This window comes from Telmatherina bonti (assembly GCF_933228915.1).
Source record: "Telmatherina bonti genome assembly, chromosome: 2".
Lineage (NCBI taxonomy): Eukaryota > Metazoa > Chordata > Actinopteri > Atheriniformes > Telmatherinidae > Telmatherina > Telmatherina bonti.
The window spans coordinates 24,430,961-24,497,619 of NC_136620.1; the positions used below are offsets into that span (position 1 = coordinate 24,430,961).

Consider the following 66,659-nt stretch of genomic DNA (forward strand, 5'->3'; position numbering starts at 1 on the left):
ATATATATATATGTGTGTGTGAATATATATATATATATATATATATATATATATATATATATATATATATATATATATATATGATTTGACTGATTGACAAGTTCATGACAGTTCAGTAGTTAATACAGAGCATCATAACCTTTATGATAAGATTTATTTGGAGGAGTGTGGTATTAAATGAAATCGGTTTGATCTAGCTGTAACGTAGCTAATTAACTGTTAATTGAGTGTCAGTCTTGGCCACCCTGATAGCGTTTCCTTGGCAACACAGAATGAAAGATACTGATCAATTGTGAGTGCATCAGAAAGGATGAAACATTGCTCATGGTCTAGAAAGACTTTGGTGCACTGTTAGTATTATATCAGTATTAGTTTTGGTTTCAAATTCCACAAACATTACACATGACAAAGGTATGCAACTGCAATCCCTAGTCAATAAGATATTCTCAAAATGTATAGTTGTGTACATAATAAAACCAGAATGCAATGATTTACACATTTTGTAAGCCAATATCTGATTTTCTAAATATCAGAAACAATAAAGTCAGTTCAGTTATTTGTCTCCAATCTCTTTTTATTCTTGCCAAAATGTGATAAGTAATTGGCTGAGATGCCTAATTTAGGGTCAGTCCAAATCCAGCACCAGGCTGTCTGAATTCAACTTTTTTTTTTTTTTTGTCTTTCACAGGATCACATTTTTCATATGTGGCAGCTTCATTAGCGCATGATGTTTCATTATTATTTATTCCAGGCCATTGGAGGCTTCATTAGCTGGAGGCTGATGTGGCATGCAGCCTCTAAATTTAGCCGCATTTTGTTTATGCAGTATATCCACGTATTGGATGTTAGGCCTAGTTACCATGTACCCTTATGGCAGCTTTTAGCCACAACGAGGAAAGAGAAGTGGACTGGTCTGGGGCGAAATAGCTCTCATTCCACCTGTGTCACCCCTACCCAACATCTGGCTCCTCAGCTCTTTGAAGCCTCTATAATTCCAGCATTCTGAACTAAGCCCCTGAAAAAAGGATAGAAAGTGATAGAGTGACACAAGGTTACATCCTTAGAGATACCAGTCTCCTTTGAAATATGTTCAGAAATTAGTTTACACTGACCCACCACACACCTTCTGAGGGAAATTTGTGCATTACTTTTTTGTGTGTGATTGGTGGTTGGGCAAAGAAATAGCATGAATAAGAAAAAGAGCTCTTTGAAGTGATGGGTTTGAAGTTTACAAGAGATTTTTCACAGCAAGCACAAATTGTCCTTTCACCGGCGGTCTGAGAAAGTTGCCCTGGGACAGTCTGATTTTTTGGAAATCCAAAAAAAATAAGGTCATGTTGTCACAGAAATCAAATTTCGCACAATAAACCTTTTTGTGTGATTAGTGTTGTGCCCAAGCTGGTAGAAAGAAAAATGTTTTACTTTTTAAGAAGAAGCCATACCTGGTGTTTGACATATGTTTTCACATTTTGCATAAACATTTAAAAAAAAACAAAAAAAACAAAAAAAACTACATCTGTGATTAGCTGTTTTTACTATTAGAGAAGTTTAGGTGTGGTGACAATAGGAGAGCAAAGTGTTGTTGAAAATGCTGGTAAACTATGACAAATATCGTCTATTGTACATCTGCATTAACCTTAAACTTGCTTTTTTAGAGCAAACTTGGAGGCCTTGATTTAATTCTGTGTTCATTTTAAGACCATTTTCTTTTACATCTATGAGCGTTTGGAAGGTTGACACTTTCCTTTGTCAGTGCCAGGTGGCTGTGTTTAGCTTATCTTGCCACCATATTGTCTCTGCAAGAATGTTTTGCAGCTCATGCAGTTTTTGTGGCGCTTCCATGAAAACCTAAACATAAAAGTTATTATTGTGTCTCTTCAAACTGAGACAGCCTTATAATTATAAGTGGAAATTTCTTTTATTTTTCTTTCCACAGTAATGCTAAAATTATTGTTCACAAGTATCCTTCAATGTAGCTTATAATTTCTATTTAATCGTTAATAATTCTATTTATTTGTCTGCTCCTCTTAGTTAAATCTTGACTGCCATTCCTACTCAATTAAAATTGTAAACCAGCTGCACACATCCCTGTTCTGAATGGCCGCAGATAGGGATTTTATTGCCCTATTTCAAATTTAATGGAAATATTTAAGGCTATGCCTTGAAAAGGGCATGATACATTTATGCAGTGAAATTGGGTAAGGTGGTAGAAGAAGGGCTGAAGCAGTAGATGGGAAGAAAAATAAAATAATCAAATCAAGTGGGGGCAATTAAATGCAAATGAGTATTTCCAGTGAAATTAGCAGGGTGCCCCCCCAGGCTGCTGTCTAATCAGTGGTCTCCCCTCTGAGTCCAGTCAGCAAAGGCAGATTGCGGTAATAAAAACATGGCTTAGGCAAGTTTCACAAAGGGGGGTGGGGGTAGAAGATGTGCCTATGGACTTGACTGGCAAGGTGAAATGAAATGGAAGGTACCACTGCCAGTGTGGAACCTCGAAACCTCATTCAAACACGCACATACATTTGTTGTGTGGGCAATAACTGCTGCAAAACCACCTGCAGTTCCATATTTACCACAGCTTGGGCAAACAGCAGTGAGCAAGGACTCCGCAGGCACCTGCTGTTTGCCGGTACATGATGCTGTCTGTATTCTACAAGGATATGGTGTGATCATGTTTCCTGAGACAAAAACGTGTTCTTCCTGAGCACATTGTGTTTAGAGGTGTTGCTGATGGGTGCAAATGAAGCTGGAGCAAATCCAGGCTTTTTAAATAGGCTTTTACTATGTCATGGTTTCAGATCTAGCTTCTGACCTTAATCTTTCTTTACTCTAACACAGAGCAGTTTTATTTTCCCACCAGTGATCATTTCTGATATTAAGTCAATTAAGTCCAAAATATCTCACGCTTTATATAACTGCAGCATACAGTTGAGTATACACCTACACTGTTTACTGATATCCTTGAGGCAATTTCTAAATTTTACCCCAATAATAAGCTCTTACAGTGTCTTGATCTGTTTTACTAATATTGTTTTTACGATCAGTTCACTCAAATTAGTCTTCTTTCTGCTTTCCTTTTGTTTATAACCATATAATTATCCTGGTTTGAAGAGAAGCCTGATACTGCTGTCAGACTTATCCATTATATAGTAACCAAAGATACAGTACTAACTTTTAGCAGGACCTCTAGAAATTGTTGTCCTTTTATTATGTTTGCAGTTTTTGTTTTGTTAATTTTTTTTAGGTGCTTTTCATTTCAAAGTCGCAAAGGCATGTTTTATATTGTCTGAAGTATGTGCCTTAAACCCATTTTATCACCTCTGACGCAGCAAGTTTGTTGTTATGAATTGACTGACTATAAAAACAATAGATTTCCAAGTGTATCGTAGATTGTGTCTGTGTAAAGATGTTAGTGTATTTAACTTTATCAATAATAAAACACCTCCTCTTTTCTGTTCCTGCTAGAGATGGCAAGCTGGGTCTCGGTTCTCCTATTCCTCTTCTGCCAGTCAATATCACAAGCCCTGGAGGACAGCAGCATCCCAATCCTGGAGTTCACCTCTGAGACCACCATTAACAATGTGGTCCAGGACTCCCAGACAGGCCGCATCTACTTGGGAGCAGTAAATGCCATCTTCCAGCTTGGGCCTTCCCTTAACCTGCAGGCTCGTGCTGAAACTGGTCCCAAAGAAGATGCATCGACCTGTACACCTCCTGTTTCAGCTTGCCATGACACAAAGCCTATGCCCAACTTCAACAAGCTTCTGCTGGTCCATTCATCCAATGGTTCCCTTATCGTCTGCGGCAGTCGTTACAGAGGCATTTGCTCGCTCCGTAACCTGACCAATGTGGAGCATGAACTGTATTACAGTGACAGTAAAGGAGAGAAGACCTATGTTGCTAGCATTGAGAATGATGTCAACGTGGTGGGCGTCATGTCTACTTACAAAAAAGATAGCAATAGCAAGGCCTTAGATGTGTTTGTTGTTGCAAAAGGCTATGGAAGCCTGGACAGTGCAAAACTCATCAGTACACGTATCCTTGAAGACTATCAGGAATGGGTTGTATTCGAAAGCATCATTGAGGCTTCAACAGTGCAAACAACACCATTTGTTCTCAAGTACTTGCACAACTTCCGCCATGCTTTCAAAGATGATAACTTTGTTTATTTCCTCTTTTCTCGATCTCTTAATGGAATGGATAACAAAAACTTTACCTTTGTGTCCCGTCTTTGTGAAAATGACCAACATTACTATTCCCACACGGAACTCCAATTAAACTGTGGACAGAATAACCGATACAGCAGAGTTCGAGCTGCTTATGTGGCCAGTCCAGGGAAAGAGTTAGCAAGAGTCATGACTGAATCAGGCAATTATGGGAAGGTTGCACACTGGGATAAAGTCCTGTTCATGGTGGCAAGCTCAGATGAAGAAAGTGACAAGTCTGCACTCTGCATGTACCCCCTCAACACTATCAATGAGAAGCTGGTAGATATCATTTCCGCATGTTACAGTGACGCTGGAAAGATTTCAACTATTCCTGTTGTGGATATCCCCTACTCATCGAGAACTGATGAATTCTGTAAAGCAAAAATTGATGTAAGTGCTTCAATTTTCTCAGGCTATCTTAAGTTTTTTGAAGAATTTCTTTGAATGATAGAATAAGCGGCCTATGCTAGAGAAATAAAATGAATTTACTAGATGAACAACCCTTGGATGCTAATTTGAAAAATATATTTAAGTAAATCAAGCGTGCCGTGTATGTTTGTCATTCTGCTTGCAAAATAACCTGCAGATATTGTCACTAAAAGTAATGGCTTACTGACGGTTCCCCCTTCTCTACCTGAAGGCTTCATTTATATAAAAATTACATCTGCCTTTGAATGCCATCTTCTAAGAACAATGTTTCAATGCTCATTGAGCCGTTTCATGAGAAAATTTTATTTGGGCAATGATTAAAGAGGCCGTTTTACACCCTTTTGGGTTTTCTTTCCAAAAAAGACATTCACTTAAATTGCCTAATTTGCATGATTTCCATGTTTTCTGAGTGACATCACTGTTTTCTTTTTCCTTTTATTTTTTGGTTTGTTTATGTTTTTACACAATATCTGCTTAACAGCTTGTTTGGTATTACCTCAGAGAAGAATAATTGTACTCTGAGCAACAAGTTTGCCAATTAGAACAGACAAGGAATGTCAAGGTTATTTTATTTTACAATTAATTGTGGTATTCAGCACTCCTAAAGAACCCTCAACACTTTCATTTACCATAAAGGATTATAGGATTATATAGTTTATTTGCTAAAAATTGCACACAGAAAAAACACTGTTAGCTTTTAGTAATGACCAATAGAGGACACCATATGTTTTTGTTTGAGTATTTTGTTTCTGACAGTAGCTAAAGTGCAACTTGAAGTAAAAAGCTAGCTAGATGTTCCTTCTTGTATTCAATATTCTGTACACAGGTTTAAAAGAAATGATCAACCACATTTTGATCATATAGTTTATTAAAAAACAAGCCTCCACCTCTTCAATACAATTAATGTGATGTTCATTTACTGCTTGCAGAGGTGAGGTGTTTTAGTCAGAAGATTTCTTGGTTACTTTATTTTGCTGCTACATTATGACGTTATGTCATCATCAAAAGCTGAAACCAAACTTTCTTCTAATTTTACATATGTATAATGTTATGAAAGTAATGAAGGCATAACTAATGGTAAACTCACGATTATTTCCATGAAAATAATTCTACCAAGAAAAGCTATATAATGAAATCCCTTGAGAAAACAAGATCTTTAGAAAGAAAGGGAGGATAAAAAAAGGCAGGAGCAAAACAGATGAGATGCTTTACAGTATCTTAAAAACAAATCATGACGTTTAGTACTATATATAGAAAATGTATTTCACAATTAAAACACTTTATTTGCAATATTTTCTATTTACAGAAGAACACAATAAATTCATTTAAGTGTGGTGCAGACTTTCTGCCATCCCCTTTGGCAAGCACGCCAGCATTTGCCTTAAAGGCAGAAGCAGAATGGACCACTCCAAGCCTCCTGACTGCTGTGGCTGTCGCTGTAGAGAATGACCATACCATTGCATTCTTGGGCAACAAAAAGGGAGATGTTTTCAAGGTGAAGTTGTCTTTTTACCTGTGGTTTCGCTTTGTCATTTCTTACCTTTAAATATTTAATGTTGACAAGCTAAGCTAAGCATCAACATCTGATAGTGTTGCTTAAATGTTGTCCAGGTACACCTGACCACAAAGCCAGATGAGTATGGTAAGGCTCCCATCGACACCACAGGGGAAAAGGTCAACAGGAATCTCTTTTTTGATGCCACTCTCAGCCACCTCTACGTTACCACAGAGAAAAAGGTATGCTTGTCAAAGCTTCTCTCTAATATGAATGTGTAAAAACAGGATTCGGAGGTCAGTTGCAGCACTGAGTTTGATAAAATCTCTCATGTAGTCTCCAATTGTAGAAACAACAAAAAGGTGTGGAGAGTGACAAGATAATGCTTACAACCATACAGATTAAACAGCTCGTATATGTTGGGAATTTCATCTCATTGACCTAGGAAGTCACAGCTATAATGCAGAACTGGATATGTATAGTTAAATATGCTCCGAAAGCTGACAATGACTGCTGTAAATACTTGTTTTATATATGCTTTGCATCATAGATCTATGACATTAAGGTACAAGCTATAATATGTAAATAATGAACACATTTCCAGGACTGTGTTGTGCCAATTTAACTAGTTTTGTGACAATTGCAGCCCACAAATTGACAGTTTTACAAGATTTCAAAGTTACTTTTGTGTACCTCTATCTTTGCCAGTAGTTTGAGCAATATAAATGTAGCAAAACCTTGGTAAAAGAAAACTTTAAACCAGTACTACTTTATACTCTCTGCTTGGAATCTTATAGATGTATGCAGCACCAGTAAAGCAACATTAATACAATCAATTTGAAATGGGAAACCCTGGTTGAGAGCACATAAAATCTTTTATTGGCAAAAGTATCAAAATGAAAGCTTATTAATGTAAAACAGATCTTTTTAGAAAAACATTACGTTATTCTATACATCACTGAACTTAATACACCTGCATCAATATGTTGGCAGGAGATTTATGTTGTGTGTAGCTGAAATGCAGCTAAGCTTATAAATATACCCTTCAATATTTTCTCCAACATTTTTTTTTTTTTTTTTTTTAAATCTCATACCATCAACGTACCATACAAATCCAGATAAGACTGAGAAGAAATTTCATTTCCGTCTTTTTGGATGCATCTAATGTCTGAGAAACTTTGGGTTAAAAGGTGACTTTTATTGGATCAGAACTAGTTTTTGAATGATTTGATATTCAGCTGCGTCGGAAATAAAATGCATCTATTTCTCTGCCAAGCTCAGTTAAAAGCGGAGGGGAATGCCAACTCTTTTAGAGGGACAAAAAAAAGTAGAGCCATTTAAATACAGGACATTTTCAATATATCTCCCCACGAAGGCATTTCTAGACTTTAAATAGTTATATGTAGAATTAATAAAGACATCTTAGCCATTTTTTAAATTAACATAAATGGCTGGCCAATAACACCATAATTTGAGTCAAGCCATCTGTGGGAAAGGTCACAATATAGACACCTGAAAGTAGCATTTAATAGCAATATTTGTATGTAAAGTGCTCATACCTAGTTATTTTCTTCCTTGTGATGCTGAAAATATTTTCTATATGCACTGAGCAAATTGCTTTGGTAATTGAACATAACCATGCGCTCTGACAGGGCTTGTTTCGTTCCCATTCTGTGCACCACAAACAAACATTCTTGCTGTATTTTAAACACCTCCAGATCTGTGCAGCGTTTCCCCTAAGGTGTTCTGTTTGATCATATTCCATGTTGTAATTCTCCAGATCACCAAGGTGCCGGTGCAGACGTGCCTCCAGAAGAAAGACTGCCAATCGTGTGTGGCACTGAGGGACCCTTATTGTGGCTGGTGTGTCCTTGAGGGCAGGTGAGGATCTCACAGACACACACACACACACGCATGCACACTTTTCACGCATTCACTTAGCAATGTATATGCACAGCAACATAAAAAACCCACATACATGCAATCCCATCTGTAAAAGACAACAGGATATTTGTTTGGTGTTTTATTGCAGACACTTTTAGTATCCCTCTATGTTTATATTCAATCTCCTGTTGTCCGGGCAGCCGTATGGAATAAAAGCTGTTAGTCAGCTTCATGCAGTGATGCCAGACTGCAATTTACTCTCATCAGCCTATATTTATCAGGGTCTGGAGAGGAGAAAAGTACGACTTTATCATGTATTTTACAGAGACATCACGAGGAACAATAAAAAGAGCACAATTGTGTCCCTTGGGTAGCTGCTGGTACTTGCTTTCTAAAAAATGTTACATGTCTGGGTTTTGAGGCATTGGTCAGGTTAAACGTGAAACCTTGGGCTCTTCAGGTTCAGTTTACCGGAGGAAAAATAAAATAAGTTTATGAATTTAGAAAACTTTTAAATTTGTGAATTATGAGTATTAATATGTGAGACATCTCATGGTTTATTAGTCTTCCCCATACTACAGCTGAGTTAAAATAATTTCCCACTATAATTAGTTGCTAATTATATGTCGTGTTCTGTTATTTTGTACATGATCAGGATCATCATAAGTTCAGTTCTTTTTACATTAGTGTGTTATTAGTTTGTGTTTTTCACAATAATAAAAATGTCTAAAGTAGGCATGTTTAATTGGTTATCTTGCTTGTGTAATGTTCTGTCACAATCACCTTTTTTAAAGATAAATTTCATTGCAAATTATTAAGTTACTAATCAGTTCTTTACTATAACCAATAAAACAATTTTGACAGACCTACAGAACAAAATATGATTATATCTCACATAGAGGCTAGAGTTGCAGGAAATTTGGAATTTTTTCTAAAAGATACCGTTCACCAAAAACCAATAAATGTTTTTCTATTTTATGTCCACATACTTCTAAAATATGCAAGCTTGACTATTCTGACTCATATTCATGCAAAGCTGATCATACTATTGTACAATATTTTTCTAAAGTAGAAGATATTTGTGTTGCCTAAAAGTTTCATTTTTTAACAAACACAAGCTGAAACCGCCAGTTTGGAGCCAGAGTCTTGATTAATATAGTGACCATCTTTAAACAAAACTAATAATTCTGCCAGTGGAAAGCTTGCAAACATTTAGAACAAGCGAACTGTAACTACCATTCAGATATGTCAGCTAGTAGTCATTTTGCACAATATACTTCTTATCTGAGTCTGACTGGGGATTAAACTGTTTAAAAGCTGAAATGATGGTTTTCCTGAATTCATTTTGCTCTTGCATGAGCCGTTCTAAGCAGTGATGGTGGGAAGTGTTTAGCTAACATCTGGATTTTACAGATAAGTTGGAAAGAACAGTTTTTCCAGCTCTTCGAAAGAAATCAAACAATGGTAAAGAAAATATTAATTGTTATAGAACAAGTTAACACAGTGGAAAAAAAGGTAAATGAGGTAGAAATAGAGAGAAATAGGGTGGCAAAAATGTTTATATAAAGGTTTATATTTAAAATACACCTTGACTCAGTTGAAGGTCATATGGGTATTATTATACACAAAAGCATGATGTAATCCTGATAGAGTTTGTGAACCTCTTTTGTGTGTGAAAGTATTTATGGGTTATGGGAGTTGTTCTTCCTCATCTAAAGGTGTACCAGGAGGTCTGAGTGCCGACGGGCAGAAGAGAAAAACGGCTGGCTGTGGAGCCCCAGACAGCAATGCGTTAAAATTTTGTCCTTCTATCCCGCAAATCTTTCCTGCAAAAAGACTGACAAGGTAAAGCACTTCTCTCCTTTGTTTTCTTCTTTTTGTCTGTCTGACTCTGCAGTATGCAAGCTATGCACTTCACACAAACATCCATAGTCTGAGTTATAAACTGTTTACATTGTGAGTCAGAGACCCTGAGTTCTAGCTTTTCCTGTTCTGTATTGATCTGTCCAGAAAACTCCAAACTGTTTTATTATAACTTACCTGGCTGATTGTGCTCACAATGTGAAAATGGAAAGCCTCTCTTATGTGCTTTGCCTTTCAAGCTTTTTTTTCATTCCCCTGATTTCTGACAACTCCTCCATCCTTCCTGCCTTTTTGGCTCTCACTTGAATTTCCATCAAAAGCATGTCTCCTCCTTTCTCACTCTCAATCAATCTCCTGTCTTTAAAAAAAGAAATTGTTTCGGTTCTGTCATTTTAGTTTTACTGAGGTGTTTGAATTATACACAAAGCAGAGAAATTAACCCGTCCGTCTTTTTCATGGAAGCGTGATAATTTTGTTAATTGTTATTATTGATGATATTGTTTTCAGGAATCAGAAACAGATTTTTTTTATTTGCCTTTAAATCTGTCCAGATAAAGATCAACATTCCTTCTCTTCCTGCCACCGGACTTTCTGACCGCCTGCAATGCAACATCGACTCGTTCAAGAGTGAAGGAACAATAGTGGACTCTAGTCAGGTCTCATGTGATCTGCCACCACCCTCACTAATACCACCAACACCTGAAAATCAAGGTTTGATCCTTTTTTTTTTTTTTTTTTTTTTTTTTTTTTTAAATTAGTTTTTTAAAAATAAAACTAACCTTTATATCCACATTCAGTGCAACAGCCTATTGAACTCTATTACGGTTAACACAGACGTCACTAACTCGACCAAGATAGCAATGACCTGAAAAACCATTGTTCAATTTTATGTCAGTTGGTTTTGCAAATTTGATTAACTGCAGATCATTAAGTTTCAAGATTAAAAAAGCTGATTCTTTGATTTTTAACTAATTTTGTGGGCATTTCTACGTAGGTATCATTTGTCATAATGTAGATGTAGAATCTCAAACTTTGAGTTTCACATCAGAGCTGCTCAATCTGTCTCTGATTTTAAGTCTGTTCTTAAAGCCCACTTCTTTGTGCTGGCATTTGGCCATATCTGAGCTTTTTCTTTGTGTATTTTAATTTTTAACTTTTATTTTAGATTTTTATTTTGTGTCCAAATTTTATTTAATTTTTAATGTGCAGTGTTTAATTTTAAATTGTGCAGTGTTGTTGTTTGTTGCTTTACTGTTCAGCACTTTGGGCAGCTGTTGCTGTAGAAATGTGCTATATAAATATACTTGAACTTGATTTTAAGTTTTGGGTCAATCTACCCCAAAGCAGAAACCCTATCCCCAAAAATCATTATGTATTCATGATGCAGAGATCAAAAATGCTATTTTACTTACTGATTTCTCAGTGGACTTAATGGTAACTTGTAAATTTTCATCTACAGATTTTCTAATATTTTTAAATGCCTTATTTGCTCTTTATGTAGACTATGTTGCTGTGGCTATAAGGATTTTGGTCAATGAGACTGTTGAGTTGGCCATGCGGGAGTTCAACTTCTACAACTGTGGAGCTGCAGTGAGGAGATTTGAAAACACACCGTGAGTCGGGCTCTTTTCTATCAGTTCTGCTCTGTCACTCACTGAAAATACACAGTGACACTGAACACAGCATCAACTGACAACCTTGATGTAAATTTATCACCATGCATGAATAGATGAGCGATCAAGGTTCTGTTTGTAAATTGTGATGCATGGTAGTTTTCAATGCACCTCTTGCATTTTCTCTCCTTTTATTACCAAGCTGAGAAAATTGCCTCCGTTTCCTTTTCATTAATCAAAAAATGAAAGTCGATCTTACCAGTTTCTTCTCCTCATTTTTTCCTTTCATTTCTTTAACGCTGAGGCATGCGTGATGAACGAGCTTTGCCTGTGTGAAGTTGCAGAGATCCATTTCATTGTCAGCACCATAGATTTTTGGGCCGGACGCTCTCTGATGAGTTTGCATGTTTATGTGCTTTTTTATTTTTGTGTGTGTTAGTGTGTGCGCTATAATGTATTTTTGTACAGGGGAACATTTTCCTTGTACTTGGCATTGTTTGAGCCTATGTTCCTTGTGTGTGTCCAGGTGCATGTCATGTGTGACCAGCCCGTGGGGATGCCAGTGGAATACACTCACCCACGTGTGCAGCGACAAAGATGACAATGTGACAGATTCCAATGTCATCAAACACCATGAGGTTAGTCCCCCAAAGGGACAAGTAAAAAGCTCTTATTACTCATCTTACGTGTGCGATACATGCTTCCAAAAGTGGAGCAGAAGTTTTAAATGACACATCTAATCACCTCATGTGATGTAGTGCAAATTTATCTCTAAATTTAATCAAAACACAAATCCCTCTATCAGCTGCCACCATCGTGCATGATAAATGGTGAGTATGTAGGATATAAATTTACAAGTCAGCAGATGTTTCACCAATACTTATCTGTAACTACAGATGAGAGTGCCCGTTAAGTGGCTTGCGGATTTGAAATAAAAAAGAAAAAAGAACATTATTTAAAGGAAGGAGTGTCTGATTTGTGTTATCTTTTCAGGGATCAAAGTGTCCTGTGTTTGAGAACCCGGATCCTGTTCTGATACCTGTGGGCTACAAGACTCGGATCAGTTTTGAAGGGTTAAATTTAAGGACCGATAAGGTAAAGCTGGATCACAAATGGGAATTTGTTCTTTCATACTGCTTTCTCCATGGAAAGTAAACACAAATACAAAAAAAATCTGCATAACTTAACCACCTGGGCAGTAACAAGCTGAGGAGAAGTCATCAGTTACCTTGGTGGCTTCACATGAACAAAAGGCAGACCGTGCAGTGCTCCCCTGTATACGAGTATAAGTATATCTTCATGTGCTTCTGAAAGCACAAGAAGGATACGCTGGATTTCATTTCTAACCAAAATGAGAACAGGAAGTCATGAAAACCAGAAGTGAAAAAAGCAATCCATTCATGTAGCACTTCTACTCTTATCGACCATACAGAGAGCATTTATAGAACAAGCCGCATTCACTCTCACATTGAAAGCACTTTCATTCTATACATAAAACACTTTCATACACACACTAATAATGCATCGGAACAAGGGGCAATTAAGAGATTCAGCATTATGTCTTTCACTACTTTTACATGTCGACTGTTAGCCAAGTATCAAGCGCTGTTTATTTAATTTGTGGACGTCTCCTTAATGTCCTCAGCTGCACCTTCTGTGTGCTGTGCCCTTATTCAGATAAACAATTTACGTTTTGATAAATAATTTTCGTCCAAGGTTGCCAAACCTCTGGGCCATTGTAACGTAGTGTGTGGTGCTGACGGTCCTGTAGTGTGTTTTATTTTAAATTGACTAACATGCAATCTGGTGGATGGGAACAGAATCTGTTGAAGAGTAAAAACGGAGGGTTGTAATAGCTTTAATGAATTTACAACACGCTGAAATATATGTTTTCATGCATCTGATTCTATAGACTTACACTTACACCACTGGGACCGACCTGATGAAAAACGTGGAAGAAGAGCTCAAGTCTGAGCCTGGTCGCTTTTACACTTTCAGTGGCTTTAATGTGAGTATATCGCGTGGCTCACTGATGCACACTCGTTTTGATACAACACTTTTTTTTCTTCTTTGCTGAGCTGCTGGCCAATTTGCCTTCCACTCAGCACAGGTCCTTGAACTGTTGCTGATTTGAGGAGCTGGTTCTCAAAGTGCAGTTTAGAGCAACATAGAAAGGTTGAAATATGTTGTAGAGTACCACTTGAATTCAATTTTTTAAGCAAATCAGCCTACATGCTGACTTTTTATGTAAAGCTGTCTGTATGTTCCAGATTTATAAATGAAATCCCCCTTTAGCCCCCTTTCACGGTCCCTTTGATATTCTCTAGCTCCCTCTAATGGACAGGCTTCCTTTCATTTTAGTTATTTTAGCTCCATCTCCACATTGTAAATTCTGTGATTGGGAAGCTCGAGCAGCGCATAGCCCCCAGCTATGTTCTTTTTCCAACATTGACTTCTTCAACTGAAAATCTGCCAGACTGGGGTATATAATTTTCCTTTCTTTCTCCTGTGGTATGGGGGAGCAGCAGCCCACACTGTTTGCAGAGAAGAGCTTAAGTGCCATTAATCACTGGATTCTGTATTAATAATGAATTTTTCTCCTATTTCTCAGTTTTCCTACGACAAGTCACCAGAGACCAATGTTCTTTTCTATGTGAAGGACAAGGAGACTGGCAAGAAGATCGACAGCACACTGAACGGTGCATTTTCAATTTTTTTTATGTGGGGACCTTATTTATAATGCCACATGTGTACACCGCAAGTCCCCACGTTGGGTCTCCATTAGAGCTGAGCTATCTTTCATCTCCATTTTGAATGGAATCAGAAAATTAATTAGTAATAACTCCATGACTTATAGTCTTCTGACAGAATTTGTGGAAATCTGAGGGTCTAATAACAACTGATTGTTATGCCTCACTCTCATTTTAATTAAAATCAGTAAAAGAATCTAATGGACACTTTTAATTGTTGCTTATCCCTCCTGCTGTTTCTTATTCAGTCACCCTGTCCAACTGTAGCGTGGGGAGGGGGGACTGTAGTCTCTGCAAGTTCGCCGATCCAAAGTACAAGTGTGTGTGGTGCAGCAAGCAGAAGGCATGCGTGTATGAGAAGCTATGCAGCGCTCACCAGCAGGATCTCCCCAACACTGAGTGCCCCAACCCTGAGATCACCAGTGTGAGTACTGCTGGCTATGTTTACATCACCCCATATTTACTTTTGAAATGGAAACAGTGGCTTCCTTTAAGACCTCTGATGAGCAGTGAATAGATATTGACCCTGGACATTGGGTTATTGATCAGAGCAGACTACTGGCCTTGTATTTTCTGTCTCATCTATGTGCTGACAAAAGATTTGAAGGTCTCCTCGAGAGCATGTTGCAATGTTTCTCAATTATGTTTAGACCGAATCAATATTTTGTTTGCTTACTTAGTTCTTGGGGCCTTTTTGTCATTGACAAAAAAATCACAGGTAATTGTGTTCATATCATTCAGGCAGAGGTTATCACTAAACATAATACAGCCAAACAGATACATTGAGAGATAAATATAGGGGAGGTAAATGGCCATGGTTGTGGCAGTTTGCAGGATTCCTAATGGCATGATATTTATGTGAATTTTCATTTAGATCAGTCCACCTCTTTTGTCCAGACTAAAATGTGTCACTCAGCCAGTCTTTCAAAAGATAAACATAAAAACATTCTAGAAATGTTCACAGTCCCTAAAGATGAATATCACTAATGTTTGTTGGGCCTTACTTTCCTGTAGTGCTGCTAATAGGGTGACATTTTGGATGGCATGTTTTGAACTGGCACAGAATGGTGTCTTGACATTCATGGCTCCCTCTGGACAAATCTAACTAATACAGATGCTACTTCTTCATTTTAGCTTCATGAGATTTACATTCCCATCAGGCTCAGTTGTTCATTCTATTTAATGCCAAAAGGCAGATTTTGTCAGGATAACTGGAACACTTAGATGGTAAATGTGTTCAATCTATTGAAAGTTAGCATGTCAGTATAATCATTGTAAGCATATTTATGTTTATTTTAGCACTTAGCTCATAGTGTCACCAATGCAGTCTTTTATTGCATATTTGGTTTGCATCTTAAAACTTCAGATTTAATGTTGTGTGTTTAGGTAACTGATATATTAAACTTGTAAAATTAATTTTAGAGCTTCCTGGGAAATATTTTGCATCTTCTCACAAGCATTTTTTTCATGTGGCTACTGATATGAATACATGCCTTACACTTTTTGTACTGTTTTCAAGTGTCTGACTCACTAATCGGTCCTGGTCTAATACATGCACACATACAGGCAAACATGAGTCACGCAGTATTGATTTAACTCTTCATCGTAGCCTTGAATATAAAACACTTTGCTGAGTGGCTAGTCAAATGTACTGTGTAAATCTCTTGAATGTTCTTATTGCACATCTAATCCATTTAAATCCATCTCAAATCTCTTCTACCTTTCTACACATTTTCCTCCCCCTACATGTCGTACCATCCGGTCCAGATTACTCCCATTTACGGCCCGATGCTGGGAGGTATCTCCATCACCATCCGTGGCTCCAACCTTGGCATTCATAAGGAAGACATAAAAACCATCACAGTGGTTGGGGAGCCCTGTAAACACCAGGAGGAAAAGTATTCAGTCTCTACAAGGTAATATACATGTGCACTATATCACACATAAACATGCAAATGTATATTGTGAGGAAACAGTACTTGTTTCAGGATGGTACTAAAACTTTGTTTGGACATTAAGTTTTTCAGCATCTATTTTAAACGTATGAGATTCTTATTTGTGAAAGGGTTGCTTCTTTTGCAGAAGGTGGCTGCATATTTCAAATATCCCTTTATACCACTGTATTGATCTGACAGTCTCCAGAGGCAGTTTGATTTAGAGACAGTCTTTCAAGAAGAAAGAGCCACTAAACTGGACATGTTTTATTTATTTATTTTTCCCCACTACATAACAAGTTAAAACTCCAAAGTTGATTTACCATCAACAGCTGTCCACTGTAGTTATTCAAGAAAAGGCTATATAACCTGAAAGTGCTTTATATGCAGTTGAGAGTGAACAACTTTAATTATGCAGAGATTCCTCAATTTTAATCTGGATTATGCATTAAATGCATTAAAAGTTTTTCTATGTTCATTATTAACTATACGTATTTGAATGGGATCCATTTTTCACACTAAGCAAGAAAAAAGGTCTTCAGCTTGTCTTCTGGGCAGCCTTGATTTATATGTGTTTATCATTTAAATCCCTTAACTATGTACTGGACAAATGACTAAATTTGTACAGTTCATTGGACATGCAAAATGCTTCTGCATGGTATTCCATGAAATCATAGACATACACATCAGTTATCAAAGATAAGGCTAGATCCCAGCTACTTTATTGAGATCAGTCTTCTGCATAAAAAAAAAAGAATTAAAAAAAAGACATTGGTACGGACCGCTTGTCTTTTCATAACCTCAAATATTATAATATATAATTGCTTTGTTGACATAAAACACATTTACTGCAGTTTTTTGGTTGTCTTACTCTTCATTCCACCTTGCATCATCATTACAGCTGTTTTAGTTCACGGGGAAGTGTTTTTTTTCTGTTGATTTGTTTTAAACATTAAATTAACTTTAGTTTCTATTAAATGCACTTAAGTCACTGCTGTGTTCTAAAAAGTGCTCACTTCATGCAAATGGTCTATAAAAGAGAAAACAACCACAAGCCTGAACTGTTGAAACCTGGTGGAATGAAGCCACATTTACGACAAACCCTTACTCGACCATCTGCATGATGAGACATAAACCAGGATTTATGTGACCAGATGGACGTGTTTCACTCCTAAATCATCTCCTTTTGCTGAAAACATGCCTATGCTCTTCTAGTTATCAGTTCCTCTGATGGTTTTATTTGCAGGTTGAAACTGGGTTTACGTTTTGACAGGATTTCAAATGCGATATTTAATTCTTTACAGTTTAAGCAGCTTCTTGTTATGTTATAACCCACTTTAATATGCTTTCTTCATTTGCTAAACATTTTCTCCCAGGACTGATGCAGACTTAAAGGAGTTTGGTTTATCTCATGGTTTTCATTAAATCCTAAAAACTGAAATGTGATAGAAACAGCCAGTCTGGCATTAGAAATGATCAAGCTGCTAAATCAACATTATTTTTATCTAGCTCTTACTTGTCTCATGAAGATTGAAGATTTAACAGAATAAAAAAAACAAAACATGGTTTAGATGACTGAGGAATGTCTGGAGGGATGTGCTTACGTTTTTAGAGAAGCAACTTTGTGACTGGCAGGTTGTTTGGTTTGGTGTCTGGCTCTTTAAGCTGAATCTGGGGTCCCGGGTGGGTATAAAATGAAGTGCTGCATAGCAGCACCATTTACACTAACTAGAGCTGCTTAGTATATGGAGGTCAGACTGTTATTTTATAAAAGCTTTTATTTCTTTTCAACATTCAAACAGTAAAAACATCAAACTACTGTCATTAGTTTAAGATGTGTTCTCATCTTTTTTTCTGCTAATCTTTCTCAGTGTGGTGTGTGAAATTGGCCCTGTTGACCCCTTAAAGACACACTGGGGCCAGGTGGAAGTGGAGGTGAATGGGGGGAAAAAAGGAATATGCCCCATGTTATTCACATACAGGGTGAGTACACACAGTCATGCACAATTTCTTCGTTTGTATACCACAGTGTGGTCTCTAACCACACTTCAAAAAAGAGAGGAACCCTTATCGGAGCATACCACAGCCATGTCATTTAAATAGACTATTTAAAAAAATGCTTATGTACTGGTGAATGAAGCACCTAGGTGCATATCTATGTGGCAAAGCTGTACATAAAGCCAGAAAATGTATTAATTTATCTTTAGCCACATGCTATGCAACGGTTCAGCTTTTTTCTATAATGCTTTATCATGCCACGGCATATCTATTCAACTGGCCTTTCATATCTATGGCTTTGTTAAAGCTTTGCCACAGGGGGAGTGCTCTGTCTAACTGTTTGCTCAGCAAATTGTGGCCGATGCGGTGCATGTGTGAGTTTGTGTATCAGAATGTTTCTGACAGAGTCGGTGGGGGTAGATCAAGGAGTGTAAGAGGAAATGTGCATGTTTAATGACACGGTTATCATCTTATTCATACATTGGAATTTTTTTTGTACTTTTTAGTATTGGCTGGGAAAATATGAGTATGTTTTCAAGTTGGACTGACTGACCTCCCCACCTGTTCCCTTAGGACCCTATTCCTGAGTCGGTGACGCCTTCTAGGGGTCCTAAAGCAGGAGGCACACTCATTACAATTTCTGGCAAATTTCTGGATACTGGCAGTAAGGGGGATGTTCAGGTTACCATCGGAGATGTGGGCTGCTCTGTGTAAGGATTTCTTTTCTTAAAAAATTGTCATTCACGCCAAAGACCTATTCTGTTTCAACTCAGCCCCTTCAGCTGAAAGAGCTGCTTATTATTCACACATTGAATTCTGTGGAAATTCTACAGTAGGCACACTTTGAAGCCTTTAAATTGATTCCCTTTCCCACACACACATTCATGAAGTGACAAAAAAAAAAAAAAAAAAAAGAATTGACCTTAACTGTAGTTGGGGGAGAGAAGGATTTGTGTCTTTTACAATTTGCCTTTACTCTTGTGACAGAATTTTTTTTCTAAAAAATCAGTCCACAGTGACATTTTAACTGAAAAATAACAAGCAGGAGAGCCAGTAAAGCTAGAATTTAAGAAGCTGTCAGCCTTCTGCCATGTTGGTTTCCTGCATGACCTTTAGCAACCTCTCATTCTTTTAGTTAAGAATAGCTGAACTTTGTCCTTCCTTGTCTTGGTAGGGAACACTTTGGAGAGAATATCACCTGCAGGACAGGAGAATATCGAGCAGATAAAGTGCCCTCTGAGGTTCTCACCATCACAATCCGTTATGGAAAGCATACCATAAAAACCATCCCAAGTGCCTTCCGGTTCTTCGAAAACCCCATTGTGCTGGATCATCACCCCAAAGAAAGCTTTGTATGGTTAGTTCAAAAGAAGCATTGACTTTGTCAAAATCTATAAATGCTTGTTTCTTATTGGTATGCACACTTTTTCTTTTGACTTGATTTTTCCTCATTTTCATACAAAAGGAAAGTTCATGAAATTTCTGTGTTGACCCTTAAGATGTTTTACACATAACCACTCTTGTAGGTATTTGTAAAACCAGCTTTCAGGAGACTCTTTCTGAACTGAAATCTTTGAAATTGAGGTTTTATTTTTGAAAAAATTTTTTGCAGCATTTATGATGTCTAGAGGATAATCCCCCCCCACAGGTTTTTTTGATCCTCTATTTCAGGGGTGGGAAACTGGTCCTCGAGACCTGCAGTCCTGCACCTGTTAGGAGTTTTCCTGATGCAGCACACCTGACTCAAATAATGGGTAATTAGCAGACTTGTGCAGTTTGATGTCAAGTCTGCTAATTTAGTCTAATGTGTGTCAGACCACCTCCATGTGTTGTGGGTTTTTGTCTTTTGTAAAAACACATTGGCAGCACATTGGCTTTTTGATAGATTGCCTTGAAAACACATTTCTGGCTCTGAGATTGTGACTCTTACAGACTATTGTACAGAAATGTGAATTTGCTTTTCCACCTGACACCATAATCAGGTCAAAATGCCACTTTGGTGGGTCACAGTATTTTGTTTATTATCCAATTGAAGCTATTAATTTTATCTTCAGGCTCAAATGAATATGATCAACATGACATAAAAAGAGCCTTTCAGTGCATTAGTACCCTGATGCTAGAATTTTACTTTCCCCATTTGCTGCTTGAATGTAAAATGCTGTTTAGGAGGTGCACACTCCTTACCCTGACAACATTGTCTTGTCCAAGTTGATGCTTTCCAGTCTCTGTAATGGAAATGATGAGTAAAATGTCATGGATATTAAGTCGACAAAAGAAGAGAAATGGAGAAACAGAAAGTAAATCAGGATGAAATAATGAAAGTGCAGTTTCATCAGTTAAACACCTGTCTTTTTCTTGACCCTTTTAATTAATATCCATTTTACACTTTTGTTTCACAAACATGTAGTTTTGTCTTGAAATATAATTCAGTTTTTGCTTGGATGAACAAATTGTAGTTTAGGACATAATTAACATCAGGATGTTTGTCAACAGTGGATGCCTTTTGACTTTTTGAAAGAAATGTTTATCTGTTTGCCAGCAGAACAAACATATGTGATTAGACACATTGGAACTACAGAATAATTTGTTTTCATTTCCTGCATTAGCTACATAATGTTATAAGGAATCAAATTAAGAAAAGTGTCCATTGTTCTGTGATTCTCCACGAACATTAATCTTTTGTTTCTTTGCCTTGTAATACATATGATCAATTAATGTTTTTAACTGTGGGTTTTTTTGTCTGTAATGAATATTTGTGTTTTAGTGGAGGAAGAAACATTCTGGTGACTGGCTCTGGTTTTGACCTAATCCAGACGGCTGTCATGAAGGTCCAAGGAAACAATTTATCAGCTGTTGAGGTCTGTATTAATTTTATATATCACTGTTTTTTTTTCCTTTGATCTATTTCTTAACTTTTGATTCCCTACAATATTTTTTCTGCATTATTTTCCACCCTAATGACAACAGTTCTGTCTGATCCCCCCCCCCCCTCTATTTCACAAGCCCACTAACACACTGATGATTCATTTATACTTTCTGAAACACTGTCATTGCAGAACAATCACTTGTTTTACTCCTCCATGCTTCCATTGATTAGTGAGATTATATAAGGCAGGAGTAATTCATCTTGTTTTTTAGAGATTGAGTCATTTTTATTTTTACCCTCATCAAAATACCTATGATGTCTGACAGTTGAATACAAATAGTTTTTTGAGTTAAAAACTAGTTACCTGGCAGAGTTAGTTCTTCCTGTATTCAACTGTTAGACAGCATATGTGTATATATATATATATATATATATATATATATATATATATATATATATATATATATATATAATGTACAATAATTACTCTTGGTCTTCGTCACTAGCACAGGCAAAGCATTTAGACTACATTCCTCTTGTCTTTCTACAAAGCCAACTGACCACTGGCAGTCAAAATTGCAGCGTTAAGACAGCAGGAATCTTGCAAAATCCACAAACCAGATTCAATAAGATCTTGATTTTCTTGATTTTCATTTGCCTAAGAAGTACATACCCTATTTTTCTGCCTTGTCTTTTGTAATATCTCAGCTGTGTGTTGGAGCTGACACACACGTTGATGGGCCATTATCATGACAATCAGTGAGTGGCAGAATATAGAAACAGTTCATTGAAAAAAAGCCAGCAGAGGAGTGACTCATTTTCCTTCTCATCAGAGGCAACTGCCATTGTCTCTGGTAGATTCAGATACTAAAATTTAAGGCTCTCATAATTTCACCTTTGACTATATTAAGAGATTTTTATCACAATGCTTGAAACATTTCTCTGCCTCATTCTCAATGTAACCAAAAAAACACACACAATTTGTTATTTAATCTTTAATCCCATTGCAGATGTTTTTTTGTTAAATGCTGCTAATTTTATTTTATTCATTTGTTTCTTTTCCCTTTGTTTATTTACTTGCTGATTTTTGCTTTTCGGTTTCTAATATCATCTCCTTAAACACTACTCAGTACGCCTGTAACAAGAGTGACACGGCCATCCAGTTTCTGTCTCCAACTGTAAATGGCTCCATGAACCAACACTTCAAAACCACCATCCATCTAGACAACTGGGTGAAGGAGCTGAAGCCCTTTAAATACTACCTTGACCCCACCTTCAATAATCTGACCAAGAATGTCATTACAGAGACCAGCATCATCGTCGTCAATGTGAGTACAGACCTGTATTCCACTATTAATGCATTTTATCTTGGTCATATGATGCGTTTATTTAATGTTAATTAATTTAATATACATGCTGTTTACTTGCGATACATTAAATATTCTCATTGCTCTTTTGCTGCAGGGTCGAGGATTTGCCAAAGCTATGACAGCCAATGAAGCGCAAGCTTTTGTGGGAGATGTTCAGTGTCCAGTAAACACACTTCAAGATGACAAGCTGTTCTTGGACCCACCTTCTACTCAGCCCCGTGCTCGGTCCAGGCGTGTGCGCCGTGACACCCGGCCAGAGCTTTTGGATCTAATGGTTAGACAAAACAACAGACAGAGAACAAAGTCTTCATCAGTGGTGGAGGACATATTCAGATTTCTTTAAATTATCAAAGCAATGCTCATGATACAACTTTACCAACAAAAGTACAGCAGGGAAAATGCTGCAGCATTAAAAGTTGGAATAAATGTAAAATTATATAAAAATACGAAAAAGGCCCCCCTTTCAGAACAATGTTAAATAAAAATGAATTGTTTTTACATGCATTATTGGTAAAGAATTGTTCCTGTCGTGGATTTAAGACTGGCAAGATGCCAAATATTTGACATTTTATTGTTAAACTGTAAATAATACCTCTTGTGGTTGAGGAAAAGTTTTATGGTCCAGACTAGTGAATAAGTTGGTCAAACATAAATTTTCCAGAGTCACAGTAACTTCTTGATGATAAAACTGAAAACAAAATTTTACAGTCGTAAACCATTTTAAAAACTTGGGGGAAAAAAATCTACAAATCTTTACACTTCTGAATCTTCAACAATAAGAAGGAAAGGAGTATTTACTTTGCTTAGATATATGAGCTCATCAAGGTCTCCTCAGGTCATTTTTGTACTCTTCAAACAATTATTAAAATATTGTGAAGTGAAAAGTATTTCCCAGTGAAATATTGTAATCTTAAAGTATATTATGGACATTAAATGGGAAAAAAAAAAAAAAAGGTGAAACAACTTCTGAACAGTATTAAGTTCTTGTAAGTGGGAACATTGCAGCTTTGCAGACTCATACACAGACTTACAGATGACAGCATGAATGTATCATGAATCTTTACTGTACTACTTCAGGCATGTCCTCTGTACATCTTGAGGCACCTCCTATTTCTCACCAGTTGAGCAGTTTTTATGTAGCTACAGGCCCTTATAATTACTTTTAATTATAGCTATGCTTGAGATGAATTGTGTAACCCCTTCCTTTGGGCAACTGCAATAAATGAGCTTTTGTTTAATTTCTGTTGCTGTGCACTGTATAAAGAAGTAATATTAGTGGACGATCAATAGTACAAGACGGTTACATAAAAAAAAAAATCACACTTTGCACTACAAAATGTAAGACCTGGACTATTTATACATTTGTCCTTTTCATAAGACGCCCGAGCATGTGAAGATAAGACTTTGCTTTATCTTTCTCCCCAGATCAAGTTTGGAAAAGGAGAGTGGGTGGTCGGCTCGGTGCAATATGAAAAGAAAAATGATTTGTCACTTTACATCATCATCCCTGCTGTAATTGTCCCCATGTTGCTTATCATCTTTATCTCCGTTTACTGCTACAGGTAAATTAATATAATTAATTTCACATCAATGCAATATAATTGAGCAAAATATTTTATTTTATTTTTCAATAAATCTGACACGATTGAGATATTGATTTACATATACAGAAAATTAATATGTTTCTCTTTCAGCTTTTTTTCATGACCCATGTGTCTTACCTTTGATATGTGTTTAGGAGAAAGAGTCAACAGGCAGAGAGAGAGTATGAGAAGGTCAAGCACCAGCTTGAGAATTTGGAGGAGAGTGTTCGAGACCGCTGCAAGAAAGAATTCACAGGTACCAACAGCCAAACAAGAGCTCATTGACATGTTAATTCCCATTAAAAGGGTCTGCTTCTAAGACAACATAGGATAATGAGCTTTGTAGTTGTGATTAAATTAATTTTATTTGGTGTCTTTTTATTTTTTTTTCTCATGTATTGTACTGCAGTTAATTAGATCAATTCTCCCACTTAATTTCTCAGTGTTTGACTGTCATCATTATCAGGAACAGTTTTGCAACAACAGTAACTTATTCCAGAAATAATTGTCCTGGCAAAGCTCTCTGCTGTGCCTCTCACAATGTCATCATTGAAACAGAAGACCAGTGTTTGAATACCAGTAGTTACTTATATGGAGCAAACAAGTTCATTTTCTTGCCTCTAACTTGCAGATTTGATGATTGAGATGGAGGACCACACCAACGAGTTGAGTGAGGGGCGAATTCCCTTCTTGGACTACAAGACCTACACAGACCGAGTCTTCTTTCTACCCTCAAAGGATGGTGCCAATGATGTGATGATCACAGGGAAGCTGGACATCCCAGAGGCTCGAAGGGCAACTGTGTCACAGGCGCTCAACCAGTTTTCCAACCTTTTGAACTCCAAGACATTCCTTATTAATGTAAATATGCTGCACATGTACCAAATGAGTACCGTTTTTCTTTCTTTTTTTTTTTCCTGAAACCAAGTCTCCACATTTGCTGACACTTGGGTTCATGCTAAACCCCTCTGAAACTACTAAATGGATTGCCATAGTCTTTTCTAATGGCTGGCTTTCATGGAGATCCTCCGGCTTGTGCCTCTATGCCATCTATGAGTTCATATTTGTGCATTATGTGTAAAATATCAACAACTGTTAGATGAAACAGTTAAAATATGGTCAACATTCATTTGTCACAGGTTGACCTATTCTTAATGATAAGTAGCAAATACCAATCAGTTAAAAAGACAAATATCCCAACTACTGGAACTACTAATAATCAAACATTACACTGCTGAGGGAGTGTAACAACACAACCAGCAGTTAACATTTCTAAAAAACACAAGGCCCACTGATTCAGACAAATTCATATTAATGAACTGTCTGACAGACAACTTAGGTTAATGTAATCTCAGTCTCAAAAAGACGCCGGGAAAACATAACCTCCTTGGCGGAGGTAACAACCTGGTTCATTGCACATAAAGCAGACATCTCCGCTTTTAGTACAACACAAAAAAAAAGTGCCTCTTAAACACCACTTGTAAATTAAAAAGCACATATTCATAGACTGTTCTGACCCTTTTGAGTTTTTAAGAACAGCAGTGGAGTTTGTGTTTTATGCTATCTGTAGCTGAAGAGTAGTAACACAAGTGTCAAGATGTTTTAAGTACTGGTTTCCCTTTTTTTTTCATTTTTAAAAGTTCTTTTCTGATCATACATGATATAACGTTAAGTCAGCTTTGCCTTTGGTTTCTTGGGCAAAGAAGACAAAGGTAATATATGTTACTGTGCAGTCCATTATATGTTTGGAACCCACAGTAGTAGATTGCTCTACATATCTTTATTAGCTCTGAAATCAACCTTAACTAACTGTGGTATAAGAGTCTATTTTGAATTCATGCTCACATACTATGAAGTAAAGACAGATATGTTTTAGTTTTTCTGTTGCAGAAAACAGAAAATGTGTGAAGATTTTTAATAATTCAATATTGCTGGCACAGAAACAGCCTCAAAGGTGTTAACTGCATTTGTGGAGTGATTCTTCTTTAACTAATTGGGATCATTTCTAAGCCACAGTGTTTTACAGGGCAGAGCCAAAATTACCTTGATAATTATAATTTTCAGTGGCATTAGTCATTTGATCTTTTAAAAGCACATTATGTGAGGTTCACTTCATCATGATGATTAATTCAGCTCATCATTTGCCTGTTTGTTTGTGTGTGTGTGTGTGTGTGTGTGTGTGTGTGTGTGTGTGTGTGTGTGTGTGTGTGTGTGTGTGTGTGTGTGTGTGTGTATTCGATTCTGTTTTTGTAGTTTATCCGAACCCTAGAGCGCAGTCATGACTTCAATGCCAGGGCAAAAGTGTATTTTGCCTCCTTACTTACGGTGGCTCTGCATGGAAAGCTGGAATACTACACTGACATTATGAGAACACTGTTGCTGGAGCTGATGGAGGAATACGTCCGCAGAAAGAATCCCAAGCTGATGCTGCGCAGGTTAGTGTGGATCAACTCAGTGCTATTTTTCTGCAGATAATGGTACGGACACGATGTTAACAGTTTTCACTATAAAAGATGTTCAGCACTGCTCAAATATCATGCTATCTAGTGCCACCAGCAAGTCAGGTTTCACATAAACAAGTAAAATATCTCAGCATTTACACTATAATGTAGCACATGAAATCCAGATGTTCCATAAGGCGAAGCCGTGCGGCTGCTGTTTTTTTTTAGTTTTCTCAACTTGAGCCAGTTGAAAGATTACTTTCATTTGAAACATCTAGACAAACACTCATCACATTTGGTACAAACTTCTCGATTCAATGGTTTGTTTAGAAACTTCTGCTTTCTGCGTCTCTCAATCTCTCCATTTTCTCTCTGGCATTGATCTTTTCAGCCAGTTGAGACAGTCTGGGATTCGGTTCAAGATGCAGCGGACAGTTTCATTCTGTTGGCATGTCTTCTGTTTAATTTTGCAATGAGTGCTCTAGTCCACTATGAAGGACCAGACTGCTACTCAATCTATTCCAGTCCTCCTTCTGTTCTGCCGTCTGGTTTTTTTCCTGTCTTTGTTGAAGCCAACTGCAGTGTGTTGGATGCTTCTTTTCTGGTTTGTCTTCATAGTCTTCTTCTCTGATAATATTTCTGATAATGTTAAACCTGATTAGAACAACTCTAATCGACTGTGCTCCAGATTATTTTCAGAACATGTGCCATTGTAAAGAGTACTGTGCAGATGTAATGAGCCAGTCCTTGTCCAGTCTAGTCCTTTATTTATATGTAACTGCTGTTGAGCCAATATTTTTGTTGGTGCTTTTCGTTTGCTCTGCCTTCGAATGCAACGAATATAAAGTGGACAAAGATCTGCTTTGTGGTGGAGTGATATGATTTTTGCTTCTTCTCTGTTTATCTAAAATTTCTTTATGAAACTAATGTCGGTTCACTTAAATTAGCCGCTCTCAGCTGTTGTAGTTAGCATTAAGCCCCTGAGTTGCATCAGCTCAAAGAGCCATGTGTTGTCATGTTTCTAGACAACTGCACGTTTATCTTGTCTATGTTAGACAAAAAAAAATCAAAACAACTCTATTTGTATGCTTTGAAAGCAGCACAGATGGATACCTCTATAAAGGTATAGATAGCTGTTAAGAAATCAGAAAACAACTTACAATGACTCTTTTATATTCCTTACAGTTATCTGACCCTTTCATTTGACCAATTCACTGATGCCTTATCAGAATTCATCTTTTTGCAAGAGTTACTATAAAGAAGCTATTCTTTAGGAAGTGAAACAAGGAAATAACACAAGAACTACATTAAAAATCAGGGATTATGGAGGTCCTATGGAGTGAAGACTCCTCCCCAGAGCCTGGACCCCAACATTATCGAAGCAGTGTAGGATCACCTTGGCTGAGAACAGACTGAAAGCATAAAAAATACAGATAGGAGCTTTGAAATGCTTCAATAACTGAAGATCACTGAACGATATTACAAGAGAATATTTCTAAGATGGTTCAGGCTGCGTTAAAGAATAAAACAACTGTACAAATATAAAATTTCAAGCTCATTAGAATTGCACAAACTTGGTTTAGCCTTAAATATGGTTTTATTTTAATTTTTGTTTGTAGATATTTCAGTCACTTCCAACTTTTTACCTGCAAGTCATACTATAAGGAAATTAGGTTTATTTTATGACTTTCGCACAACACTGTAACTCACCCTGTATTCTTTTCACAAACTGAATACAGAATTGGTTATTTGAAAGTAGTTTAATTTACATTAACCTGTTGTAGGAAAATTAACCAGTATTTTTAGAAACTAAACAAATGCTGTGGATGCTCATCTTTGATTTTACTTCAATTTATTTAAATTGCTCAAGGTTTTCTGTGTTTGTAATATCACTTTAAGCATAATTAGTGTCTGTGAACACTTAACTTCCTATTTAAATAACTTAATTAATTATCAGAAGGAAGGAAAGAGGAAACTAAAATTTTCCCAGTTATTGAGCATGACCCAGTTTTTGCTGCAATGATCATGTCAAGCTCTAACCATGATCTGACTACAGCTTTCTATGCTTCAGCTGGACCTGTTTGACAGCACATTCACTCATCACCGCTGAGACAGGGTTATGTTTGCTGAACTATCTACTGTGCTTAGGCAAGCTGTGACTAGTTGTTATACAAGCACACATCTTAATTATTCCCCAGTGGAGAAGTTCATTATGTTGATTAGGCCATTGTGGCAACACAGCCTCTTTATATATGAGATGGTATCTAATTAGGCATGAGCTGCTATGAGCTAGCGGTAGGCACCATCAGTGAATATTTGACATTGTGATGTGCTAACTGTCAAATGATCACTGACACAAGTTTTGGATTAAAATATCTTGATACTAACAAGCTGATTTATTACTTTTTTTTCCCCCCAGAGCTTAGAATGGTAATTGGTTAATGAGCAGTTTCCATGATCTTCACTTCTTTTAATTCTGAACCAATGCAAATGTGCTTTACATTCAGTAAATCAGGAAACACAGACTAATAAACATTAATAGATACACAAAATTAGTTTTAAAACATATCAAGACAAAAACCTAAACAGATGACCCATGGTAGTACTCTCTTAAAGTAGCGAGTGTTAAAGTTAGTTGGTAAATTCATATTATTTCCTTTTTCCGTTTGTAAGCATGGGGATTCAGAAAGTGATATGATGATATTTATGATATGAAAACAGATACATGTCATATTTTTATTCAGCAGTTCCAAATTCCCTACTTAAAGTATTGACTGATATGTAACTGCTAATATAACCTGTTTTTCAGGTCAGAGACAGTGGTGGAAAGGATGCTGTGCAACTGGATGTCTATCTGCCTTTACCAATTTTTAAAGGTAAAAATACTTTCGTATTGATTTGTTAAAACTCATGAAAACTGGTATAACTGGAGATGGAAATGGAGAAAATACAGATTTGGGCTTTATAAAACGATAAAAGGCTGTATAATTACATATAAGCAACTTTTCATTTCCACTTTATTTGGGGAGTAATTCATTTAATTGATCATTATTTTATGACAGTTGCAAAAATGTATTTCTATTATCTTTGCTTTTTGTTTTCATTTGAGTTTTTTGTCCTTTCATTGTAAATAAATAATATGATATACTTCGGTTTTGCACTGCAGAACATTGTAATAAAATAACTTGGGCTTGGATAAATTGACATATTTAACCATATTGTGAAGTTTTATAGCAAAGACTGTTGTCTAAGGCACAATAAATAAATTACCATTTTAAGTTTATATTGAATCCACTCGATTATAAATACATATAATGTGTATGATAACTATCAGTGCTAGACTAGTGACTTCAGTTACAGATTTTTCAGTTTCTCTTTAGTGCTCACATTGACAGAGTGAATTTATTTTGAGGTGCTAATCACAGCAATTAGTTCCCTAACCACAGTAGAGGCAACTTTTAAGTGGCTTTGTGTGTCCTTTGTGTGTGTATCAGGACTCTGCTGGCGAGCCCTTGTACAAACTGTTCCGAGCCATCAAGCACCAGATTGAAAAAGGGCCCGTGGATGCCAGAGTGAAGAAAGCCAAGTACACCCTCAACGACACAGGCTTGTTGGGCGACGATGTAGAGTACTCTGTCCTGGTGAGATGGAGTGACACACAAAAAACACAAAGACCCCACACAGGCTCCCTTACATGCAGAAACCACAAGCTCTCACTAAAATCATGCATGCTGCTTTCTGATTGCAGGGTGTTTTGTCCATGATGAGCAACATAAATTCACTCATATATGCTGCAATGTTACCATGGTAACAACACACAGTAAGGGGAAAAAACCCTGAAGCGACTGGCCGCTTTTGTGTGACATCCATTTTTGGTGTCAATGTTCTCTGTACGAAAGCGGCTCAGGCAACACATTCCAGTATAGATGTAACATGCATGGCTTAGGTGAACCAAATACAAGTCTGGACAAGTATATAATACATGCCACCTCCACCCCTCACCCCCACTCCCCACCCTTGACCTTGCTGCACATGCTCTGAATCCATTTGAGCAGCTTTCTGGAGTCAGAAAGAGCTTGTGTGTCTCATTTTGGTATTGTGTTTCAATAATGGAAACTAATCTGAGCACAGCTGTTTTCTGTTAAAGTCAGCACAAATAAAAAGTCCCGTGGGTAATGGCTTTGTCAGGGACAATTATCAAATTAGGGTGAATTACACGTCTGCTGTTGATATAGATCACATTCTGTGATTGAATTAAACACGGGGAGAAACAACAAAACACACATCAAGCTTGCATTTTGCAAGCATATGCTGCATTTACGACCAGTTTTAATCCACAATGTCCTCCTCATATTCACTTTACATGCAGATTAGATTATGAGATTGCAGTTGCTGTCAGTTTCCCTGCCCCGACCTGAATCTCTCGAGTGGTCAGTGCCATCTAACTGAGCTTACTGAGTGTAGGAGGTGAGATGGGGCAGAATGTGCTGCTGTTGAATCTTGGTCATTTGCTGGCCAAGGTGACAAGAGTAATGTCAGGTGTCACCGCAACATGTGTGCATGTTTGTGTGTGCTTTCCGAAGCCCAGTTTCCATAACAACATCCCAATAGAGCTTGGTATGTGTGGGTGGATGGCTGGATGCTGCCATGTTTGAATAATTCCACCTTTCTTTGTTGTTGTTGTACTTCTGTTTGTTTGTACACATTCATTACCTCACATAGTGTATATATCTGTGTGTTGCTTTTACCCCCAGACATTGCAGGTGTTTGTTCAAGGCGAAGGTCCAGATGTGACACCTGTCAAAGTGCTTAACTGTGACACCATCTCCCAAGTAAAGGAGAAGATCATTGAGCAAGTGTACAGGAACTTGCCATACTCTCTGCGACCCAAAGTCGACAGCGTCACTCTGGGTGAGTAAAGAAGGAACACCGTAGAAAAAGTAGAACCATTACAAAGTTTATTATAGCGACCACCCTTGTTTTGTTTTTTTCTTAAACACAGTCAAAAATAATGATGAAATTATTTTTTAAAAGAAGAAATAGATGAACTTCAGGTCTAAATTAACTACATAAAGCAAGACATCCTTTCATTCTCTAAAACATGGCCAATTTCAGCCACATATGATGCATTTGAAACCCTGATAAAACTTAAATGTGTTCAGCTCATAAGCAGACAGGAGAACAACATGTTCATCCTGGATGAACTTAATTACGTCAATCCGCTACATGGCTTGTCTATTTCCCTCTAGTCTTATTACAAATTACAAAAAGATTCATAGAGGTGAAAAAGTCATTCATTGTCAGTGATTTAAAAAAAAAAATCTTTCATTGGAAACCTTGGGGACCATCTTGAAAAGCTAAAACTCAGTAGACATTTTCTAATAACAAAGCTCTTATCTATGCCTATCAGTCTTGTCTACAGTATAACAAAAAAACTGAGGTACATGGACACTTACCAAGTAATGCTATACACCTTCTGTTCTGCTTTCTTCCTGCCTGAACCACAGAGTGGCGCCCTGGCTCAACAGGGCAGATTTTGTCAGACCTTGACTTGACGTCCCAGAAAGAAGGCAGATGGAAGCGCATCAACACTCTGGCACACTACAATGTAAGTATTGACATAATGTTTTCCCACCATGAAGACATTGGGGCAAACAGTGATGGGGGCATGGGGAGGTGAATTGATATGTGTGGAGGTGTAGGAATGAAAGAGACCAAATATTTTCACACCATCTCCGAGACTGAACTTCACATATCAGCGATGTGCATGTAGGCTGTGTGGACTGCACATTTTTTGACTTGTCAAAACCTGTTAAATAATCTTTCAGTACATAAAAATTGATTTTGGACACAAAATCTTAAGTACACACAGACTGTCCTGTAAAACTTCAACATTTATTGACTGGTGTGGTGAAGCGATTAAACATATAAAGCACAATTTCAAACTCCATGTAGCATTTTGTTTGCAAATGTAGTGTAAAAATTATGTACATATGTAGTTCATGTTGTCCTTTATGTATCAATGATTACCTCTGCTGTACCGGCATCTTGTTATGAGTGAGTACATGGTATACGACTGACCCTGATCGCCTTCTGAATGATAAAAGCTGGGAAAATCTTCTTTGCAGATCCGTAAAGAGAAGGAGTTTGTTTCTTTGTGTTGTAGTTTGGTTTTAAACTATTTACTTGAAGAATTCCCCCAAATACTGTAAGTTGATAAAGGAAAAGACAGTGCAACCTTTTTTTTTTCTCACTCTTTGTATCCATCAGATGTGCAACACAGTGGAATTGTTTTTTATTTCTCTTGAATCACTCCCTGTTAACTTGGTCTTTGTTGCACATGTGGGCTTTCAGCAGTAACAGTTTGCCTCTAAATGTTCCAGGCATTGCATTGATCCTGAGAAAATAACGGCCATTCAGTGGTACCACCTGTGATCGCATCGGCTGATGTTTCGCAGTTGCTTTTGGACAACCACCTTGTTGCCATAGATTCATTGGCTGCATCAGAGTAGTGCTAATCACAGTTACTGTAGGGTCAATAGTAAGGCAAACATCCCAGTAAAGGCACATTGTCTATGTCTGCAAAGTCCCATTGATTAAGAATTAATTGTGAGGCACATAAAGAGACTGCCGACCTCAGTCACTGTACCTTGTAAAGATTTTAAAGTGTATATGTTTGTTTGTGTATCTTGTATTACACAAAGTTTACTGTGCTTTTACAGGTGCGAGATAATGCCACGTTAGTTTTATCCAAAGTGCTACACACACAGCAAAACTATGACCAGAACCAGGAAAATCATGAAGAACGTGAGTGTCTCTGAACACACACACATCAACAAACCCACAGAGCACACATCACACATGCTTGAGAATATAAAGCATGGCTTTGTCTCGTTTCCTCAGGGCATTTCTCAATATCCCCACTCTCATTAAATATGCTAATACATGTTGTTTTATGTATCCTTTGCTCTGAGAATATGCTGAAATTGTATGCTGTTTTGTTCTCATTCTTTTTATGCACATTTCAGAAAGTTGATTATTTAGCATCTCTTCTTTGCATTCAAACTCATTTGACATTCATTTTTCATTTTTTGATTTTTTTTTCTGTAAAAATATGCACCAAAAACCAGAAGAAGTAGAACTTTTAGAAGAGAGTTAAAAATGTTGTTTGTTCCACATAGGAAATGCTTTGTTGGATGATGATAAAGTTTTCCACCTGGTGAGGCCAGCAGATGAGCTGGATGAGATCAAGTCTAAGCGAGGAAGCATTAAGGACAAGTCAATGACCAAAGCCATTACAGAGATCTATCTGACACGACTCCTCTCCGTCAAGGTAGAGCGCAAAGTCTAAATTATGTATATAATCACATATTAGACTTATAGTTATGGTTATTTAATGCAGTGAAATAAATGTTTTGTTTTTTAACTTTTTGTTCTTTTTTTTTTAACTCAATTGGTGTCCTGAAAAACCAAATTCTTTTTGATAAAGCTGAACATCTTGTTTTGTGTGTGTGTGTGTGTGTGTGTGTGTGTGTGTGTGTGTGTGTGTGTGTGTAACTGTTTCAAGGCTTTGATATTTCTGTCCTCTCTCCTGCTGCCGCCCTGTCTCATATTATTTGTGGGTCCTTTCAGGGAACATTGCAGCAGTTTGTGGATGACTTCTTTCGCAGTGTGTTGTGCTCTGGGGCAGTGGTCCCGCCAGCTGTCAAATATTTCTTTGACTTCCTGGATGAGCAAGCACTGAAACACAATGTGGATGACGAGACCCAGCATATCTGGAAGACTAATAGGTAAAAACACAGGCATGATCATTCTGAAACCAGATTCAAAGCAATACTTCTCTTTTGTGGTTGATATTGTACCTTTGACGGGCGGGTAGCCAGTGGGGGGGGTTGGGTATGGTAGCCTAGTGGTTACAGAGGTAGACTTGGGTCTGGGTTTGGCTTCTTGAGTACCAACAGAGGTGAACCAACCTGATAATTTTACCAAGGGAGTCAACTGAATAAAATTGACCTACATAAAAAGTTTCACATCCTGGCGAATATAGCTGATATTTTTCACTTCTCATATTAATGCAAAAGAACTTAGTCTTTTATTGTTTGTTTTTGTTTTGTTTCTTTGTTTTGTTTTGTTTTTTTTCTCAGATGATTTCCATCAAACTTGGACGATTTTGGATCAGTGTTTTTGGGATATTTTCCAGCAGTTATGTGAAATTTTAAAATAAAGATCTGTTTTCCTTTTATACTTTAAAGTTTTTTTTTAATAATGTAACATTTTTGGACCTGAAACTGTTATTTCAATCAGTGCATGTTTTATCTTCATCCAAAAAGAACCTGGCTTATTAGTGTTACCTGGGTAACCACAATGTTACCCTCTAAAATCCAGTTAAGAAGAAGAAATAAAATTACCTCACATTAGTACAATGACTTCTTGTGACTAACATGAACACTCAGTCATTTGAGTCTACCAACTAACAGCAGTTGTGCTGGCTGTGATACAGTTGCTCTCCAAGAAATAAAACTTACTTATCCCAGAAAAGACTGAATACAAATGCACAATTTCAGCTTACTTAGTTTGCATTTTCAATCCTTGTCCTCCCGTGTGGCATTTAAGTGCATAAATTAGTGTCACGTCGGCTGAGGCTCAAGTATACAAGACGACGTGTTGCATGTAGATGCCAGTGATTGACGCAAGGCTGGCAAGAGAGCACCCACACAAGGACAGGAGATGAGCGATTTAATTACTTACTACACTCCACACCACATTCTGCATCCACCCGTTCTGTTTATCAAATCAACTGAGGGCCATGTATTAAATATGAATGTGTGTATGAAGCATAACAACAAACAAACATGGTAATTATGTCCCAAGCTAAATTAATTCTGTTATTATAGCAACATTGCTATTTTTATGCTCCTATTGTATTCTCACTGCAGCCTTCCCTGGAGATATTACCAAACCAGTATGAATTTTACACAGTTTGTGTTTTCTGTCTCAGATGGCAGGATGTTCACATCGATCAGGGAGTTTTTGGAAACTGCTGCTTTTTGGGCTTTTTAATGCATTTAAAGGTGGATATGAGGCTGGAAAGAAGTGTACCATTGTAGTGTTTTTCTGCTCAGGAGGGAAATTGGCAGATCCCTCGAGCATTGCACTGTGTAGTCTGTTCATTACGTTAAGCGGCACGAGAACTTTAAAGGTCAAAGTGTTGCAGTTGCTTTATTCGTTAAAACACACAGGGTTCCTTTTTCACAAAAAGACTTCCCAGGTCTTTTTTTTTTCCTTCTGAACAGCAGTGGTTCTCACAGAGGTCAATGTTATATGAAAGACTAATATAAACTGACAGTCAAGGGTATTGTTCTGAATAAACTGACACCTACTAGCAAGGCGTTTCTCCGTTCCTGTTATTATTTTGTACTGCACTCAATTACCGTCAGGCAAGTGCACACTCTCCATCTCTCTTTCAAATGAAATGCCTTGCAGACTAAAATGAATTTATGTTGCTGATGAGATTTTTTTTACTTTCTGAAGCAATACTGATAATAATAACGGTGATTTGTTGGTCTTTTTTACCCATACAGCCTGCCTTTGCGATTCTGGGTGAACATCCTCAAAAATCCCCATTTCATCTTCGATGTCCATGTGTCCGAAGTGGTGGATGCTTCACTGTCTGTTATTGCTCAGACCTTCATGGATGCCTGCACCAAGAGTGAGCACAAACTCAGCCGGGTAAGTGGGAGTGAATGATGGGGGTAGGACCGAGAGGCGAAGACAGTGGATGAAGGAGGTCAAAGTGCAAAAGAGAAGATGGGAGAAAAGATGGCCAAGATGTGAATTAAGTGGATTGCATGAGAACTAAATTGCAGACAAAAGTGGAATATCACAGGTCAGTCAATATCAAGTGTTATCATTTTCCCTCTTGTATGTTTGTTCTTCACCTCTAGGACTCTCCTAGTAACAAACTACTCTATGCAAAGGAGATCTCCACCTATAAGAAGATGGTGGACGAGTGAGTACTTTTACCTTTGCTGTCAATCTTGTCTCATTTTTAGGTTAAAATCCTCCAGATTTTTGTGAGCCATCTTTCAATAACCATAACATAATGGAGCGATTACTGCCTCTTGTCTCCTCTGTACGTGCAGCTATTATGAGGGCATCAAGCAGATGGTACCTGTCAGCGACCAGGACATGAACACGCATTTGGCAGAGGTGTCACGGGTGAGAGACACAGCTGTCATTTTCTTTGGAGTTTACTCAACCTTGCTTTGAACATTACAAACCTCTCGATTCGAGCTCTGAATGATATGGTGACACAAGTGGTTACCATGGTAGCATCAGTGTGGTGAAAGGGAGCAAATTTACTTTTGAGTTCAAGTCTCAGTTGAAGTATTTGTTTTCTGAATATCTTGACCGTTTTTAGCTGTGAACACTTTATTTGAGCTTTGCTGATTTTGTGCTAAATTATACCCTGGGAGGATTAGTTCACTTAACTAATTTATTCTGGTGCATCTTTAACCTTTCATTTGTCATTTATGTTCTGCAGTCTCACACAGACAAACTGAACACACATGTGGCCCTCCATCAGCTTTACCAGTATGCCAGCAAATACTATGATGGGGTAAGAGGCTCTTCTTTCTCCTATCACACCCAAAGGAGGCTATTCCACTGTATGCACTGCTGCCCACTATATTTCCTCTTTTTTTCCCCCCCTTCACTCTTGATATGCCAGAAAGGAGATTGTGTGAAATTTTAATTGAAAGCATTTCTGTGGGATGTGAATTGGAAAATTGCTCTGGGAATTGATTTTTAAGAGTCCATTGTGCAATGCCACTTGAGGTCATGAAAAAGGGGATAAACAAAACCTAATGAACAAGTTGGATAAACAAATGGGGCTGTCAGTCTCCCCTAAGTGTAGCCTCACAAACAACAGCTTATAGGACGTGACTATTTATGTCAAATACCACAATTCTCTCTTCCCCCTCTTCACCCTTTTCTCCTCTCATTATCATCTGCCTCTGTATATCCCCTTTCCTTGTTTCCTTGTAAATCTATTTCCTTTCTTATATTCCAACATTACCCTTCTGTTGTCCTTCGCCCAATCCTCCCCCCCCTTCACTTTTAGTGTATTTTTTTTTTTTTTTTTTTTTGTCTTGTCCAGCATTTAAGCAAGCAGACTGATGTTCTGGATGCTGTGTTCTGCTGAGCAAATTTATTTTGCCAAGGGGAACTTTTGTAGATGTAATGATCCCCTTGTATTTCTTGATTCTTATTTTATTTTTCAATTTGTTTTGGATAGTAGCTTGTATTACAGAGTTTATGCTGCTGGACCCGACCGGAAAGGACAGGAAAGGGGCAGAAAGAGAACAGAAAAGAGAACATAAAAAAACAAAAAAAAAAACAAAAGAAAGAGATCAATGCATACATGTATATGCACATACATACCCACCTACATATATATGTATATACACTCGCACATACATTATATATATACATATATACATACATACATACATATACACATACATACACATGCATACACACACATGTACACATACATGCATACATAAAGATAGATATACATACATACATATACACATACATACACACACACACATATATATATATATATATATATATATATATATATATATATATATATATACATATATACACATACATACTCACATACATATACACATACACACACATACACATACATACACATACACTCACACATATGCATACATATATACATATCCATACACATACATACATACACATACACATACACATAAGTACACACACATACCCACCCACACACATAAATATATACACCCACACAAGCCAACTCTAGATTCGTGGAGAACAAAACCGTTGACAATCATGAGGACCAGAAACTAGCAAGTTAAGTCAAAAAGACAGAAAGAGAGGTACCTGCTGTTAGTGAATAAACTTGCTGGATGACTCAGTGACTGTGACACATGCAGAACGACACATGCAGAACATTCATGCAGAACATTCAGAGTGGAACGTGTTTAGAGAAGAGTGATCATGCCAATGTGACCCCGCCCGCCTACAGCTAGAGGAAGGCCAGGAGAACCCAGAGACCCGGGTAACCGACAGTCACCCCCAGGTACAGATCCCAACCCCCCCACTCCAGAGCCAGCCATGCATCTGCCCAGGAGGTGGCGAAGGAGGTGCCCAACCAGAGTCCCCCGCAGTCAGGGGGAACAGGCCCCAGCAGGCCCAGGCCGGCAAGGGCCGATCCCGCCGGGCACCGGCCACCTAGGGCAGACAGAGCGCAGGCCCCAGGGCCCCAAGAGCCCGTGAGCAGCCCCCCGCCCCCGCAGGCAGAGGGCACAGCCCACACCGACGGAGGACCAGGATCCCCAGACCGCCACCCAGCGGCAGCCAGGTCGCACCCCAGCGCACCAGCTGCGCCCCCGGGTACAGGACACCACCCCCCCCACCACCAAACCACACACACATATACATGCATATCCCCCCCCCAAACACGCACTCCCCTCTCAACCCCCATCCACACAACCCTCTGCAATCCATGCACATCATCCATCACATATACAACCCCATCCCACCTCTACTCACTCACCCATACCAAGTCACACGAACCCCAATCGCCCCCGCCCCCACACACGCTCCCCCCCCCCCCCCCCCCCCCCCCCCCACACACACACACACACACGCTCACACCCCGCCACCCCCATCCCTCTACTTCTACCCAACCACACATGCCCCACCAAACACCCCTCCACCACCCATAGCCCCCCTCCAAACTTCACCCTCACTCACACATCCCATTCCGCATATACACCCCCCCCTACACACACACACACATACCCTCACTCCTCCAACACAGGCACACCCCAATACAACCCACGCGCCAACATACCCCTCCACACACACATCTACTCATCCTCACACATCCCTATCCCCTACCCACCTATATCCCCAACCCTAATCCCCCCCCAGCCATCCCACCATCCATCTGTAACCCCATACACCCACTCCCACACATCCTCACCTCACCCCTCCATCATGTCCCATGTGAGATACCTCAGAGGGGGCAGAGGACAGGATGGCCCCGATCAGGGCCCCCATAATTACCGCCCACCACTCCCAGCGTCCCCCCCACCACCCCACAGATGCAGCCGACCCAGCACCCCCCCAGGGCCGGCGACAACCCTCCTACAGCCAGGCCAGCCCAGACTTAGGCCTAATGGACGGCACTCTTCCCCCACCCGTACCCCCCCCCCAGTAAAGCCCCGAGAGCAGGGGCATGAGAAGACCCTATCGTCCCTGCCTCCCCCCCGCTTATGACTGATTGTGAAGTATGTATTAGTTGCAATTAAAACTGAGGGAAGTGCCACGCGGTGTTGGGAGAGGGACCACCTAAGCAGCCCCGCCCAGCATACACCGCATGCTCTTCCCCCTAATCATGTGAGTCGTCAGTGTTTTGGTGTTTGGTGTCTAAGTGTAATTAAAACTGGGAGGTGAGCCGAGGCTGGGTGCAGCGATCAAGACCACCTTGATGGCCTTTCTCACCACCCAGCGCCACGTGCACACCTCCCAATACCCTGCCTGTGTGTGATGGGGAGCGGGGAGGAAGAGGGGTTGAGGGATTTAAGTCTGGAGGAAAGTGAGCTTTCCTCCAGAAGGTAAGCCGCCCGCGGCACTGGGCATGCCCCCTACTCCCAGGGCCCCCCAAGGACCAGGACAAGCCGGGGACAGCCATCCCCGTAACCAGAGCCTTCGGCGACTCTAACCAGAGAGTCATCACCGACCCAAGAGGGGACCAACTCACCACATGCAGAAGGGGGGCATGAGGACAAAGAGGGGGCGGGGCGGCAGAAGGGGAATCCCAGACCGATTGTCCACCGCCCCCTCACTCACAGAGGACACCCCCACCTGGGGACATGAAGTCCCCCCTTGTCCACACATCGGCACTTCACACTGTCTCAGCACACACCTACAGCCACACACACACACACTTCCGGACACATTCAGGTCCACCCAGCCACCCGTTCAGCCCACCCTTAAAACCATTCTCCTGACCCCCACGTCACATCCAAATCTCCCCCACTCCCATCCATCATATCTACACTTATCCACCAACCTACCACACACATGCACCACCCACTCCCCCATACATACACCCCTGCCCCCCCCCCCACACACACACAGACAGCACGCCCCCCCCTCCCCCCTCCTCCCCCCCCCCCCCCACACACACCCGTATACATGCACCACCGCCACTCCCCACATACACGCGTCACCCCACTCCCCTACACACACGGCACTACCCCCCCCCACAGACACCACGACACCCCCCCCACACACGCATCATCACACTTCCCCACCCACACACATCCACATACCTATGTACCGCCACCAGTCCTCAACGCACACCCCCTACACACATCCCTCCATACACACTCACATCCCATCCACACTATCAAACACCCCCCACTCAACAAGTCCCAGGGTCGCAACCAGGCACCAGAGCACGTACCTGCCCGCCGCCGCAGCGGCAGGTCCAGGTCAGCCCAGCCCCCCCCCCGGCACAAGCCGACCCCCCACCCCCAAGAGACAGGGGACAACCCCGGGCACCGGAGCCCGGGACCCCGCCCAGCCCACCCCACGGCGGCACAGGCGCCCGTTACGGAGTCACGCCCACCAACCCATCCCCCGCCAGCGACCTCGCCCCGCCGCTGCGCGGCAACTCCAGCCGCTGGCCCATCCAGGTCCACAGTAGGGCTAGAAACCTAGCCACTCCAGCAATGGAGCAGTCAAAATCCCCCCCCCAGGAGCCCACCACAGGCCCACAGCCCCCAGAGAACCCCAACCGGCCACCAACCCCGAGCGCAATAAGGTCACATTCTCCCCCCATACTAAGTGATGGAGCTGATCACAGGGGACCAGAGGGAATAAAGTTCAGCTGACTGATCTCTTGAGGAGGCAGACATCATCTCGACACTGATGTGATCTAATAAGAGATTTCTGAACTGCTGGATACACAGACTTTGTTTGCTTTTCCAGTTTAGAAGGATAGTTTTCTTTGCGATACATAAACTGGTGAGGATTAAGTTTGCAGAATTAAATTCTATGTTAATTTCACCCAAGTAACCCAGTAGGCCCAGTTTGGGGTTTGTAGGGATGTTACATTTGAAGCAATTTGACAGATCTTTACATACCTGAAACCAGAATTCCTGGACAGGTGGGCAAGACCACAAAGCATGGTAGTAGCTGTCAATTGTGTTGCCAGTGCAGTGTGGACAGATGTTTGATTGTGACAGACCCATCCTGAACATCCTGTGTCCTGTATAATGAGTTCTATGCAGAATTTTAAATTGTATTAGTTGCATGTTTGAATTCTTAGTCATTGTAAATGTATTTGAACAGATTTGTGACCATTCATTTTGGTCAAAGTTACTGGATAAGTCTGCTTCCCATTTAGAAGTTGGGAGACATATGGAATCGTCTAGCTTTGATAGTAATCTATATATTTTGGATAACAGTTTCGGGGCATTGAGATTTAAGAATTCTGCAGCCCTGATAGGTAGCTGCAAGTTTAATTGATCAGGGGTGTATTTCTTACCTATAATAGATTTAAGTTGGTGGTATTCTAAGAATTTTGTGCTGCTGATTTCATATCGTGAAGTAATTGTATCAAAAGGGAGAAAGTTCCCATTTTCTGTTAAATGTTCTAACTGTTTTATTCCTTTATTCTTCCACTGAGGGAAGTTTATCATTTTCCGGTTTTGCTGGATGTCGGGATTGTTCCAAATAGGTGTAAGTTTGCATGGAATAAGCAAGGATTTGGTTAGTTTAAGAAATTCCCACCAGGCCATTAGTGAGGAGCTGATATTAATGCTTTTAAAGCATTTTTGGCGTTTGACAGCTGTGCTGATAAATGGCAGGTCTGAAATTGCCATATCCTCACACATAGCTTCTTCTATATTAAGCCATGGTTCATCTAGATAGCTAGGTTTAAGCCATTTAGAGATGTATTGTAGTCTATTGCTTATAAAGTAATTTTGGAAATTAGGCTAGTCTAAGCCACCGCTATCTTTAGTCTTCTGGAGTGTTTTTAGACTAATCCGTGGTGGTTTGTCTTTCCAGAGAAATCTAGTAACATTAGAGTCCAGCGATTTAAACCAGGTGGAGGGAGGTTTAATGGGGATCATTGAAAACAGATAATTGATTTTAGGTAGAATCATCATTTTTATAGTTGCAACTCTTCCCATTAGTGATATGGGTAAAGATTTCCACCGTGTGAGATCGTCCTCAATTGTTTTTAGTAGAGGGACATAATTTAGCTTTATAAGGTCTGACAGTCTGGGTGAGATGTTTATTCCCAAGTATCTAATATCTCCTGACTGTAAAGCAGTGTCAGGAGTATTATGGAAGGAACAGTTGATGGGTAGAACGGTGGTTTTAGACCAATTAATGGAATATTCAGAAATTGATGAGAATTTATTGATGAGTGCGATTGTCTGACAGATGGATGATTGTGAATTTTGAAGGAAAAGTAATACATCATCAGCATAAAGACTGGTCTTATGCTCCATATTTCTACAGTTAATGCCTTTAATGTCTTTGTTTTGTCTAATGCTAGCTGCTAAGGGTTCAATAAAGATTGCAAAAAGTGAGGGGGAGAGTGGACAGCCTTGTCTGGTGCCTCTCTGCAATCTGAAGCTGTTAGTGTATTATTTCTGACTTCTCCAACATTCCTGGTTTTTTTGTGTCTCTTTCAGATCATTGCATCCCTCAATGAAGACCCAGCTGCCCAGAGTACACAGCTGACCCTGCGGCTCCAGCAGATCGCGGCCGCACTGGAGAACAAAGTGACAGATCTCTAACCCACTAAGAGGAGAGTGGAAATTGAAAGGAGGGATATCGCCAGTGACTACAGGGGCTTATATCTTCTTTTCTGAGCATAAAATATGGAAATAAGAAAATGTTAGAAAGGACTCATTTGGGGTGTGTATTGTACAACTTGGCCCTAAAGCATTTTTCTGTTCTCTGGAGTAAAAGGGACTAATTAAATGCACATAGAAAGCAAGAAGAGGGGAAGAAAATGATGGGTTACACTGTCATAGGTACGCCTTAAAGCTCACTCGCCAAACCTTAAAGGTCTGAGCAGTCACTCATGCTTCGTTGAATATTGCTCCCACAAAGCAGTTTAAGAGACCTCCGTCTGAGAATTAAGCCCCTCTGTGGAGCACTGGCATGACAGATAATCAGATGTTGAATTTCTCTCTGTGTTGAAAAAGTTTTAAGAGTTGTATTATATATTTTTTTTATTGTGCAGTCTTTATGCGGAAAGCTTTATAAGGAAAAACTATCTTTTTAAATGGATCTCCTTATGGTGCGGACAGTGTTTTTATTAGCCTGTGTGTGCGTAGATGTCTGCGTGAATTACAACATGTGAGCAGGAGCGTCTGATGTTACATTTTGAGTGTGTTCACATGGATTGTGAATGTGTGTGGGAATGTGTGCGCACACACAGGATGCCTACTATCAGGCGTGAGGGCGAAGGGACGCCTGCTTTCTGTCATTTTACCCCCCTCCCTCCCGCCCCATGAACAGTAACACACTGGAGCCTGCGCTCTCACCGAGCTTTATGACAGTGACCAAAGGGTCCTCACAAGGACACTGGTTAATCTAGCAATGTACTGGCTCATATGAATGACAGGTCACCGGTGGTCTCAGAAGCAACAGAATTGAACTCTTTGCTTTTGACCGCAGATTTGCTTCAAGCTGGATTGCCACTAGTGCTTGTGGAAATTAATAATAGCACAGTCTGTCTCCCTTTATTGTACAGTGCCATGAAACATTCCACCTAAACAAAAGCACAGAGGGACGTTTAAGAAGATTTTTTTAAAAGACATTTCAGTAAATGACTTTTTTTCCCCCTCTTTTTTTTCCTGGCTGCAAAACATTTTCTTTTTCTTCTTTTTTTTTTTCCCCAAGTGTCAGCAAGAAGCAACTGTATTCTGCCATGGAGTCATGTCACTCATATTAGCCCTGCAATAATGTCAGTATACCATGAGCCACAATCAACACTTGCATTAAAGTAGCAATTTAGCAATATGTTAAAAAAAAATTCCATACTGATTCATGCTTTGTGGTTTTTGTGAAGTTTTTTTTTTTTTTTTTTTCTCAGCTCATCATATTATGTTTCAAATAGTCATTAAGCATTGCGCCTCTGAAGCTATTAAATAGCCTATTGCTAATATAAATAATTTGCCAGACATGCTGGTGGTAATGCAATGGCATGTTCTAAATAAACCATAATCATTTTAGAGTTTGTATGCTTTCAGTGAGGCTGGGTTTCAATCATGTACATAATGGCAATGGTAATTGGAATATTGATACGTCAGTGTCACGGTGTGAATAGTGTCACAGTGAGGGTTTTATATTTCTTGGGCCATTAAACACCATCCCTAAATTGTAGGTCTTGCTGGTGACAGATGATTTAATTGTCCTCTCTGTTTCTGATCATGGATGTGTGTAGTTGACAGAGCATAACAAGCTCCAGAGACCCCAGAATGTTAACAATTCCTGCCTTGGCTCGAGGGGAGTTTGCACAGACCTCAAGCCTGCCTGCCATCTCAGCATGGCACGCCGACATCCTGACCAACAGCACTTGGCACTGCCCACTCAGTGCAGTGCAGAGTGGCACTCAGTATAATGGAATCAGCAGGGGAGGCGTTTGATCTTAATTGCATGCCGACTACCGACTCCATCCTCGTCTCTGCTGTTGTTTACTGCTGACTCCTTTCTCACTGACAGAGTTAATGCAAGAAGCTTCTTTCAGAGCCTTTCTTTAACCACAAATGTGCCTTACTGAAAAGGATGATACATATATATTGTTTCTAATTTATGCTGTCAGTAACCTAGGTGATTATGATGATAGTGCTATAGACACAGCAATGTATTTGGACTTGTGATCTTATGTGTGCTGTCTAAAATATTAGATGCCCTACTGCAGCCATGTGTGTGCCAATAGGCTGAAGACATTTCAGTATGATTTCTTTTATGGTTGCAGTATTGATGTGTGCATTTTCTTTGGGTACCTTTGGGGTGTGTTTAGTAGGACTTGAGTGGTTAAGGCAAAATGTCCTAAATAAATAAATGTATGACAGTTGCCAACGTGATCTGGATATCCCTTAAAAATGTTAGGCATTTCCTAAATTAGTCTGAAACAAAGGGTATTCCTATGTAGATTGAATATAATGCAAAATTGTTCCAATGTTTTTTTTTTTCCCTATGTTTCTAAGATGTTTTACAGTGTGTACGATAAATGATTATCTATACTCGACAAATGACTTTTCTTACTGCTGTGCAGTTATTTTTATTTCTTGTTTCTTATACCATATAAATCTTTGTAAGACTTGTTGAAATACTGTACTCTAACTGTATACTCCTATGCATTGAGTCCTGGGACAAAAACAACAAAAGAGAGAGAAAAAAAAAACTTGTTTGTGCAGTTGTCAATTTTTTTTCTTCCCCAATTTGAAACTTGTGAATGTGCTGTAATAACAAAAGTAAAGAAACTGGGACACACATTTCAGTACAGGACCATTAATGGAATCATATTTTTCCTCCTAATCCAAGGCAGCTCATAAGAGTCTCGATCTTGTACCTGTTCTGGTTGAAGTGGGTGAAGCTAATTTTACTAAAGTAATATGTGTGGACAGAGCAGTTACCCACAGATTTCATCATACACTCCTCCATGAATAAACTCAGAGACATATATACCCTTCATTTTCGCTTTGTTTCTTTCACTTGGGCATTATTGATTTGCTTCGAGTCAACACTCGTGCTTTATTCATGAGAGGTAACAATCACCTTGGGCGATGGGACTAGCCACAGACAGCGAATTTCTTATCACAGTTAACGGTGTTCTTTAAGGTATTTGCTGTTTTATATTTCATAACCTTGGAAAAGCTTATGCACAGATGACAGTCTATTTGAATGTCTGAGAATTAAACCGTCATTTCATGAAGTGGAGAGGCAAGTACTCAAATTTCATATTTTCCCCCTATCCCAAACATCTCAACATAATATGACCTTAAACAACTTTGTTGATAATATCACTCTTTATATACTGCATTCCCTGTCATGGTTGAGGCTTTTTCCCCCAAATGCCACATCAGGTTCCTGTCACACTGCTTGGAATACAAACTAAAATGTCCGACTTCATGAAATGCATTGGTAATATAAAATAGCAGCACGACATCTGTCATCAACAGCTAAGGTTGGAAAAATTACACAGGAAACGTACTGACAGCTAAGAATGCAATTGGAAAAGGAACGATGAAAACCGAAAAACTGCTTCTTCTGATTTAACTGCTTAGTTACATGGATGTATTAAAGATAAACCAGAGGGCCTGGTCACCCTGTCTTCTCAATGAGCAGGTCATTGATGCAGCAACAGATAAGCGTAACTTCAAGGGCAGCTGAGTACACTTAATTATCTTAAGCCGTGTATCGAGAACATTATCTTCGACAGTTGTTGTAAAGGCAATACAGTTCTTTATATTAGAACATGTAGCTTACACCATTTTGGGAGTCAGCATTATTTGTGTATTTAAGATTTAAAAATAAGCCTGTCTTTCACTGTCGAGAAATCAATGATACAACACACATTTAGAATAATTATAGTAGATCAGCATCAGAGGGGATTTGGCAGGAAAATGGGTTAAAATCTGCATGTTGCTGGCTCCTATTCTCCTGCCTATGATCTTTTCTTGCACAGCAGTCAGACACCTCTTCAACAGACAAATAATCACAATATTTTACATCTAGTTGCATTTCATCCACGTTTTAAATCATATTTAAACGCGGAAGCAAGAGTAGGATCTGGTGAAAATATAAATGATTGAGCAATATTTTTTAACAGTCCTGCTTAATATTTCAAACCCAAAGCAACTGTTTCTATGACTCGAAGCTTATATGTCTGTTCGTAAATGAAAATGTCACACTAGGTTATTTTGTGCTTTAGCTTAAACTTTATTAGGTTTAAAGGATTGTCTTAAAGTTAAATGGTTCTAAAATAGTCCTGTCAGTGGCAAAGTTTAATGTGCTAGGGGATAATACAAGGATTAAACCCTAAAAACAACAAAGCAGTTATCTCTGGATGGAGCAAAATACATTAATTAATTTTCAATTTCACTTACATCAATACAGGGGGAGGTTGGAACCTATCCCAGCAGTTAGCAGGCAAGAGGCAGGGTACACCCTGGACATATCACCAGACCATCACACTGAAGCAAGGAACAAATACAGAAAGGAATATTTGTGATTTTAACATTTTTATATATCCCCAAGAATATACTTTGAAGCATAATGGGCTGCACTTGTGTGTAACTAAAAATACAAGAACAAAAAGTTTTAATCCATTACGCAATTTTGTTTTGATTACTTCTACATTATATGTGTAATTACTTACTTGCCTTTTAGCTTCAGCTAATTGTGTTGTAGTGTTCAGGGGATCCTTATCATGGTTCAAAACTACAAAATAACACAAACACACACACAAAACAAAAAAATAAATACAATAAAAAAATGGCCATGGACCATGAGTCCACATTAAGCACAAATACAAACAGTTGCCAAAAAAGAATGAAGGCTTAACTAAAACACAAACATCCAAAAGAGCTGTAAACCAACAACATGAAAATGTCCAAACTTACAAAAAAATGCTACAGAGAGAAGCAAATAAACCAGGTTGACACAAAATGCATAACTACAAAGGAACAAAATTATTCTGACAACAAACAGGGCATACCCATTTGTTTATCCAACTTGTTCATTAGGTTTTGTTTATCCCCTTTTTTGTGCAAAAATCCCCCCCCCCCCCCCAATCAGTATAAAAATTAAGCAAATATTATGTCCTAGAGGTATAACATCAGATGTCATACATTTGTCTCCTCGAGCTCTTTAGAGTTACACATGTTACTGTAGGACAATTTGGACTGGTTGTTTTGTCTTGCAAGTGATCACTTTTCTATCGCAGAGATGTTTTACTTCATGTATCAAAATAAATTCCATAATGCTGTTTTGATCACAACAAGTCCAGTTTGTTGCAGTATAAAGACACTTTACATTAGCCTGCTCACTTGATCAGTTTGCAACTAAAAGCCTAACTATCACAGTTATAACGTGACCCACAATATAAAAGTGATATTTCATGTGGTGATCATTTCTCCCATTACAGTAAAACGCATCACATCGCAGTAGCCAATCGCAGTAGACATTTTGTGTTTTTCGTTGATTGACAAACAAATTTGACAAATCAGCGTTGTTTCTTCTACATTATAATCCAATCACTTAAAGGTTGTCAACCCTTTCTCCAATCAAATTTACAGGGGGCGGTTCAATATTTTGTCGTAGCCCGCGGACGATGGTTGAAGCAGCTAGCATTACATATGGCTCATTAGTGCAATATGTTATATTTACTGGCGCATAAATCTAGAAACAGGAGAACACGGAACAAAAAGACATTATCGGAGTAGCGTCGATTATATGCACACTGTGTTCCGTGTGTTTGCATCATAAACTAAACTGGAAAAAATTAACCCGGGAGTGATACGCTAACAACAAACGTTAGCATGCTGAGAAACAAGTCGGCTGCAAGCTTGAAACTGTCAGGTGAATGTCTCGTAATCGCTGTATGTTGACACATTAAACAATATCATTATGAATGACTGACGAAAAATTTGATTGGTCATGCTTCATAAATATGTACTTTGTTGGTACAATTGTTTATTATGTTGCTAATCTTTAGCTAGTTAGCTGTTGCCAGTGTTTACGCCTGTTCCATTAACTAAACTAGTAGTTTGCAGAAAAATGACATTTCTCGTAGAAAGACTTGCTGCGATGACTGAGTGTGTGATGTGTGTGTAGGTCTGTCTTACATGTATAAAACGTCTTCCTTGGTATTTATTACAGTGGTAACTGTGGCGGCCGCGAGGAGCCACATATATCAGACACAAAACAGGTATAAAACACATAAAACAACTTTTCCAACAGCACAGCACAGAAAGCATAATACTTTAAGGACCTAAGAACACACTGATCAGAAGCACTTTATAAAGAAAACTGTTTAAAAATACAAAACTAATCAGACTATGCATTTAAAAAAATTCAGTTCCTAGAACATACAATTCCTATTCTAAATGTATTAAATAGGTTTTACAGATGATAATGATGATATTTAATAAAACAGATAATAGCGCTGCCATAACTTAGAGGGCAGGTACAACATTTCTGTTTTTTACTTGGCAGAGCAGAAAAACACTGTAGCATGTTGATGTGATTTTCTGTCAGCACATTGATTGTGTACATGCACAACATTATTTTAATTGGAGCCCTATTTCTTTTTTTTTTTTTTTTAACTCCAAATAAGATGATGACCAAAAAAAAGATTTTTGTATATATATATATATATATATATATATATATATATATATATATATATATAAATGTGTGTGTGTGTGTGTGTGTATGTATGTATGTATATGTATTCACCTTTATTTTTAGTGAGCTGCTGTTTTGCAATGTATGCTAAACAGTGTTAAACAATACTTGTGTTAAAGAAGAGTCAGTCCTGAAGTCTAGACACCATTAACTGACTCTGCTGGCCTTAACATTATTATTTTAGCATACTTTTCTAGCTAACTATGCGCCTGACATTTAGCTACCATACTAATTTGCAGTAGTTATACACACACACACACACACACACACACACACACACACACACCTACGGTAAACACCAGAATTTGCAAAACAGCTCAGTTTTTGTAAATTACTAGATAATTTACAAAAAATTTAGTGTCTTGTTTTGTAAAGAGTGATGCATTTTCTGAAATGTTTTGTTTTACGAGATATTTTCTGATTTCTTAAATTTGACATGTTTGTTGTACCTTATTGCTTATGTAGGGGCATGTCTGCAGTACTTTGCTCTTCTCTTTTTCTTATTAAAAAAGAAAGTATCTAACATTTTTTTGTGATTCTCAGCGTCTGAAGAGGCTGTACTACCATGTATATGAGCAGTAACAACAACACCAAGCCCAGCTGCAACAGCAGCAGTATCACTGAGCTGCTAAGTGCCCTGTGTGACTGCAGCCTGTCTGGGGTATCGTGGAAGCGCAGAGCCCTTGGAGGAGTTTCCAGAGAAAGTTTCCACAAATCTCTCAAGAAGCGTGCCTACGGTGCCCTGCTGTCTAAGCTATTTCAAGATGGCAACAAAGGCGCTGTCTCAGGACCGACTGCCGCATCCAGTACACCACCCAGAAACAAAATCCTGATGATGTGCTTTGACCTGCGGGTGGCAGGTTGCCAAGAAGAAGCAGAGAGGCTGGAGGAACAGCTGGGGAAACTGCCTGAAGGAGCAACATGTGGTCTGAAAGAAGTAGATGCTGTATTACAGCTTTTGGTATGTCTTGCTGGTTCTGCACCTCTTCCATCGACATCTTTCAGCAGGGACTACATGAGACATGAGAGGCCGGTGTTGCGGAGGCCTCGCCCCTGGAGTTACCAGAGTGAGGAGCTGCAGAGGCTCGAGGCCAGGGCGTGGGGTTTAGTTTGTGGAGAAGAATGGGGAACTTTGGAAAGTCTGTGTGGGACTCAGAGGTTGATGGATGCTCCGCCGGGAACCGGGCTGCTGGCTTTAAGAACTGAATTGGAAGTAGAAGAAAGATTTGAGAAGGAGACCAGGCTGACATTGTTTGGAGCATTGCAGCACACTCGCACTTCAGACATGGATATAAAACTGGATCTGCCTCCTGTCCCCAGTAACATTGACGTCACTGGATTGGCCATCAGGGTAAGAGGCTATACTTTTTAGCCAAGTATGTATACAGAGTTGACCTATTTTACACAGTCTGAGCATGTTTGCAAAATATTTTGATTAACTTTTTTTAATCTCGTTGCTAACTTGTGGATTTCTTGTTGCTGAACTGTACAGGTTCCTCCCTGTTTAGATCAGTCTGAGGATGAGGGTTTCCAGTCAGCCTCAAACCTGACCCCAGACTCTCAGTCAGAGGCCAGTAATGTTCCAGATATTGATATCTGGGAGGCTCTCCGCACATTTGAGCCTGGAAGACGCCGCTGCTGGGAATCTGTTGGCTGGTAAATACTGTCGGTTTGATCATCAGCAAGCGAAACTTCAATGAACTCTTGATGCAATCCTTAACAAACATATGGTATTGTTTACTACTACATATTATTGCTAAGATTGGATCAGCTAAAGATGCTTCAAGATGTCAGAAGATGGGGAAGATAGTCATCTCAAGTTCCAAGAGACTGGGGGAGATGTCCTGTATTTTTTTTTCATATCAACATTCATAAATTTCATTATATTCATATTAACTGCAAAAAATGAGTTCAAAATGTGATGTCCTCAAATGGGAAAAAAAAAAACCCCAATTTTTTTTAGTAAATAAGAACCTTTGGATTTTAGAGTGTTTTAGAAATTCAAAAATTATTAGTGAAAGGAGACAGAATTTCTCTTAATTGTGTATTTAATGCCATTTGCAAGCTGAAAAACAAAGCTATAGGTGCAAGTTTTTCCAAAAGTTGATTCAGGTGCTGGAAAATTCTTCATTCTCTCCCTTTCTCCCAACAGCCCACCAGGAAAAAAGGAGTCCTTTTATCTCACAGAAGGAGGCAGGGAGGCCTTTGACCATTTGTATCGGCTGTGGGAGGGGGAGATGAGGGTGGTGAGCACGAGTACACCCTCTCCTGTCCTTCCGCTGCCTCTGGACTCACAGACACAATTAGTATCGGACCTCCTGAATGTCCTGATAGGAGTGGCATCCACCACCTTTCCTCTCAACCAGGTGCAATTCATCACCTTTTCTTAAGAGTTTAAAGTGCAGTTAAACACAGTTATTTCCTGCACTGGAAGAAGAGAGAAGAGAATCAGTGGACAATTAGTGCATGTGAAATAAACAAACCAAGTTCCCTTAAAAAGGTTCATTTCTCCAAACCACAGGTGTCAAACTCCAGTCCTCCAGGGCCGATATTCTGTAAGTTTTTGTTGTCTCCATGTTCTAACACACCTGACTGAAATGGATAAATAGGTTGACAAGAAGCTGCTTGATCCATTTGATTTAAATCAGGTGTGTTGATAGAGGGAAACAATGACAAGCCGCCTGGTTACCAGCCCTCGAGGACTGGAGTTTTAAACCCCTGCTCCAAACCTTCACAAAAAAAACATGGTAGACCATTAGCTTTATTAAAAATTCAAGAAGTAAATGAGATTTTAATGCAAGCTGCAAGAGCGCCTTGTCACAGCTAGGGCTGCTCAATTATGGAAAAAATTATAATGACGATTATTTTGACTGAAATTGAGATCTTGATTATTTAACACAATTATCCAGTATTTTTAAACAATGCTGAATGTCATTGTGTTCTCGACTCCGTGTCGTGCATTATAACCATCTAATGCACGGTTCCGAGTTGTTTAATCCGCTTATACCATGGTCCCACACAGGAAACATTTCATAACATTTTTGTATTTCTTTTTTACAACACTTGCTAAATATGCTTAAGTATAGGAACTATTTTAGGTTGGCTTCGATGTACGTTTTATGCCAAACAACCGCTGTCAAGCTACAGCTTGTTTTTTTCATTCACCTGTTAAGAGACTACTGATTTGAACCAGCTGATTAATGCATTGCCGAACTATGTGTGGGTATACACAAAAATTATGCAGCCAGTTCTCACTGACAATGGTATAAACTATGTTGTGGTGAACTTCCACAACATACCGCAATTATTCTACCTTGACCTGCAGCCGGAGCCGACTGAGACTGGCCGCCTGGGAGTGCTTTAGGATGATAGGGAGAGATTCCCACTACTCGTTTGTTACAGTAACTGCAGAACAATATGTGCCTTTAAGTCTGTCGCCAAAACACCAGAAAAGTCTCCAAAAACTGCAGTAAAAGTTGCTAGTACCTTTAAGAAAAAAGTTGCAAAGAGAAAAAAAACCTGCATCCTTTTATTTTAAGTTACAGCTTTGCACTTCATCTGGAAGTTTTGGTTTTCTCAAGATGATTGTTTTTGTCTTTTTCCACTGCATATATTCCTCTTGTCTTGATGCTGCAACAGACTTTTGGCATTATCTTAAGATAAAGATGCAGCACGATCATTGCAAACACTTGAGTCTAATGTAACGCAAGAGCTCTCTGTGACAAATAGTTAGAGAAGTGAAGTCTTTGAAGCAGTGGTCTGTGATGCTACATCGCACAATAGTTCTTTTTTTTTTTTTTTTTCTTTCCCCTGAAGAGTGCTGTCCAGAAACACCATATTCACTTCTCATAAAAACTTTGATAGCCACAACAAGAGAGTCTGATTATGCAACTGTTCCAATATAATAACTCCATCAGCCATGTCTTCGGAAATCACCCCGGAGTTGACTCTCAACACTCCTTCCATAGTTTAATATTTGATGGGTCACAAAGACAGTCTCTTTTATTGGATTTTCTCAGACTGTACAGTTGCTCACTGTCTTTTGTAAATATGTGGTTTTTTTTTGGTTTTTTTTTGCCTCAGAGTGTTCAGTTTGACGTCAGGCCCGGTGTGTGTGTGTCGGGAGCCTCTCCAGAAAGCGTGTCTTGTCTCTTGGGGGAGTTGGCCCAGTACGGCACCTACTACCTGAGGCTTAGCCGCTTTGCTCTGCAGAGTGTTGACAAGAAAGGCCTCGTCTTCCAGGTGTGTTTGTATAATCATCATTAATTAATACCACTGGGACTAGAAAATTTCCTCCGCCTGTATTCTGCACTGGCAAGTTTGTTGCCACTGTTGTGTTCATCAGTTCAGAATAATTTGGTCTTCCCTTTAGGGGAAATTTCAGACAAGCAAGCACAAATGCACATAAACAATTTATTCACACACACACACACACACACACACACACACACACACACACACACACACACACACACACACACACACACACACACACACACACACACAGTGGAACTATCAAAAAAAAGAGGAAATACACATGGATAAATGGCAGTGGCCTAACTATTCATTTAAAACATTAAAAAGTGACGTAATCTATTAATACTCAGGGTGGATTAACCATTTGAGTGCCTGTACATCAGTGTAAATTACAACATCTGAAAATATTTTTCCTTCGCCAAGGCGTTCACCGGTGGTCTGAGGAAGTATCTGCATTACTACAGGGCCTGTGTTCTCACCACTCCCCCCTCTATCAGTCTGCTGACAATCGGCTTCCTCTTCCGCAAAGTTGGACGCCAGCTCAGGTGGGCTAAAACTTGTAGTTTTTTTTCTTTCGTGCTGCTGGTGCCAAGTTTAACATTAGCCTCACTCCAGTCAGCAGTGTAGTCATTTTCCAGCAGCGAGAACCTTCATGTAAACATCATAAGATCAAAAACTCCCTGCTCTCTTTGTATCTAAGGTACCTGTCAGAGCTGTGCTGTGTAGATGGGCCTTTGGGTGCAGGCCAAGCCACCTTCCCTGTGGTGAGTGTTCTTTTATCTGCGAACTGCAATATGTCATCTGTCATGGCCGTGTTTAATTTAACAGATGAGATGTCAGCTCTGTGCCATGTGGATCTCCTCAGGGTGTTAAACTGCTGTCCTACCTGTACAACGAGGCACAGAATAACTGCAGCAACGAAAATTATCCAATCCTACTGTCGCTGCTAAAGAGCAGCTGCGAACCATACACACGGTCAGTGTCTGCACGCCATGTTTAGTCCATATTTATGCCAAAGATATTTCGCGACTACATATGATATGCAGAATGTCTTTGATTTATCACACTAAAAGCTCGTCAGAGCTGTGTTTGACTTTTTTTTCCCCTCGACTTCACATAGGTTTGTGTCTGACTGGGTGTATAATGGCGTGTTTCGAGATGTTTATGGAGAATTCATGATCCAAGTCAATGAGGAATTCCTGAGCTACAGGGGTGAGATGGCACACACAAGAAATCGCATAACATAAACACTCCAGTCAGCAGGTTCTGAAAATGAAAAGCCCGCCAGATGGATTGTCTAGCAGGAAGGTGGGGGAAACGAAGAGATTTCATTACAGCTTTTATTGCCCAGTTGGATTCGTCCTTGTGTCTATAAAGGATGTCATGAAGTTATTGGATGGTAATCAGTGGGAAACAAAATCAGCTGGCCCAGCTGTGGGAACCAGCGCCATCGCCATTCAGCAAGCTGGAGAGACAAATACAAATAAACAATATTATTCTTTTAATTTGTTTTGACATTCTGGTTACAACAGAAACGCTTCAAAAAAGAAAGATTTCTCTTACAGTTACCCTTGACAAATCTCCACCGGCTGAAGTCATTTTATTTAGTCCAATTAATGACTCGATTCCACAAGGAGAGCTGCGTTCAGACAGAAGGAGATGAAGCAAAATAAAGCCGTCTGTGTTTTACAGGAACTGGCTGACTCACTTTGTATGAGTCCATTGTGTTCCCCTCCCGCTGTTTTTAATGCTAGATGTCTTTTTCTTCACGTCTTCAACAGACTTTCTCATTTTAGGCATATCAGGAATATATAGTTTAAGTGATTCTAGATAAAAAAAACATTTTTTTAAATTAATAATTTAAGCATCTCATTTTATACAAATGGAATAAACAATTAAGAAAATAATCAGTATGTAAAGTCTAAAAATTATTTAGGTTTTTTTAAATTTCAAAACTACATGCAAGATAAGATTAATCATAAAATCATGCATCCTAGGACGAGTACACAAGGTTCAATTTTTCAGCCCTGTAAATATCCTTTGGTATGAATCATTGTAGCCTCTCCAAATATTGTATGTCATGCAACATCCCATTCAAGGTCAGACCATCACCTCGGCTTTGTCTGGCTAACAGTTTCATTTGCTCATTGGCTACACCTCATCAACTCTAGCAGTGAACCTCCACACTTCTTGCTCATGCCTTTTGGAGGACACACAAATGTCATTGTTTTCCTCGAACTCCATCGGCCAAGGAAGCAATCAGCAGCTAAGCTTTCTTGGCAAGCCGCGGGCTTTCTGTAAAGGGCTCCGAAAGCTCGATGCATTCGTGTTCTCTTATGCTTTTTGCTTAGGATCACTGAGCTAAGCGCTAACAATTTCCATGTGTTAATTCAAGCGGCCAGAGTTTTGTCATGCCTCGTAAGTCGCACTAAATAAGGAAAAGTTTTAGGGCCCGTATGTGCTGCGTATTGCTCCACTGTTTGTAGTTTTTTTATGTTTTCGTAATGAGTGATGTTGTGTTACTAGAAACATAATATCCCAGTAAAAGTTGTTCTAAATTGTTGGAAAGTATGTAATAGGCATCTTTAAATTTGTGCAGACAAACACTTCTGGGTTCAAGGCTACACGCTGATCTCAAAGGATGTGGAGGATTGCGTGCCGCTCTTCTTGAGACACATTGCCAATGATGTGTACGTCTGTGGAAAGACCATCAACCTCCTCAAAATCTGTTGCCCACAGGTTGGTTTTGCACATTTAACACCTATCATGCACATGTGGAACGGGGGGGATTTAATTAATTTGATTATTGTGTAAAAATATCAGTACTGTAGCTATATGGTATTCATGAAATATTCAGTGCAAAGAAAATTTTTCCTTATTGGCTGCGGTGAATATATTAAGAACAAAAAGTATTAAGATAACCCAGTCTGTTTACTTTGCTTGCTTTTAATATGGATTCAACTCACTGTATTTGCCAGGAGATGCCAACTGGCTGCTCTGCCCCCGGCACAGCATGAATTTTTTTATTTTCAAATCCCAGCTGGTTTGTGTCAAAGGTGGAACATGTGACAGTAATTTCTCCCCCCAATTTTTTTTTTTTACACATTCTGATATTGGAAGTAAAAGTAGGATTGTTTATCTTTTTAGAGACATATTTTGTAACTTTTGTGACCTTATAACTCTGCTTCCTGGACTTGTTCCATTACACAGTAATATCTATCATGTGCATTTCTAGAGCCGCTGCTACCCAGCAGCGTCCCGCGCATAGACTGTATATAAAGAGATGGACGTCACCCATAGGTTTTTAAAGAGCTGAATTGAAGCTCGGTGGGCGGTTCCTACCGTCGCCATGTTGGCAGCATCATGCGTGTCGTCTCTTCCGGAAAATACAAATATGGGCAAAGAGGTGGAGCTGAGAGGGTAGCTGTGAGCGTCATGGTGGATGATTGACATCGAGCGAACTCCGAGCTTTCTGTAGCTAAAAGCTAACTGAGCTAACCCCAAGAAAACGGTAGCTAACCAGCGAACGGAAGTAAGCGGGCTAAAGCTAAGTCACGTTGTTAACCAGCTTAAAACCGCGGTTGTTCTACGTTCTTCTTACTTGAAGCCGGAGATTGGTACCTGTCAATCAAAAGAACCCGCCCCTAAATTTGCCGAACTTCGAGATTAAATTACTTTAAAACGAGCGAGTTAGAAAAAAATCCACTCCCCCCACAGTTGTCATGAAGGTAAACCTGACCTATAAACCGAAAATGGATTTTTGAACCAGGCTGTGACCATGTTTATTTCTGCTGTGAAGTTGGCCTTTTTAACATGGGAGTCTATGGGGATTTGCTCTGTTTTGGAGCCAGCCCCCTAGCGGATGAATGGGGAACTGCAGTTTTATGCACTTCCACATAGGGTTCACTTTTAACCGCCGGAGGTTGCCGCTTGTTCCCAAGGTTGAGAAACTGCACTACTTTTAGTAAAATGTAAACTGCTTTTACATCCGGCACGCAGTGTGACGTTTTGCTTTGTGGTAAAATAAGGAACTGGCTGTTTTGAACACACAACTTCGCTGATTCAGCAAAAAACCTGCAAGATTGAAAAAAAGAAATGGACAAAACAGAAGTCATTGTAAGATCGTCTTTTGCTGGCAGGAGCGAACTAACAAGTCTGGTAGGATGCAATATGGATGCTGAATGAGCCGTTGATAGACACGTGACGGGAAAATAGCAAAAGTTCTGTAGTGTCTGACATTTAAACTGACCGGAGAATAATTTGCAGCTAACGTTGCAGCTGCTAATGTGTACAACATGTATGTAATTCAAAAGAAGATATTTTCCTCACATAAAAACTCCGTTGTTGCCATCTAATCCCTCTGTTAAAATATATATATTTTTTTAGATTAACCATTTAAATCCCCTTACCATGCATCTGCTTACATGGAAGCCTGATATTTTTTACTATGGTGAACGGGCAAAAAATAGTGTCTGAAGTAAGAACCATCTGACCTTTAGTACCAGCTTTGTTGATGATGGGTCTAGAGTACCGTTTGGGATGTGCAATGCCTTAAAAGGCACATAGAATAAGACAGAACACACATTTGTCATATTGAAGTAATTTATCGTAATACAGTAATTTCTGCACTTGAGGCCGCTGAATGCACTCACAAGTGAAAACAGTTTTTTGTCTGGAAGAATTTTGGCTGCCAACAGCCACCATCCATTCACAACTATGCTTTGCATTTAAAGTATTTTCCAGCCCATCTTTACCTTTCGATGCCAGTAATTCATACAGACTGTGCAGTTGAGTGTGGCATTATAACAACTAAGGGTGTAAATAACAAGTTGGTCACATTACAGTATTATTTATAGGGTTGGGAAATGGAATAAAAAAAATTGGATATCTGAATTTTTTGCTTGACAATTTTGAAATAATTTTTTTTTTTTTTTAAATGATTAAATACGAATCATCAAGTATAATATTTTTGTCCTTTTTATTATTTTTCTTGATCTCTTTACTTGTCTTCTTGGGCATTCTAGCAGCAGAAGGATGGTCTGGCTACTGTATTGTTTTTTTTAAATTGAAATCAAGAAAAAATGTTTTGTACATATTTTTTTCTTTAGTAAAAAAAAAAATCAGCAATATTGAAGAATCTTGAGAATCACATTTCCAATCAAATTGGCATCCAAAAAAATCAGAATCGAATCGGGACAAAAGCATATCGTCACAGCTCTAATCATTTACACAACAAACAAAAGCAACTTGATGTTTGCTGACATAAAAAAACATTCTGCCACATTACAGTTTTGATTAGATTTGGGAAACTGATAGAAAACTGCAAAATAGAAAACTGATTCCAGACTACTGATTTTATTTCGCAGTAGATATCTGTATCTTCATGCTTATATATCATCATTGGATCAATATTTTCATTTAGGATCAAAGATATTGACTTTTTTTTTTTAATTTATTGGATCCATCATGTTGTTTTACCCTCAAAAGAAAGAGAAGAAGAAAATTACACTGTTTTTGACTTATTTTTAAGTTTAAGATGGAATCAAATGTAGGAGATGTTTTTGGGATGTGCGTCACTATTCAGAACAAATATCATCACGTGTTTGGTGTTGTATTCCCAGCATTCCTGCCAGCAGAACACCTGCCTGAATCTCTAAATGTTAGATGTCTTCTTGCATAAATGAACTCCTCACTTGGCTGACTTCTCGATGAAAAATGGCATGTGTCAGTGAAGCAATGTCATCACATTGTATGTAATTTTTCCACTTATCTGTGGCCTGCCTGCAGATTCGCCCGCATGTAATGTTTTTCTTCATCCAACGTGCCTCACTTAAACCCCAGTGCCTTTACTCCTGACTAATTTACATTCTGTAATTAAAGTTTTCCTCTACTGTGCTGGTTTCGAAGATCTATATGTAAAACAAGTGTATTTTACGGAATACAAAGTACATAATCCAAATTCTGCAGTCAAGAAAAGGACTGGACTAAGTAAAGATCAGTATAGATATCTAAATATAATAGATTCATTCACAGGAAATTGCAGAACTCACAGAAAAGGAACAGTGTTGGGAGTTAGAGACATGTTTTTTATTTAGGTTTTTTTTTTAAAATATTGAGTAAAATTACTTGTTTTATAATCAAGACTGAGTGGTATTTCATTCAGACCTCGAACATTGGTATTTTTAGTTCACTTCAATGTCGTATTTTGAGGAAAAATTAATACAGTTTAGTTTATGTATTTTTAACAGCGCATTGAGGCCATACATTAGTGATACAGTTCCTTCATTTTGACAGATTCTGGAGCAAGATCAAGTACGCAGCGTTAATGTTTCACCCTTTAAGCTGCATTTAAAGCAGAGAGGTGAAGTATTTGAAATATGTGTTTGTAATATGGATGGAACATATAAAACTGATTTATTAAAGCTCATAAATACCCAGAAGTCAAAATAAATGTATAGCAGGTCATACTACAGCTTCTTAATCATATCTGTGGTCAGATATCTTCTTCTCATCCTAGATTTTTCACTTGTTTATTTATTTATTTTTTTGGGATGTAGTAATAAAAAAGTTGTATCACTCTCGGACAGCTGGTTGGACATATTTTGTTTATGAAACAAACTTTGAGGCTGTAAAACACAATTTCAGCACTGTGAGTCATCTGAATTAACACTTAAAATAGTGCGCCTCTATTATAGTGCTAACTCTCTGCCAAATGTGTCTCTACAGCACTACATCTGTTGGTCAGAGCTGCCTGTACCTCGCATCGCTGTCACCTTCTCCCTTCAGGAGGTGGAGGAGATTGAGAGAGACTGTGCTGTTTATCGTGGACGCATGGAGAGGATCGCGAAGCACAGCGCCGTCAGCAAGGAGGAACAAGTAATGTCATGCACAGGTTACATTACTGGGATGTGGCTTTGTTTCCTTTTAAAGACCAAGCCTCTGGTCTTCCTGCATTTCACCAGTTAGATTTTCATTATTTTCTCTTTTCTTACTTGATGTTGTTGATGTAATACAGCACCCTGGCAGCGGTGACTGACAGAGAGGTGAGCTACAGGGCAGGAGGATAAATCTGTGCTAATGATGATTTCTCGTCTGTCTATTGTTAGGCCCTGAGAACAGAGCGGGCTCGGCAGGAGCTGATCAATCAGGTCAGGGTGTCGGCAGCAAAAACCCTGGAGAGCATCCGTGGTTAGTGTCACACACACGCACACAAATGAACTCATGCAGTGAGCGTGATTTTTATATGGTCGATGATGATCATGGATGCTCCCATCCAGCTGCGTACTGTATACCTTCCACAAATGGCTCGGCACTAAGCACACATCCTGACTGAGAACTTCCCCTTGGTCCTGTCAAGCGAGCACGAGAGGTGCACAGGGGAACAGTTGGAGGAAGGAATGATTTAGATAGTTTCCATTACTACTGTGAAATCTAATCTAATCTTCATCACTCATCCAGTTGTAGCTAACTCCTCGCATAATTTATTACTGCTGAAAATGCGAGGCAGTGTCTGAGAAGGGAGGTAATTGGCTCAGCGAATGTCTGGCCTGATGCTATATGCATGTCTTGGCATGGGCCCTCTTGATTGTGGGCCAGATGGTGATGTTGTTTAGTGTTGCAGCGCAGGGGTAAACAGCCCACTGTTATCTCCCTCACCTCCTGCAGGGCACCAGGTGTCACTTCGTCTGGCTGAGGAGGCCAAGAAAAGGGAGCGTTTTGAGGAACTGAAACAACACCTGGAACAGGAGCAAGAGGTAATTAAAAGAAAGATTAAGAAAAAGGAATTGTGTGGAGAAATTACTAGTTTCAATATGTGTAATTATGATGCATGAATTCATAAGAAAATGTGTGAGAAAGTAAGATGTACCTGTTATTGCAAAATATATTTAGTGCATCACCAATGCAATGAATAAATCCTGACCAAAAGGTCTGTTTATGTGTTTCTGACCATGCTTTGAGCTAATGATCTATGTGTGTTTGTGCATTTGGGAACAGTGGCGAAGTGCAGCCAAGAAAAAGCAAGAAGAGGATGATTTCAGCTTTGCCAGAGAGCTGAGAGACAGAGAAAAGAGACTGCAAGCCCTGGAGGAGCAGCTGGAGCAGAGAGCTAGGTCTGACAGCTTTTGCAGTCACAACAGTTTTTTTTTTTTCTTTTTTTCCCCCTATAGATGATTCAGTCTCTGTTAAGATTATATTTTGGAGACAATATATATCCTGACTATGTTCAGACACGCTGAGACATCCTCTCCATCAGTACGGCATATGCCAGCGGGTGGATTTGAGCCACATTTCCATATAGTAGGGATCACTGTCCTATGTGGCAGCATGAGCAAATGCTATCAGAGCCTGTAATTCACACAGCGAGCTGTTTTTCAGCTTGACGACATGTTGGACATCCAAGTGTGCCAAAGCCGAAGAAAGCACCTGCCATCTGCAGCATTTTATCCTGCCAGTTCACTGCCTTTACTGTTCCTTCTTGCTAAAATATTTGCTAAATTCAAGATTTGAGTGTCTAATTTGTTTGAGATGTGCCAGAGAAAGATAACCCAGGTAATGGTTTTGTCAAAGAATGATTGAGAATAGATTACTAAAATTGTTGTTTAAGGAAAACTAGCTGGAATAATCTGTGTGCTCTCTCACAGTCATACAATAATTGACACTGGCTCTGGATGAGCACCTCAGTTAAAAAGATTAACTTCTACATATTCTTTCTTCTTTCAAATTATAGGAAGGAGCTGATTGTGCGGTACAGCCATCTGTCAGAGGAAGCAGCTCGCAGAGAGAGACGGGCCATGTGGAGAGTGCAGCGAATGAGACTTGACGAAGCCCGAGCTCAGTTCTTCATGCTTGACAGGCAGAAAATTCAGGTTTGTGATGAATCAAAAGAAAAAAAAAAAACACTTGGACAGAGTCACGATTTTAAAGAAAATGGTCCAAATCCACTGCCCAATTAAATAGATGAATTCTTTTGCTCCTTTCTGACAAGTTCTGCGAAAATTGTCTTGTTAGTTTTTGCTCCACAATTTTGCTGTCAAACAAAGAGCAGTGAACCATCTTTCCAGTGGAATAGTAGAACATATTTTTTTTCTTAACTTCATTTCTTGGAAGTTACTTTTGTTTCTGTGACCTCCCTCCAGGCAATGCTGGAGAAATATCCCTCAGGCCAACAGAGACCTCCCATGGAAGGGTTGCCACCTGTTCCGTCAGAACAACAGACTGCAGCAAAACAAACACCGGTATAACAAGTGCTTATTCTTATTCTATTGTTCCCTGAAGTTTCCCTCCTCACAATGTTGTTATAAATACCCCCTTGACACATCCTCAAATTATTAACTTATGTTGACAGGAATTTCCTACTCAGGAGGAACAATTAGCAGAGACTCAAGAATCTCAAACTGTGGCACTCGATCGTGATCCGTCCACACCTGCTGTCATCTCTGAGGACATTGACATCAATGATTTCTTCCCTAAATCACCAAAGCCTGACAGTCAGCAAGTGGAAAAAGCCTTAGAGGAGATTGGCTCTGACCTACCTGAAAGTTGTCCTGCTAAGCAACTAATGGACTATGACTTTAGTGCCCCCTTTAGTCCACTAGATGGTATCACTGGCCAAGCCTCAGTCCGGTCCAGGCCCCGATGGGGATCTGCAGTTCAGCCTGAACTCAGTCAAATCCACATACCCACTGGGGAAAAAATGTCTCAAGTTCAAGAAGATGCCCCCAAAGAACAAATTCCTAAATTCAGCTCGTCTCGAGGTCAGCATACCCATGAGGAACCTCAAAATACACATGCTCACCCACAACTTTCTCAAACTTCAGTCCAGCAGACAGATGGACATGTCTTAAAGGCAGATGCCAATCAGAGGGAAGCTGCATCAATGTCAGGACAAGATGCAAAAAGAGGGGTTTTGGAAAGTGCAGCAGAGGGAAATGAAGTTGAGCATAATTCAGTTGAGGGTATAAAGCACGTGACTCACAAGTCATCCTCTACCGTAGCAGAGCAAGATGGCAGAGATCAAGGTGATCACAAAGCACTGCAGAGTGTATCTGATGAAAGGAAAGAAGCCTGCAGTCAAGAGCACAGTTCAGAATCTAATGATATAGCTAGGGAGAGCATTTCTCAACCAGTTGAAGAGAGTCTTGTTTCCAATATGGATGAAAAGGTTGGACTGCCGGTTTCAGGTACCACGGTCCCTAAGTCTTCAACCAGCATCTCTGGTCATTCTTCTGATATTCACATAAATACTGACCAAGATGCAGCTGAGGCAACTGTCTCACTTCCTACCTCAAACATCCACGGTCACACCTCAGATGCTCACATCAAGATTGGGGAGAATGTTTCAGATTTTGTCCACCATCTACCTACTCCAAATGTCCATGGCCATGTCTCATATGCCCACATCAGAGTTGGGGAGCTTGTTTCAGACATAACGGCTCCTCTGCCATCACCCAGCGCTCATGGTCACAGCTCAGATGCTCACATCAAGATTGGGGAGAATGTTTCAGATTTTGTCCACCATCTACCTGCTCCAAATGTCCATGGCCATGTCTCAGACGCCCACATCAGAGTTGGGGAGCTTGTTTCAGACATAACGGCTCCTCTGCCATCGCCCAGTGCTCATGGTCACAGCTCAGATGCTCATATCAAAGTTGGGGAAAATGTCTCAGACTTTGTTGCCCCACGTCCTGCTCCCAGTATTCATGGGCACTCATCTAATGCCAACATTAAAGTGGGTGAGTTTGTGTCCAATGTTTGTGAAACAAGACCTCGTTGGAGTCGACATGGCCACGCCTCAGACTGCGTCCTTCAGCCAGGCTGCGTGGTGTCAGGAGTAGAGCAACCCTTGACTCCTCTGCCTGGAAGCTCATATGGTCACTCATCTGACTCTACGTTGGGCATTGGATGGTGTAGTTTCAGGAGATGAGCCCAAGCGCTCACCATTACCTGGGCAGTACCTACGGTCATTCATCAGACTCAAATTTAGGCATCGGATGTGTTGTCTCTAAAAGTGAACCCCTCCCATCACCGCTACCAGGTAGCACCTACGGACATTCTTCTGTTTCCGACACTAGGAGTTGGGTGTGTGGTGATGGGATCAGAGCCACCACCCTCTGCACTGCCAGGTAGCGCTTATGGCCACTCATCAGACTCTTCTCTTGGAGTTGGGTGTGTGGTGAAAGACAAACACAGCAGGAAATCAGCAAAAGGCAAAGGACACGGACAACACAGGTACTAAATCTGATGAAGTTGAGCATGCATACACTGAAACTGTGAGGCACATTAAAGTGCAACAATAATGCTTGAAATGGTACAAGATTATCGAAGTGTTATTTCACTCATCTTGAGGACATAACCTCTGAGGTGATACTGTTGACAACAACGAAATAAACTGATGGCAGATTCCTTCATTTCCTAATCACATAGTTCTTAATTAACACTTTTACTTTGGATTGCTGTTAAATTAATCTTCTTCCTCTTGTATCCTGTGAGGATTGTGTCTGAATCAACGCTTCTCCTGAAAGCAAATAATGAATTGAAAAAAAGTGACTAAACAGTACAATTAGCGAGAACCCGTAGTGTTATCACTGCTTTATTGTTCCATCAAAATTTCTGCCTGCCGATTTTTTTTTTCTCTGTGTGAAAAGGTTGGAAACCGCTTTAAATTTCTTGGAATTATAATTCTGGTTGTTTTGTCCTCACGCCAAAATTTTGTTCTGCCTCAACAGTAGTTGCTTTACATCTCTCAGGTTCGATGAACAGCCTCAGTGAGCAGCCGGTTGAGGAGATGGGGTCTTGGACTTCTGGCCCTGGGTTGTCCCCTGGAGAAAAGTCTGAACAGGAATACCTCTTGGCTTTGTCTGCCCAGTACCAGGTGGAACATTACGAGGACTGCTATAGTCTAATGGGTGAGTGGAAAAAACGTACCCCTGGGGCCAAAACGAATGCTTCCTCTGGGCTGTAGTGTTTTTATTAAGTAATATTCAGGATGTGGACATTTTTTATGTTGTAAGTTTGAGCAGAAAGTCGAGGTTCCCCACTGAACATATTGTAGAAAACAGCCTGGTTACTAACAAAAAACTGAAACACTTGTATTTAATCTTGAAAGTATGGAAAAAAAAGTGCTCAACCAAATATTTAATTTTATTCATACATTTATTTGTTTGAAAAATGAGATTAAAAACTACAAGCATACACCACCAATGTTTTTTCTTAAAGTTAACCATTTGGGGCAATGATTACCGGTACCTTAAACTGAACATGTATAACATTTAAAACAAAGACTAATTTAGTTTAGTAAAACTGAGTGGACTCAGTTTTTTTTCTTGATTCCATCATTTTGAATAACTGTGAAATTGTACATAAGTGATGTCAGCGTTTAGATGAGATTTTTGCACCTAAATTTACTTGATTAAACAGATGTTTAACAAATGTCTTATTGTCATACTTTATGTCAGTAAAA

General features: G+C 39.3%; 2 protein-coding genes across 2 annotated transcripts in view; both read left to right on the forward strand.

Annotated features, from left to right (window-relative positions):
• Window positions 1-3,467: 3,467 nt before the first annotated feature.
• On the forward strand, window positions 3,468-43,314 carry plxnb2b (plexin b2b; the record flags this gene model as incomplete). The annotated part of the gene is made up of 35 exons (XM_079259483.1): window positions 3,468-4,598; window positions 5,944-6,132; window positions 6,249-6,374; window positions 7,913-8,013; window positions 9,735-9,861; window positions 10,431-10,590; window positions 11,381-11,492; window positions 12,019-12,130; window positions 12,486-12,587; window positions 13,405-13,500; window positions 14,104-14,191; window positions 14,491-14,666; window positions 16,010-16,158; window positions 18,048-18,159; window positions 18,748-18,884; window positions 19,349-19,531; window positions 20,939-21,032; window positions 22,171-22,368; window positions 22,505-22,684; window positions 23,836-23,972; window positions 24,149-24,249; window positions 24,625-24,854; window positions 26,247-26,428; window positions 29,244-29,310; window positions 29,929-30,075; window positions 31,189-31,345; window positions 31,942-32,042; window positions 33,157-33,241; window positions 33,616-33,767; window positions 34,067-34,224; window positions 36,016-36,163; window positions 36,379-36,443; window positions 36,577-36,652; window positions 36,978-37,052; window positions 43,210-43,314. 35 exons carry the CDS (start codon window positions 3,468-3,470, stop codon window positions 43,312-43,314), a joined length of 5,559 nt encoding a protein of 1,852 aa, XP_079115609.1.
• A 5,566-nt stretch (window positions 43,315-48,880) lies between these two features.
• Window positions 48,881-66,659, forward strand: part of tubgcp6 (tubulin gamma complex component 6) — a 23,411-nt gene continuing 5,632 nt past the window's right edge. The window contains 22 exon segments of the mRNA XM_079252569.1: window positions 48,881-49,114; window positions 50,486-51,293; window positions 51,435-51,598; window positions 52,095-52,308; window positions 54,026-54,184; window positions 54,623-54,744; window positions 54,900-54,963; window positions 55,065-55,174; window positions 55,320-55,411; window positions 56,799-56,938; window positions 60,926-61,075; window positions 61,306-61,387; window positions 61,865-61,953; window positions 62,195-62,310; window positions 62,928-63,066; window positions 63,337-63,435; window positions 63,546-65,105; window positions 65,107-65,145; window positions 65,147-65,263; window positions 65,265-65,390; window positions 65,392-65,428; window positions 65,947-66,160. Of these exon segments, the coding sequence (XP_079108695.1) occupies window positions 50,508-51,293; window positions 51,435-51,598; window positions 52,095-52,308; window positions 54,026-54,184; window positions 54,623-54,744; window positions 54,900-54,963; window positions 55,065-55,174; window positions 55,320-55,411; window positions 56,799-56,938; window positions 60,926-61,075; window positions 61,306-61,387; window positions 61,865-61,953; window positions 62,195-62,310; window positions 62,928-63,066; window positions 63,337-63,435; window positions 63,546-65,105; window positions 65,107-65,145; window positions 65,147-65,263; window positions 65,265-65,390; window positions 65,392-65,428; window positions 65,947-66,160 (4,619 nt within the window). The 5' untranslated portion in view covers window positions 48,881-49,114; window positions 50,486-50,507.